The 72,089-nt window shown below is 35.8% G+C and overlaps 3 protein-coding genes, 1 long non-coding RNA gene and 3 pseudogenes across 4 annotated transcripts; 2 read left to right on the top strand and 5 right to left on the bottom strand.

Moving 5' to 3' along the window:
• Nucleotides 1–182: 182 nt before the first annotated feature.
• Nucleotides 183–9,605, bottom strand: LOC120142437. The gene is made up of 3 exons (XR_005517846.1): nt 9,594–9,605; nt 5,139–5,142; nt 183–255 (listed from the first exon to the last, which is right to left on the bottom strand). It is a non-coding gene; the product is annotated as an uncharacterized LOC120142437 (long non-coding RNA).
• Nucleotides 2,558–4,888, bottom strand: LOC120142434 (annotated as a pseudogene).
• Nucleotides 9,606–19,431: 9,826 nt separating the features above from the next.
• On the top strand, nt 19,432–25,327 carry LOC120142370 (annotated as a pseudogene).
• A 6,567-nt stretch (nt 25,328–31,894) lies between these two features.
• Nucleotides 31,895–51,546, top strand: LOC120142428 (delta-1-pyrroline-5-carboxylate synthase-like). The gene is made up of 21 exons (XM_039157133.1): nt 31,895–31,955; nt 32,108–32,179; nt 32,326–32,429; nt 32,529–32,631; nt 32,738–32,899; nt 33,325–33,602; nt 33,957–34,107; nt 34,219–34,387; nt 34,528–34,601; nt 34,690–34,779; nt 35,326–35,412; nt 35,496–35,582; nt 35,657–35,753; nt 35,850–35,953; nt 36,117–36,192; nt 36,740–36,890; nt 36,988–37,056; nt 37,224–37,290; nt 37,374–37,444; nt 37,555–37,678; nt 51,531–51,546. The coding sequence occupies exons 1-20, from the start codon at nt 31,905–31,907 to the stop codon at nt 37,628–37,630; spliced, it is 2,139 nt and encodes a 712-aa protein (XP_039013064.1). The 5' UTR covers nt 31,895–31,904; the 3' UTR covers nt 37,631–37,678; nt 51,531–51,546.
• LOC120142427 (NADPH-dependent aldo-keto reductase, chloroplastic-like) lies at nt 38,145–40,389 on the bottom strand. The gene is made up of 7 exons (XM_039157132.1): nt 40,207–40,389; nt 40,048–40,098; nt 39,704–39,780; nt 39,350–39,437; nt 38,749–39,024; nt 38,401–38,649; nt 38,145–38,303 (listed from the first exon to the last, which is right to left on the bottom strand). Exons 1-7 carry the CDS (start codon nt 40,324–40,326, stop codon nt 38,217–38,219), a joined length of 948 nt encoding a protein of 315 aa, XP_039013063.1. The 5' UTR covers nt 40,327–40,389; the 3' UTR covers nt 38,145–38,216.
• Nucleotides 41,011–41,559, bottom strand: LOC120142351. The gene has a single exon (XM_039157061.1). It carries the CDS (start codon nt 41,557–41,559, stop codon nt 41,011–41,013), a length of 549 nt encoding a protein of 182 aa, XP_039012992.1.
• On the bottom strand, nt 51,531–65,338 carry LOC120142350 (annotated as a pseudogene).
• Between the last annotated feature and the right edge of the window lie 6,751 nt (nt 65,339–72,089).

Below are 72,089 nucleotides of genomic sequence, written 5' to 3'. Positions count from 1 at the left end.
CATTAAACGAACGCTAAATGAACACATTCATGAACACGTTCATAAACATATAAACGAACATGTTCGCAAACATTAAATGAAGCTGTTTGTGAACAATAAATAAACGAACATGAACACCTTCAAAATAAATAAAAGAAAATAAACATGATATTGAAAATTTAAACGAACACGAACTGAACACAAACACCTTCAAAAATAAATAAACGAACATGAACATAACCTTATTCGTTCAAGCTCGGTTCATTTACACTCCTACTCATTCTTGAGCTGCACGTAACAACAATGGCGTTGAGAATGATGTATTTTGCCAGAAGAGTTGTTAAGAACAGGATTTCTCTGCCTTTTGAACAGCAGCGGAGCTGGTGTTGGTCTGCCATACAGGGGAGCCATCGATATCGGTCAAGACAAAGGCACCGTCTTCTCGCCGCAGACAAATCTGGAGCCTTTGGCATTGACGGGTTTGTCATAATTCGCCATCCAAACAACTGTTTTCTCCTTGAGAGTTTATAAACCAAATTGAAAAGCAGTAAGCATTCTCACCAACAAGATAAAAGCCACAAGTGAACGTGGTGTCCAGTGAAGTTAACAGGTCTGATCATGATTTTTGACGGAAAGATGCATGCCTCTCTGCTATAACAGGTATGGACATGAAAGAATCGTTAACAAAGGTGACTGTGAGAACATACTGCAAACATCAGCATTCCGTTAATCCAGTAACAGCAACGGTGGTTAAAGGTTGAGCGATGAATTTACTATAAATTGATAACATTAGTGATTAAAACGTTATTTTTAAAATATTAGTGAGGAAAAGAGAAATTTACTCAAAAATTAGTGACCTATTAAGTAGTTTACCCTTTTATTTTTTCAGTTTTTTTAACCACTAAATGATGACAAGGTAATTGTTCAAAACATTTTTTTAACCAATTCACAATGCATACATACTCTAATGACACAACTGCTCTCTTTTTTTATTTGTTTATTTTTTGATGTATTTATTTATTTGTTTGTTTATTTTTTTTATGTATTTTGATATAACATTTTATTTAATATGCTTATCCAATACTAGGATATAATTAATTTAGGATTGTTCAATATCTTTTAAAGTTTTATTTTATTTTAATAAATATTACATAAGAGTATAGTAATGAAATTTGTATATATATTTTTTATTTTCTTCCTTCTTTTTCAAATATACCAAGCAATAGAGAAAAAGAATCATATTTCACTCCACAATTTGAGTTACAGGGTTTGTTCTAAGAAAAAAAGTAGCCAAAATAAACTTCGTGAAGAATGGAGAACTTAACCAAATTATCTTTCACTAATAGTAGCGGCAAGAAATGAGGGAGTATACATATTCAAAAAGGATATAATTATTATCGAATATTTGAAGCAATTGATATGAGATTGTTTTAATTTAATTAAAATTTTAACTTTACAATCTTAAAAATACAACAATATTAAATATTTAATGAAAAATGTTACACTACATGTTTAAACCATTTAGTAAATAAACCTTCACCGTTGATTAAAATCATTTTCTTTTCTGATAATGAAACATGGTGATTGTCATATATGGCTTGAATTTAAAAGCAAATAAACCGAAACCATGAATCCCTGCAAGCACCAAAAGCTGGAACAGGGTTTGCAGGTAAGCACCGAAATGCCAATTAATAGTGATCATATACAAGGGCTTTGTATAGCAAAGAAAATAGGGAAATTAATAGGATAGGCCCGGAACCTAGGTTCGGATCAAATGCTCATCCTTACTACAGGCCTCACTACAGTTTCGATTCACAAGCATAGTTCAGTATCCTTATGATTATAAAATATGGTTTATATATATCGGAACCCTACGGAGGGAGAAATTATTTGATGGACCCGACCCACCATGGATAACGTGGTGAACCAGGTTCATCTAATAAATTTTTCCTACGGAGGGGAGCAAATAAGCAGGGATGGAAATTAATGCATCAACATAAAATCATTCACAACAAACATTCTTTCCAAAGGCACGAGGTTTTATACCATCTTAGCAATAAATTCACACTTAATGAACAACAACAGGCAACTAAGAATCAAGTATATCTAAAAGACGTTACCAGCTGACCTTGCCCAGCACAACTATAAGATAGCTAATTGCTCCTGAAAATTCTGCACTTACTTTTTTCTTCTCAAAGGAGGGCTATTTGAGTAAAAACAGTCAGCAACGGCTAAAGAGAACTCATCTGAATATCTCTATTCCATAATCTATTCAATCATATGAGTGTTTTTTTGTTTCCTCGAGTCATTCTTTCTCTGAGGAATTGACTCAAAGATCAGCAGAAGCTAAAAGTAACTTATCTGAGTATCCCTTCCATGAACATTTGAGAAGCCAAATTATTTTATCAACAACCATTTAATCCCAGAGTAAAACACGTGATTTAAATAGTAGATTTATCATAATCTGATGGAAATAAAACACTAAATGCTAATTATATATACACAGTAACTAGTATCACCTTATAGAGAAGGTTTTCAAACATAAGGCTAACTGTGGACTACAGAAAACAAACAAATCAAAGATACCGATATGCTACTGCACATACCATTACAGTGGAGTAGAAAATCACAATCATGAAATACATAAGAATAGCATCAAAATATACGGAATATTCCAAAAACAATGTCAGTTTAATCAACGGTGAATTCCGTCAACAAAAATAACATTGGATGTAGATCAGTTTACATGCTATAGACTGTATGATCTACAGCTCACTGTAATTGCGCCAAACTGCACGAAATTCCTCACGGAAAGTAGTAAGACGAGCCTTCAGGTTAGGTGTTCTAAAACTTGCATGAAGGATGGTGGCTGAGAAAGAGAGCAAGAGAAAGAATTAGAAGAAAAAATGACATCTCAAGGGGGTAAATGAGAAAAAAGAGAGAAGATCACTGACCAAGCAGTGCAATGCCAAGTGCCCAGAATACAGTCAGTAGACCGCAGGATACATACCAAAGGATGAAACTCACTGCAACAAGTGGTAAAATTAGTTGCTTTATACACTACATTGGATTGCAAACAGAATTGTTCTGACTTCTTAAGAAAGAAAATTTCCAAAAGATATTGATACCAGATGAGAATACGAAGACAAAGACCCAACGAGGTCGACCACATATGTGAATTGTTCTTTTAGGACGACCACGAAACAGGTCTGACAATAATGAAAAAGTTAATAACCAAATCAAGAATATATAGTCTGCAAAGTAATCAAAACTTACGTTAGAGGGGGCCTCATCTTAGCAGCTAAATGTGGAGAGAATTGCCTCACAGTTCTAGTCACCTTCTCACTAAAAGTACCAGCAAAGCTGTAAAATAATAAACAAATTGTTAAAGACATGAGTCAAGAGCTAAATCTAACCATATCTCAACCTTAAATGCTAGGGCTCAGACATCCATTTCCAAGGTAACATTCAAAATAACGTCACTGGATTGAAATTCAGAACAGTAAACAAAGGGTTAAGGTCTAACATTGCCTACCTATCATTCAGAAAAGCAATGCTGAGCGCTGTTAAGATCGCAGCTAAAATGGCAACCGGTCTCCTCAGGAATCCTAAACCTACAAAATAAATAAATAACGCAATACATATATGTATAAATAAATATACATGTACTAAAAATAAACTAGAGCGCCACCGTTGATTTTATCTACTTACCAAGAATGACAACAATCAGGATGAAATAATTGGTCCGATAGCTGCAAAGCGAAAGAAGAACATAAAATTAAAGCAAAAAACTAACAGAAATAAAGTATTTGATACAGTATTCGTAAAAGCACATTCAACATCAATATTCAATAATCATCATTTTCTACAACAATTTTTCTTTATTTTTCTCTTCTTGGAATTACAAACAGCTCCGGTTGAGATTCAAATTCGAATTAAAGAAATTACCCAAAAAAAACTCGAATAAAGGAAGTAAATAACATAAAAGATTAAAGGAAAAAAATTACTAGTAGAGATTGCATTTAAGGCGGCTATTCCATTTGGCGTAAGATCGAGGGACGGTGAAACGAGAGAAGAACTCCGGGAGAGGACGCGGCGGAGATGACCAATCAACTTCACGAAGCGCATAAATCAGATCCTCTGCGGTTACGTTTCCCCAATCCATTGGATTTGATTATGTTCGAGCCTCTAAATGAAGTTATTTTTATGGGAAGCTTACAGATTGTTTGGAAGTGTTTCTTTAGAGAGTTTTTGCTTTGAACATAAGAAGTAACAAATGGCCATGGGGTTTCAAAATTAAGATTGCTTAAGAGCTACGGAATTGTGTTTCGTTTCCGAGATGAATGCAAAAGCCAATGTAAAATAAAATATAATGCTAAGGCCGGGTTCGAACGGGGGACCTCTAAGCGTGTGAAACTAATGTGATAAACAACTACACACCCAGACAACTTGCTTGGGTTTAGGGTTTTATGTTAATTATTGAATAATAAGTGAAACTGTGGTTTAAAGAAGTCAATTATTTTGCATCCAAAAAGATCCAAATGAAGATATTTTTATATGAATTTATTTTAATTTATTTAATCGATACAAACAAAACAGTAGAAACATTGCTAATTGTATGGGTTATATAATAATTTGATTTCTATCGAATTGAATGATAATTAAGTAAATTTTTAAATACAATATAGTGTTAATTGAATTGAATGATGATTAGGTACATTTTTTTAAAATTATAGTGTTAATTGAGTTAATTGTTATTTTTTTTTCACAACCAAGTAATCTCAGTAGTTAAGGGACTTGATGTTATCACTTTAAGTTATGAGTTCGAGCATCATACATGCAGGATTACAAGTATTCATTATCAAATGGACGATTGTATATTTAAACATATATTACCTTGTATTCACTTATATTTAACAAAAAAAATAGCGATTAACAAATTTTTTTTAAAATTTAATAATAAATTTTTCAATAAAAATCAATTAAGTTTTTTTTTAAAAAAATTAATATTTATTTAATTATAAAGTTTAAATAATTATTTAAATAAGATATTTTTTTATCATTAACATGTTTAATTATAACATGATCAAATAAAGGTACATTTATTTTATAGGTCTCACATAAAATAAAGAACAAGATTTAGATGGACGAGAAAAAACATTACTTTCAAATTATTTAAAGAATATATACTTTGTAAGAATAATTATTTAAATTTAAAATCTTTAAAAGAAAAAAAAAACAATATAACTCTCGGCAATAACACCGAAAATTCACTCTGACGCACATTATTTATCTGTCAGACACCCTTTTATCTTTATTTACCAATCTAAAATCATTTACAGGAAGACGCGCCCTATTCATCGCGTCTTACATTGATCTAGCACCACGTGGGGTAAGACGCGGCCCATGCACTACGCCTTATGCTGACATGGCGACATGCTGGCTAAGGCGCGGTGCATGGGCCGCGTTTTCTGCCATGTAGGGGTATAGCGCAGTGCATGGGTCGCGTTTTTGTTTTAATTCTGACACGCGTCAGAAAGTCGCGGTGCATGAGCCGCGCCTTTGCTTTAGTTTCGTAACCACCCCCCATTCACACCCCTATTCCCTCCCTATAAATACATCAATTCTTAATCATTTTCATTACACCAAATTCTATCAACTTCTCTCAAATACTCTTATATTCTATCATAGCTCTTTAAGGTATATTTTATTATATTTAATATTTTGTTAGTATTTTATTTAACTATTTAAATTTTTTAATATTTTATTTAATTAATTTTTCTTGCAGTTATAAAATGGAAGACGGTCTGCTTCGTTTGGATGGAAATCATATATCTCGATATTTGGCTGATACGATAATATTTTTACGTTTTAATTTAATTTAAATTATTAGTAATAATTTATTTATTTAATGCATGATTATTAGTTTATAAATTAATTTTTGTAATTATTAATATTTTAAGAAAGCGACCGTATATTAGATTCTTTTATTAGGAACCTTAAGTTAACGATACCTACCCATGTTTGGCCGTATTTAATCGAGGCTGGATTCAATCACGTAGCTGGATATGAAGGCCATTGTAAGATAGAACCAAACCTGATTTCTGCATTACTGAAGCGGTGGAGGCCGGAGACTCACGCATTCAATCTTTCGTGAGGAGAGTGCACGATTACGCTTGAGGATGTTTCTATGCACTTGGGGCATATGGTGGATAGAGATGTGATTTCAGGGATGGCGTACAGTAACTGGACTACTTTGTGCCAAGATTATTTAGGAGGTGTCCCGCGAAATTTTAACGGTGGTTGGATACCATTAAATTGGTTAGATGCAAATTTTTGGAATTTGAGTGAGGACGCCTCAGAGGATTAAGTTAAAATGTATGCACGAACATGCATACTGCAGCTGATAGGAGGGTTGCTGATGCCGGATAAATTGCGTAACCAAGTTCACTGTATGTGGTTGCGACATCTTGGCGACTTTCATCTGGCCGGATCACTGAGTTGGGGCTCGATAGTTTTGGCATTTCTATATAGGGAGATGTGTCGAGCGACTGACTACAGGAAAAATACTATCGGCAGATGTCTCCTTCTGTTGCAGTCTTGGGCATGTCCTGTTGTGAAGAACCCATTCGTATTTCCGCTACTATTGAGGTAATTACAAAATTGATTTCGTTATTAATCATTTTATCCAGTGTATAATAATTTTTTTTCCTTGAATAGGTGGTCTATTGACAGGAAAAATCATCGGGATCTACCTAATGAATTAGAAATAATCAGGCTGCTAATCGATCAGAAGGATGGCACAGAGGTATGCATTTTAATGTTTAAAAATCGATTTTGTATTATAGTTATATAATTAGATTATTATTTTGATAAGAATTATATATATTTGTTTTAGTTTGAATACGTTATATATTCTAATGATAATATGAGGATGTGCATCCCACCTGAGTTGAGAGGCCCATCAGATGTTTGGATGGCGGAGGTCCCTCTGATCTGTTATGCGATTATCGAGTGGCAACCCACTGATCTCGTGCTCCGACAATTTGGTTTTGTACAACCAATTCCGGAAGCACCTCGCAATATGGAGCAGTTGCATAACAGAAATAGACGCGGCAAGGCGGATACAGATTGACTGGTTAAGTATTATGAGTGGGTCATGATATGAGAGGATCGACATCGGTGCCTTCCCTATAGAGAGCCCATTTATATTGACCACTTGATGGTTGCAGATGATTATTATGAGCGGTTCAACAGTAACGGGAAACTGTTTCTGTTTTTCGAGGATGCACGAGGATGGAGCATTAATCGATGTCGATAGAGACGTGCACCGTCACAACCCCATCATCCCCCGACTCGTGGTCGGAGAGCAAGTGCTTTCGGTTCGTCGTCAGGTGCACCACCGAAACCTTCACAACAACCACCGTCTGCAGCGACGTACACCCCGCAGCCATATCTGATGTCGCCACTACCTTTCCCTTACCAGATGTCGTCGCCACCACCGTCAAAGAGTTATATGACCCCTCCTGGAGGATATTATGGGTCTATGTTTGTAGATCCGACTTGGGGTTCATATACTGGTTATTTGGCGGGTACAACCTCATCACCGATGAACACCGTACAAACACCTCTTGTACAGTTTTCACACCCATTAATGTATGTGTTTTCTGAGTTTTCCCAATTTTTTATGAGCGGTGGGATAGTCAGTCATACACTTCCAGGGTCCTTATTCTATGGAGGTTCTACATCGTCATTAGTTCCTCATCAACAAAATGTATCTACTCCTGACGAAGATGATGACGACGACGACGATGATGATGATGATGATGGTGATGATGATGACAGTGAGGAGTCAGAACCAGTTATACAAAGAAATCCTCCTTGAGACAGACAGCCACCGCCCTGCGAAACACATTCGCACCGCAGACATCGATAGATTTTGATATTTTATTATATTTGTATTTAGTTGTTTATTGGACTTTTTTAAATTTTTATTATTATTTATCATTTAATACTTAATTTATTTTGTTAATTTTGTTGGAATTTTTGTTAATTTATTTTGTTAATTTTGTTAATTTTGTTTATTACCATTTAATATCAGTTATTGTAATTTGTTTATTATTTACCATTTAATACTTATTGTAAGTTTGTTGTATTTAAAATTATATTCAAATACCAAATTGCTATTAGTTTGATAAAATTTAATAATTGTGTTCGATAACTTTCTTAAGTTTGTCACTTATTATCTCTTTTATTATAAGCACATATAACACCAACGTCGAATCTCGTTTTCTTGTATCATTTTTTTAATCTTCATCAGCAATTATCGAATGCCATTAACTTTAAATAAATGTAAATTAAACTATAAGAATTATTATTTGATAAACAACAACTACATCAGTTCCTCATCAATGGTTACTTGATGACAACAGAAATGAACATGTTCTTCTAGTGTGTCATGAGTTTCTACAATGCCCACATTTTTTGTCGTATCTAGATTTTTCTCGAATATCTATATCATAATGAATTCGAGTAGATTTTGGACGACTACGGTCCCTCAATAAAGTCGGATCTGGTACAATCAGAACTCAATTCTGAACCTCATTAGGGTCTTTGTCATTACATATGGGGGGAACTCAAATTCGTATACCTTAAACACTTCTGATAGTAGGTATATACGGGATCCACAAAACGGTTATAGTCTTGACGGGTATGCGAGCAAGATGCTATCACATGAGAGCATGGATACTTCAGAGCTTGAAAAAACCCGCAGTCACACCATCTGTCTCGTAGATTTACTCTTAACGACACAACTTTAATCCCTTGAAGAGGTCGCGACAACTCTGTGACACGAAACAATTCATGCGTTCTAGAGAAGCTTGTTACAGACATTCCATTTGATGCATCAATTTTTTTGTAGATCTGAAACTAATCTAGGGTGATAGACATGACCGCCTTGCATCCAGGTTTGAGTTTTTCCCCCGAGCTTCACAAAAAGCGTCCTCAAACGAAAATATGTAGTTTTTACCAAAGCTGCTACAGGTAAGTGATGTGAACTCTTTAAGGTCGAATTGATTGCCTCAACCAAGTTGGTCGTCATGTGTCCATATCGATATCCACCATCATATGCGTTTGTCCACATTTCTTTATCGATGAGGCTGATGTAATCGTATCCTTCCTCGTTCTTCGCCCGTAAATCTTGAAGCATGGATTCAAATGTTTGAGGTAGTAGTTCGTAACCTGATCATAAAATGTAGACCTTACTAACTTTGTTTGTTTAAAAAATTAAAATGATCAAAAGAAAAAGGGTAGTTTCGCTTACCCATGCACACAAGTAATTGGCGCTAATCATTCTTCTTGAACCTTCCATGGTAGTTCGCAGCAATGTATTGGATACAATACCTATATTGGATAAATGGTGGCTGCCATAATGGACCCAAAAACTCCATTGATGCTTTGATCTCAGCTCCGCTATCTGAAATAACACAGATTTTTTTCCTCGTGATAATATGTGAACGTAAGTTTCGAAGGAAAAAAGCCCAAGAATCTGTATCTTCTCCTTCAACAAGAGCAAAAGCAACTGGAAGAATGTTGCGATTATCATCTTGGACAACTACCAATATTAAAACTTGCTTATATTTTCCATACAAGAAAGTTCCGTCGATCTAGACCACATGCTTGCAATATTTGACATCATTAATGCACTGTGGGTAAGTCCAAAAAACCATGTAGAATTGGCATTGATCGTTAAGAACTCGATCATTATGGTATGCATGGGAGGTTTCGAAGTCCACAATTATCCCAGGATTCAACCTCCGCACCAGCCTAAACCAACTTGGAAGTTCGTTGTAAGATGCATCCCATTCGCTGTGAAGTTTTTTAATGGCATTCTGCTTTGCCTTCCATGCTTTTCTGTATGAGACGAAATACCCATAGTACGATTGTATAGCTGAAATCAACACAACAATAGTTATATGCGAGCTTGCTTTTGCCATGGGCATGATGGCTTGACATATCACTTCAGAGTCTAAGTTGGGATGATCTTGGTTGATCTCTCCAACACAACATATGTGAGGACTGTTGTATACCGTTAGTTCTCATATATTGTTTTTCATCTTCCTCTTCCTCTTCGATTCGCGAACCATCTAATTGCATCCATTTTCACGTAGGCACAATGGCATACATATTTTTCTGTCGTAGAGCGGGCGACTCTGGATTGAACATAATTACATATATTGTAATTTTTTATAGCCATCATCGCTTCTTCTTTGCTTGAAAACTTCAAGCCTAAATGTAACTCACCATTATTTATTGATGAGTAAAATCCATAGTCACCGAGATTAGGCATATCTATAAATTCTGGCCCGTATATTGCACCATAATCAGCTTCAAACATGTGTGTTGGAGGGTTAGTTTGTGCCACATTTGAGGGAACTTCATCTACATCATCATCATCATCATCGGCATCAGAGTTGAATTGCGGTGATTCTGGGTGAATGAATAGTCTGGTCGCAGTACCATCCGCACCTGGCTCACGAAGCGGTTCTTCTGGTGGAGATGATGGTTCCTTCATGCTCTCCACATTTAGGTCGAAGAACCTACTACTTGCATGACTTCCCCTTGAACTAGAAGGTATATCGACATTGAGATAAAAAAAAGCTCGTTGTCGAATGCCTCCCCCTGGAGCTTGAAGCCATCGTGTCAAATGGAAACTACACAGATTATTGCGTCGAGGGCGTCTCCATATTAAGATCAAAGAAATTTGCAGATGAATGCCTTCCCCTTGAACTGGACGCGATGTTGCTATACGGATTGTTCGTGGACATACCTCGGTACAGATAGTAAGGAGTTGCTGATGAATGTCTCCCCATTGAAGTTGACGAGACGACAACATGATGTGGATTTTCCATTATGGCATTAAAATCATTACACATTACTGTAGTCGGCCTGTCAACTTGTTCAGCTAACCCATAGTGGGAGCTTATTGACAGATCCCGAACATCACGCACTTCAATAAACTTTGCATACATCTCTGTATCGGCGTATGAATAATTACTTTAAAAATCAACCATCATTTCAACATCATCATTGTTCGATAGTTCGAACGTTGTATAAGTTAATGATAACAAAGATGTTGGAAATCTGTACTGCAGCGATGTCATTCTTCTAGTACTTCCAACATGAACCTTCCTTGAAATCTTTGTTATCAGTTCCTCAAGAGATATGTTTCTCTTGAAGGATATTTTAACATAATGATTTAATACGAAAACAATGCCAATTTCATCTTCCCAAATTTCTTCATCATAATAAACAATAGCTGAAATTCGCGCCATTCTTAGAGTTTGAAAGTGCGACAATATTATATCTGTAAAAAAACCTGAAACAAACCTAATTAAATAAATAATATATGAATTAAAATTTTCACACATAAATTTTTTACACATAAGCGTAAATAATTTAAATAATATAATTTTATATTATTACTGTATTGGTAAAAATATTTCGACGTATGCTCCCGCTTTCCAATTTTACAGCCACAAAAATTAATTGAAAACAATTAATACAATATTTTTTTCAAATAATCATATATAATTATAAAAAATATTATAAAAATTACCTTATTACGAAAGTTCGAACGAAATTCTGAATCAAATATAAGAGGATTGTCGAGTGTTTTTTACTGGTTAAGAGGATTATTATATTAGTTTCTCGGTTTAGAGGGAGTTTTGAGAGAGTTTACGGGGGAGAGGGATATTTATAACAGAGAGGAGATGCTTTAAACCCGAGAAGTGCAGATGCAATTATGTTAGGCGCGGCCATGCACCGCGCCATCATGGGGCATATAATAATTGAAGGAAGTCGCAACCTATGCACCGCGCTATATCCCTACGTGGCAGAAGGAGCGACCCATGCACCGCACCTTATCCAACGTGTCGCCATGTCAGCATAAGGAGCGGTTCATAGGCCGCGCCTTACCCCACATAGCGCCAGATCAGTGTAAGGCGCGGTGCATGGGGCGCGCCTTCCTACAAAAGGTGTTAGATCGATAAATAAAAATAAAAGGATGTCTGACATATAAATAATGCGCGTCAGGGTGATTTTTCGGTATTATCGCCCTAACTCTCTGTGCTAGAGTTTTTTCTCTGCTTTCTGGCAGGCCATCATTTATCGCTTTAACACGTTTTTTGAGTTATCTCAGTCTCTAGTTTTAGTAGTTTGAGTTTTGGTTTTGTCTGTCTGTTAAAATCATGGGTGATTTAGAGCTAGAACTTGAGGAGTTGAATTTTGGGAGGAAGAGGAAGAAGCTATTACTTTAAGTCAACCACAAGCTTGAGAATTGCTTGGTCAGTCAATTTATTACGACTAACGAGATTAATTTTCATGTGATGAGGGTTACTTTATCGAACGTCTGGCATCCAATTGGTGGGATCTCTATTACAAAATTAGGGGAGGGGAGATATTTATTTCGTATGTGTCATCAGATCGATGTAGGATAATGTCTGAGGGTCCCTGGTATTTTAATTCTCACCTCTTGGTTTTACATTCTCTGGCGCAGGGAGAGAATCCTATGAGTGTTGACTTGAATAAGGTAAACTTTTAGGTCTTGGCAAACGACTTACCAGTGGGTTTTATCTCGGCACAAGTTGCTCAACAATTGAGAAATTTCATTGGTGATTTTGTTCAATACAACAACGCTGGCGTATAGAGAGGGAGTCTCCGATTTTGTGTTGGTTTGGATGTTCGGAAGCCATTGCGGAGGAAGAAACACCTTGATTTGCCGAACGGTAAATCAGTTTATACTATTTTTCAATATAAAAAGTTACGATTATTTTGTTTTCTCTGTGGGAAACTAGGACACGGGGAGGGTTTTCGTTCTTTATGTGTGCTGCAGGATAAACAAGAGGATTTCCTACAATGTGATGTCTCCCTTTGAGCGCTGCTACGTAGGAGGGGCTGGTCTCAGCTCCTTGGTTACAAGATGAGTCCATGGATGAGGATTTTTCTGGAAAAAATAAGGATGCTACTGTGTCGGGTCCTAAAAAATGCGACGAAATGAGCTTTAGAATGAAATCCTGGGTTTGCTCAATCTACTTTACACTGAGGTGCGATGGATGTGATTATGACATTGGCCGAGGAAGATGTCGTGATTGCAAAACAAGAAACAACAAAAAGGCTGAGAAGTATTGTTGGGCCAGTGGAGAAGAGTGATGAGAATGGTGGTGGAAGTAATGTTACATTGGCAGGCCTGTTGCCTCAGGCCTGTCGGGAGTAATGAAACTCTTGAGTTGGAATGTTCAGGGTTTAGGGATACCCCAAGTGGTTCGTCATCTCCGACGAGTGTTGAGAGATGCTAATTCCTCTATTGTCTTTTTCATGGAGACAAAATTGTAGTCAACGCGTATGGAAAGAGTTTGTAGATTATGTAATTTTATGTTTGACATTGAAGTGGATCCAGTGGGTACTCGGGGCGGGCTAAGTTCGGGGTGGCATACAACTTGTGATGGTCACTCTTCGGTCCATCTATAGTTCTCTCTTAAAAATTAGGGATGAACCGATGGGTTATGGACAATCGTCTCTTAAAAATTTAAAATTATTATAAATTTTAAATAGTTTTTATATTTTTTACTAATAATTTATTTTTATTTCTTAGAATTCTATAAATTTATTTTTTTTAAAATTTAAAAATCCATTTTTTAACATCAGATTCTGCATTTGTCCATATCTTTAATCATCTATGACAAATAACACAATATGAGAAATGTGCAAGGTTCCTATGGTACACATCCATTAAATAATATTCATATATTCATATATGCATATATATTCTTTTATTTTATTTTTTGGTTTCTATTTCTTTAATTCTATACGCTTGAAAACGTGAAGCGTGTGGTTTTATAGAAACAATCGAAATCACCAAATTACGTAGGACGATCTCAATAATTGAACGTGCATAATAATTACAATCCCAAACCCTTAAGAAATTTAGGCTAAATTACATAACTGACACCGTTTGCTTTTAATTTTACTTTTCTGACACCGTTTGACCAATATTTCCAGAAGTAGCACCCTTTCTGCTGAGTTGGAAAAGGCGCGTCCCTGGGGGCGCGCTTTACCCGTGTTTTTCGCTGAGTTGGATGCCACGTGTGGAAGGCGCGTCCCCGGGGACGCGCCTTTGCCAACTCAGCAGACACGTATTTTGTTTTATAATAAATACTTTATTTTTATTATTATTATAAATTAATAATATATTATGTAAAATGTTTCGATTATAATGTAAGAATTATCAAGTTTCGAGTATTTTTGATTTTGATTATCGATCTATTAATTTTATCAGTTAATTATTTAAATGTTATCAATCTAGTCATCTCATATCAATATTTAACGAAAATATTGATGCATAAGTTAATAAATTAGTATAATTACATATTTAATCTTCAAGACTTACATATTTATAAATTAGTCTTATTGAAAATTTAATTTAATAAATTTAATCCTCCAATCAGAACATGAAATGTGTTATCGTATACATAAATTTTTTAATAACTTTTAATTTGTTTAATTTAATATTTTTCTCTACTTAGAAGGTGGAATTATTATTATATTTAAAAAAAATTATAACTAATATTAATTATTATATTAAATAAATATATTAAATATATTTATGTATTTAAAAGTTAAAAAAATTATTTAGGTGTACATACATTGACAAATTATATAAATGCAATAACATTAAATTATTAGAAATAAAAACATTCATTTAAATACAATATTAATTACATAAGTTAACGGTTATATGATGAAACAGAGCTGGACATTTTTTTCTATTGTGCCCGATGTTTCTACAATGCCCACATCATTTTTGTTCTGTTGACTTCTCCCGAATATCCATATCACAATGTATTCTAGTAGATTTTGGACGACCTGAGTCCCTCAATAGCAATGGATCTGGTACAATTGTAAGCCAAGTTTGAATCTCATTTGGGTCTCTTTCGTTTCCTATGGGCGGAAACTCAAATTCATATACCTTGAATACTTGTGAAAGTTGGTATACGGGATCAACATAATTTTTGTAGTCCAAATGCGAATGTGAGCAAGCAGCAATGACATGAGAGCATGGATATTTGAGTGCTTGAAAGAAACCACAATCGCACCACCTCTCTTGCAGATTAACTCTGAAAGAGTTAGCTTCAATCCCTTGCAGCGGACGTGGCATTTCGGTTACACGAAACAATTCACGGGTGCGAGAAAAATTTGTAACTAACATCCCATTTGATGCAACCACTTTTTTCTGTAAATCGGCTACTAGTCTTGGGTGGTAAATATGTCCGTTTTGCATCCAAGTAAGAGCTTGTCCACTGAGTTTTGCAAAGAGTTGACCAAAACGAAAATAAGTCGTTTTGACCAACGCCGTGACTGGTAAATGACGCGTCCCCTTTAAGGTTGAATTTATTGCTTCAGCCAAGTTTGTTGTCATATGACCATAGCGATACCTCCCGTCATATGCATTTGTCCACATTTCTTTGCTGATGTCCATAATGTACTCGCACCCCTTCTTATTTTTGCCAAACAGCTCTTGTAGCATCGACTTCCATTATTTCACTATTCACATGAAGGCGCGTTCCCGGGGGCGCGCTTTCCATTATTTCGTCAGAGAATATGTTATCATTGCCCTATTATGTCATTTATGTCCCTCGGGGACACTAGATATATCAGTACCTATTATTTTACTATTCACATGAAGGCGCGTTCCCGGGGGGGCGCCTTCCATTATTTCGTCAGAGAATATGTTATCATTGCCCTATTATGTCACTCATGTCCCTCGGGGACACTAGATATATCAGTACCTATTATTTCACTATTCACATGAAGGCATGTTCCCGGGGGTGCGCCTTCCATTATTTCGTCAGAGAATATGTTATCATTGCTCTATTATGTCACTCATGTCCCTCGGGGACACTAAATATATCAGTTTGAATAACTTAAATTTAACTTCTTTTGAAAGTTCAACAAGTTAAGAATAACTTAAATTAAAACGTTATGTGAAGTTTGAATAAATTAGATAAATGTTATGGATAAATTGAATAAATGAAGTGATAAGTTTGATTGTGACATTGAAATTGTATGGAATGAGCATTGAAATGTGACATTGAATAAATTGCCAATTCCCCCCCCTCTTGGCTGATTCCATCGATCGATGAACTCAACATAAGTTGATTTTAATGTATAACGTTTTAATATATGTTAATGATAAAATCATATGTATGGATAAATTTAATTTCAATTTAAGTATTGTGAACTATAATTGGAATATAACTTTTAATTTCAAATTGGAATATTAAGTTGAAATTTAATGTTAAATTTCGAATACTATAATTTATATTTTAAATTTAAATTTGAATAATATTATTTTTATTTTTATTTTAAATTTCGAATAATATAATTTGTATTTTAAAAACATTTATCAACATTTAATGTTAAATGTGAATAAAAATAACATTAAAAATATGTATGTAACAACCATGAAACATTTAAATAACATAACCAAATTACATAAAATTCTGAAATTTAATTATTTAAATAACATTAAATATAACTGGATCACCGATGTCGTCTTCTCGAATGAGTTCCACATGGCGGTGGTTGCCTATTTCGCGGAGGATTTCTTCGTGGAACTTGTTCTTCAGCTCCTCATCTTCACTATCATCATCAGCAGCATTTTCTTCATTTGGTGTAGATGACGCTGAAGGGGCTGAAGGGCCTGTATAAATAACGACCCTGGAGGAGTGCTAGTAACAATCCCACCGCTCCCCGGGAACTGTGGAAACTATGGAAACATTGGCATCGATGTATGTGATCCAGATGAAGATTGAGGTGTCTGCGGAGAACACCACCAGCCAAATAAGATGCATATGAACCATATGCTGGATCATTAAACATAGTCGTATATGCACCTCCATATGGTAAAACCCTGCGGGCTAGGCATGTAACCTGGCGGGCTAGGCATGTAACCTGGCGGGCTAGGAATGTAACCCTGCGGGCTCGGAATGTAACCCTGCGGAGATGGCATATAAACTGGTGGCTTGGCATATGAAGTGGAGGGCTGGGCATGTACCCCTGCGGCATCGACGAATAAGGATGTTGTGGTGGACTGATGCAGAACCGATAGCGCCTTCTCTCCGTCCACGCGTCGGGGGACGATGATATTGAGACGGTTGACGTCTTTCTCGGCGCCTAGGAATGTTAACCCCTCGTGCTTCCGCCGAAAGTAGAAACGGCTTCCCATTTTCATTAAACCAGTCCATATAGTTATCCGTAACCATATGACCAGTTTCAGCGTAATATTGTCGAGGGGCCAACAGTGTATATCGGTTCTCCCAAAGCGCAATCCAATCTCTGTGTCTCACCACCCAGTTAACATCTTTCTTTCCCCGTCTATCTATGTTATGCACGTCGTCTAAATTTCTAGGAGCTCCAGGAATATATTGCGTACAACCATACTGACGGAGCACGCGATCAACTGGATGCCACTCAATAATAGCATAACATATAAGGGTATAACCGATATCCATACCTCTAATGACCCACTAAGGTGGGGTGGGATGCAAGCTTTCACTTCATCGCTCGCCAGGAATATTGCGTACAACCATACTGACGGAGCACGCGATCAACTGGATGCCACTCAATAATAGCATACATATAAGAGTATACCATCCATACCTCTAATGACCCACTAAGGTGGGGTGGGATGCAAGCTTTCACTTCATCGCTCGCATAAGTATCCCACTGAAACTGAAATATAATACAATTCAAATAAATAAAATATCTAATTATATCTAACATTTTAAATTAAATATTAATAATTAAACAAATTAAAACACCTCAGACCAGCTTTCGTATCAATAAGTAAACGAATTTCCTCTAACCCAGTAGGTATACTTTTATGGTCCTTTCTTTTCATCGACCACCTATGAAATATAATATAAAACTAAATATCACCATATTTAATTGAAAATATTTAAATCAAATTTAGTTCGAAATTACCTCAACAATAAGGGAATACGTATGTTCATTCACGATCGGCATAAGAAAGGCATGCGGAACCCACGCCCAGATTGTAGAAGCAGAAGACATCCACCATAGCAGTTTTCTTATAATTCGTCGCCCGACACTTTCTCTAAAGAGAAATGCCAAAACTGCAGCACCCCAACTATATCTTCCAGCTTCATCAAAATCGATCAGATGCCGCAACCATACAATGCACCTGGTTGCGAGATTTGTCGGGCATCAATATTCCTCCAATTATTCGTAGAATATATGCCCGAGCACATGCCTTTGCTTGATCCTCTGAAGCATTTTCATTTAAAACCTCAAAATTAGCTTTCAACCAAGATAAAGCTATTCTACCTCCATTACTCTGGCGGAGCAGCTCCAAGATAATCAATGCACATTGATTGCCAATCACCATCCGCCATACCACACATCATATTTCCGTCGACGGGAAGCCCCAGATGCTATAGACATCCTCCAATGTAATTGTTGCCTCTCCACATGGAAGGTGAAAAGTGTGTGTCTCGGGCCTCCACCTCTCAATCATGCAAAATTAGGACAGGTTCGAGTTTGCAACCGCCTATAATGTTGCAATATACCCGAACCCATCAGAAGCCAATATGGCAAATACGTTCCGGTGTCGGTATACGTGGATTTTTAATAAAAGTTTTAAAATACGATCAGCATCCTAAATATATATTAAAAAATAAAAATTATATAATTCATAATACTTTAAAATAAAAATAAATTTAAATTTACATTAATTATAAAAAATATTACCATATCGCTAAAATGTATGGAGATGATCAATATCCAATCGCAACAGCATTCGTTTTCCATTAACTGTAGACAAAACAATATAATTAGCAAAAAAATTAATAATTCTAAATAAATAATATTATATAAATATTATTTTAATAAAAAAAAATAATTTACATAATATATTAATATAAAAAATAATAACTATTTAAAAAAATATAACATAAAAATAATTTCTTACCACTAATAACAAATTTAAAACTCAAATAATTGGAGAATTTGAGTTTATAAGAGAGAAGATGATTTTGGTGTGAAGAATGAGGGAGGGTTGAGGGGGTTTATATAGGGGATGAGGAGGGGTAGTTAGGAAAAACGGATGGGGGCATTTATGACATTTAATGATGATAGGCGCGTCCCCGGGGATGCGCTTTCCATACGTGTCTGCTGATTGGCAAAGGCGCGTCCGGGGACGCGCCTTTCACACATGGCATCCAACTCAGCGAAAACACGGGTAAAGCGCGTCCCCGGGGACGCGCCTTTGCCAACTCAACAGAAAGGGTGTTAGTTTTGGAAATATTGGTCAAATGGTGTTAGAAAGGTAAAATTAAAAACAAACGGTGTGAATTATGTAATTTAGCCAGAAATTTAAGCTGGGTCCTTCCTCTCTTTTCTCTTCCCCATATTATCCTCACATGGCCAATCAGAATTCCTTTTAAAATACGGGTCGAATCTTCTATACTTTTATCCGAACTCCAGTGACGAATTAAAGTTCCGACGTCGGATCCTAGGGTTTCTTTTGTTTTGTTTTTAATTTTCCAGGTTCGCCTGTAATGGCTCAACCAGCAGGGATTGGAAGAGTGGTAGGGAACTATTTTGTGGGCCGGCAAATCGGGTCGGGTTCGTTCTCGATTGTTTTCCATGCGAGGCATCGAGTTCATGGAACAGAGGTGGCGATAAAGGAGATCGTAATGAGTCGGCTCAGTAAGAAGTTGCAGGAGAGAGTTTGATGTCGGAGATCATTATTTTGAAGAGAATTAATCATCCTAATATTGTTCGGCTGCATGATATCATTGAGGTTCCTTTCTTTTTCCTTTATTAAAAAAACATCGTTTCCTTTTAATATTAATATTTTAGGAGTTGTTTGGACGGTGAGAAAGTGGGGAGAGAAGTAGAGAATGGATTTTGAAGAGTAGAACTTAGTCAACTTTCTACTTTGTTTGCGTTGATCTCTATTGATTTGAGAGATAAATTTCTATTTGATCTGTAGCAACTAATACTACGTCAGAAGCTTTGTGTGTCATTAGTGATTTTTTTTATAAAATGGCAGTGGTCAAGGGAAACTAATTGAAAATCTGATTTTCATGTAGTGTTTGTGAAGGTTTCCAGCTCGGGGCTGATTTTGTGTATGTCAAAATCTTTTTTGTTTATTCTCTTTAGATCATTTGTAAGTTCAAGTTTTCTAGAAAATGTCAATCATAGTATACTTTGATATAAAATCGAAGTTGTTTGAAATAAAGCTGATATGCTGTGTCAGTTTTTCTTTACTTCTACTTGTTATACGAGTAATCATATAATATATATCTTAATCATATTTTAATTTGGGTTTATGTGCATATCTTTAGGTTCCTGGAAAGATACATCTTGTATTAGAGTACTGCAAGGGTGGTGATCTTTCTATGTATGTTACACGCCATGGAAGTGTCCCTGAGGCAACTGCGAAGCATTTCATGCAACAGCTAGGTATTCAGCAAAGCATTGTTGCTTTTCTTTATCCATTGAATTTGGTTATTCAAAACACTTATAACCATCTTGTTGCAGCGGCAGGCCTCCAAGTTCTTCATGACAATAATCTTATACATCGGGATCTAAAGCCTCAGGTTCATTTAATTCTGTTTAGTCAAGTTTGTTTTTTTATCTAATTTTTTGGCTACTTATGTCGTATACTTTCGTTCTTTAACCATAATAAGTAGAACTAAAATATAATGGATGTCACCTTTTTTCCCTTTTAATTGGGTTTGCCTTTGGAACTGTATTATTGAATGTGATGAAGGTTTATATATTGGTACATTTGCATTTAAAAAATAAGCCCGTGATGTTGAACAACAACCTTCATTATACATACCATTCTTGTCCATGCTGTGAAGTTCTCTTTAAATGTTGATGAACAGAATCTTCTTCTCACAACAAATGACAGCAATGCAGTTTTAAAGATTGCAGATTTCGGATTTGCAAGGTAAACTACCGCATTGATCAGCCCACTTATAGGGCGTTTTTCTTATTCCCTTTCTCTTTCCATTTTTTAGTTAAAGAATCTCTATGAGTGAAAAGTAGGCTTCCATCTTTCTAGTCCAAGGACTAAGGCCTATCCTTGGCTGTTTGAATTGATCTTCGTTTCTTTAAAAAAAAAGAAGAATTGAACTTCGTTATGCAACATTGCAAGTAATTCTTTTGGTTGTTGATATTACAAGTTGAGACCACTTTCTTCTTTAATAGTATGTCTATGTGCTTATTTGCTTTGAATGGTTCGAGAATGGTTCCAATTGGTGCTCAACACAATGAAGAATGGAAATTGGGGCTTCTCGGGAAAAATGCTATTGAATTAATAGCTGAAAGTACTATGGCTGCAATGGTACAGCATAATTTATTTTTAATTGTTGATATTAATAAAGGAAGTTATTCATAATTATTGTCCACTACCCTTTATCGTTTGGAGTTCTGTAAGATCTTTTGCATTTGCACCTCCATTGTTGCCTTTTCGCAATTAGAATAAAGTTCATTTGCTTATATAATTCTTAATCATGGTCAGAGATAAAGAAGATGAAAAGGATGGTACTTCTGTGCTGTGCAAATGTTTTTCCAATGAATTTTTTTCACCCATATTCAATAGTTAGAACACTACAGTTCTGTTTTGGCAGATCTCTACAACCTAGGGGGCTTGCTGAAACATTATGTGGTTCTCCTCTTTACATGGCTCCAGAGATAATGCAGCTGCAGAAGTACGATGCAAAGGTGATAGTTACTCCCCACACAAGACTCGACTGTTGCTCTTCTCATCCATACCTTACTAACTGGACCCTAATACGCAGCCAGATCTTTGGAGTGTTGGTGCTATTTTATTTCAGCTCGTTACTGGTAAAACTCCATTCACCGGAAACAATCAAATACAGGTAATGGACTTCTAAATGTGTTTTTCTAAAATGGTCCCCGAGGTTCTTGAACTTTTCTAACTTTAGGTTTGCAATTAATCACTTCAGTTGAACTAGTGATTATTTTGGTGCTTTTGCAGTTACTCCAAAACATTTTGAAATCAACTGATTTACCTTTCCCTACGGAAAATGATTATTTGACAGCTGATTGCAAAGATTTATGTCAAAAATTGCTCCGTTATAACCCAGGTATTCCACAAATGTAGTTTAGATTACAGACTTCCAACATACAATTGAACTTTTTTGTTTTTTACATATTAGAGACTAAAACATCCATTTTACTGTTAGATGCTACTTTATTCCGGGATGATGAGAATTTCCAGAATTAGAAATATATGAAAGAACCTCAACCTTAATTATTTAGTTTTGTAACTACCTGTTCTTCTCCGTTTTCAATTATTCTGGTGTTTAATCATGGATGACTTCAACCACCTATTTGTTAATTGTGCATACAAGAATTATTGTAATCTAAATTAATAGTCTTGTCATGTAGACCAATGATGCTAAGATAAACCTTTAACCAATCTGTCAAGACAATGAGCAAAGAGATCCATACAGATCAAGTTTCATTCAGCAATGCTATCAAAGTTTGTTGAGTGCTGAGCAATTTGTTTATCCTTCAGTAATCTAAACTAATATTTTTGCCCTCGTTCTCATTGGTTTCTTTATCCTTCAATTTGCAGTGGAACGCTTAACATTTGAAGAGTTCTTCAACCATCCATTTCTTTCCCTGGGTCCACCAGACAAATCTTTGAGGTAAATGAGGAACTGATTCTTATCATTGTCTAGCCTTGATATACATTATCCCCAACATCCTAAATACTGGAACATTGCTGATTTTCCTTGTTCTGAAAGCAGTCCAGTGATGAATACTGAGGAAAGCTTTCAGGAGGACTGTCTTCCTTTCTTTCTGGATGATGATTCTTGTGAATCTGATGTTAGCCCTTCATTTGCGAAAAAGAGGTCCTCAATGAAATCTGCTTATGGATTTTCTGTTGATGCGAAAGATACTAGAGGAGCAACACCTAGTGCTTTGAATAAAGTAGATTTTACATCCAAATACAGTGTTACAAGACATAAATCAGAAAGTGCTGGTTTTAAACTTGAAAGCTGCAAGGTTTCAGGTGAAACTCTGCATGAACCTCACAAATCCATGGATCAAAGACCTGCAAATATTTGTTCAAGAGGTACCAACAATTTTATATGTTCCATTTCTCTTTATGATCTAAATCCTAACATGTCTTGCTTATTTTGTTTGTTCTGAGAAATTTCATTCCTTTGAATAACATGTCTGGTTTAACTGTAACTCTTGCATTGTTTCCACAGTTAGGGAGTCACTGGAGTCTATCGACCATGATTATATTCTTGTGTCTGGACCCTCCATGGATGTGTCATCTTCTTCAGCTAGCACTTCCAAGCCAAACCATATTGTATACAAATCTGAGAATCCTCCTCTAATTCCCTTTGTCAAATAAAACTGCATCAACTGCTCCCATGCCAATCGTTGGTGCCACCGATGTCAAAACTCATCTTGTAGGAAGCTTAGGAAGTCAGAACTCTGCCCCTGGGACTTCTCAAGGATCCATGGATATTGGAGATATGGAACAACCATCATCCCATTGCATGACAAGGATTAAGTCATTACAGCAGTGTTCATCTGCAGTTACAGAATTAGTGCATGAAAAGGTTTGTCCATAATAAACCTGTTATAAGTGCATACTGTGCATCATGTGGAGTAGGGCATCAACATAACACTCTCTCTTTCCCTTTATTATTCCCCATGTTTGCGTGCTTAACTTCCATTTAGCAGATGATTTGGTCTCATTGTGTGCTTATCTTTGTGTGTCTCTAGACTCTGGACTATTTGATTGGCTCTCTTGGTGCTGGTGGGGCCTCTGCATGGTCTACTAATATATGCTCACACAAGGCAATTAGTTAATGAATGCTTTCACTGCATCTTTGTGGGTCATATTTTTAGGCAAATTTTGCATGATTGGACTATAAGGTGTATATGGCTTCAATGTTTAGTTTGTCTACCTTATGGCCAGTGTCTGCTGGTCCTTGCTGTTACTTTCGGGTCAGCAAGGTTCTTGCAATAGTATGATATTTTAAATGACACAATGTCATTCTCTATGTTGATTACTGTTACTTCTGTAACATCTTGCTAGCTAGGATCTCTTTGTATTTTCTTTGCCATTACAATCCTTATTGATGCTATTTTGTATACATTATCGTGGTTTGTTGATAGATTGAGGCAGGTAGACAACTTGAAGCATTTTCAATCCAGCTTGTGATTCTTGCAATTTGGAAACAAGCACTGCATATTTGCCACACCCAGGCTGCATCAGCTATGGAAGGAAGTCCAAGCCAAGAAACAAGCAGATTGAGTGCCAGCAAGAAACTTGGAACATCTGATAGGGAAGAATGTAATGATATTGTCAGCCAAGAAGGGCCAGCAGATATATCCTCAGAGATAGAGAGGGAATTTCTTCGGGAAGTTGAGCATGCTGAGGAACTTGCAAAAGTTATTGAGCCTGGTAAACCTTTGCTAATGATTACTCATTCCCTGTATTAAATTTGTTGTTTGAATTTGAAATTGCTCAAACAATAAGAAGGCAACTAAATGCATGTAAAATAAATTTGCATGTTGTCATCATGATTGCAGGAAGTACAGAGATGCCTGATGCAATGGAGACAATTTTTCAGGCAGCCCTTGCCTTGGGAAGATATGGAGGAGTGAGTCTTTCCTTTTCACCTTGATGTGCCTAAATTGTATTAATCTAATATAATTTTCCGGTGTGGAGAATAGATCTAGCGTAGATCTTTTATAATATAAATAGTTGACAAATGCCTTGGAATTTTTCTTGAATTAAGGTGATAGAAGATCGAAGTAAAAGTTATCAGTTGAGATGTGTCTCGTGTGTGTTTTGCAGGTTGATGAGCTCATGGGTGATATGGAAAGTGCAGCTTTATTGTATTCGAAGGCAGAGCGTTTATTAGTGTTCCTTCTAGTTGAAGCACCATCTCTCATCCTGAATCCTCCATTTTCACTCACAAACTCAGACCGGTATAGACTTAGAACGTACATTGATTTTCTTAGAAACCGGCAAGGGTACTCAAGATCACAGATGATGGCTCTTCTCGGGTGCAAGGATCAGCCATAGACTTTAACCATTATTATTACTTACTCCTGCTCCTGATGAATTACCATGTTCCATTGTGTAAAAAAAAATTATTTGTACAGTTATTCTTTTAGGTAACGGGGAATTAGGGTGTTAACATTGATCAAGTTAATTGTATCATGTTTAACAGTTTGAGTGTTGTAATATTCTCTCATTTCTGCCATTAGTGAATGATAGTTTGGTTAAGTTCTCGATTCTTTTTCGTCTTTAACTTGTTTTTTTTAGTATGCGGTGAATGATTGAGATTGAATTGGAGACTAGATAAAGTAAGGGAGATCCAAGGAGTAAATGTTATGAAACTTGCTTTAGTATCTATTCATAGGTCTAGACGACAGAGAAGCATTTCCGTCCTTCACTGAATCCCCTCCAAGAATAATGTTTATAATAGCATATTTGTTTTCTTTTATTCAATATTGACAGCCTTTTGTGACAAAGAAGAGAGTCCTGATTGAACATAAAATAAAGATTTTTAGCACATAAAATCATGAGCAAATAATTATGGAACACATCATCTGATTAAGATACTTTGTATTTTCTTTAATAGTTTGGCTAATTATAAAGTAGCATTTGTTCAATATGTTTTTTAGTATTGACAATACACGTACACAACTTGCAAACGCAAGTGTTTAAGTCCAAGATCTCAAAAGAGAACAATACTCTCTTTAATCTCAGGTTCTTTTATATCTTTTTGAGCACAGAATTATGGAACACAACATATATCCTCTAGTTATAGGTTGCAAGGTTGCTTCTATATATATATATATATATATATATATATATATATATATTTCATAATATCATACCTCTAGCATGGGGACCCTTAATTATGGCAGGTCAACGGTATTTTGAAGTTGAACCGAATTGTAATATAGTGTTAAACGCCGCGTTACGCTGGACGCTGGCAGAAAGGTCAACCTCCACCGCCCACCACCATCTCCTTGATACAATCATTAATTCAAGGTTCGTATATACATTTGCTTTTTTGACTGCATAAACATCTATGTGCGTTTGACTTTGACCCTCAAACGCTATTTCGTAATTCCCAATTTATGCATTAATACTTGTTCTATTAATATTATTGAAGAAGTCAATGTAAGCAAACATTTGTTTTATCTGCGCTTTTACGTTGACCCTTTAAACCATAAAAGGAGTTGATCAAGACATTCACTACATTTTGAAGAAACAAAACAAAAACAAAGATATGGAAATTTGGGTTGTTCCGGTTATTTTTTTCTCTGTATTTCTGTGTATGATGATTATGTTTATTGCCCTTGTTCAATCTTGTTCCGCAGAGAGTAGTAATACCGGTGGTGGCGGTTCTGCTGGAGTTCATCGCCACTTCGGCGGAGGTGATTATAAAATGTCTCATGTATTTGGCGGAGACCGTGTAAGCATAGATATTGATGGTGCTGGTGCTGCAGGGTATAGCAGTTGGGGAGGAGGTTTCGATGGGATGTGGTAATAGTGGCGGCGGTGGTGGAGGAGGTTGTGATAGTGGTGGTGGTGGTTGTTAAAAGAGAAAAAATAACGTATGTACGTAATTAGGACAGAAGAAGCTGGTTGGTTAAATTCAAAGGGACGAACAATCAACATATATGTAAACCGTTTGTAAATTAGATTAGCATTTTAATTGATTGGATATGTAAATTGCAAAGCTTGTTCCTCCTTGATGATTGACATTCCCGTTGTAAATAACTTTAATTGATGTTGTAAAATATTATTGAAAAAATTGAGTTTTATGTTAAATTAATTATCATTTTTTGTAAAATTCATATAAAAACCATTATTAAACAGAACTATAGAAAACTTTACATAAAAATCACTAATAAAAACTGTACTGTAATTTGTATAATAGTCATACATACACAAAATAATGATTTTTTTTAATTACAAGTTTAAGAAAAAAAATTGTGGTTTAATTTAATTAGTTGGCTTTTACTTATTAATATATTATTAAAGTTAAATTCTGAACGTATTTGATTTTAAAATATTAATTTTTAAGAAATGAATTGAAATTCTCTTTGATGAATATTTTGTGAATTTAATTGGAATTCAGAAGTGGCCAAGTGGGTCGCTTATTATTTAACAAAATACTTAAATAAAGTATTTTAATTAAATTGGAAAAATAAAATCACATAAAATTTAGCTTTATATTAATATACATTATATTACAATATTTATAGTTATTTTCAATATTTTGTAATTTTACTAATTTAATAGCTCCATGGTTTAGCCATTAGTGCTAATAAGGACGAAGCTCATAGGAGAGAATTGCAAATCATGAAACGTACGTGCAAAGAGTTAGGTAACTTTTAACTCCAAGGCCATGCAATAAGATCAAGGGTACCTTACATCAATAATCACTTCATTATTGAGAGATTATAATCTTTACCGTCATTTTTTTTTAATTTTTCCAATCCTCTAAATTATTGAAATGATATCAATTAATCTAATTATTATTAACATCTTATGGAAGAATTGCAGTGGCAATTAATAAAATTAATTTAAGGTTTAAAGTAAAAAATATTTACCGTCATTTTTTTTAATTTTTCCAATCTCTAAATTATGAAATGATATCAATTAATCTAATTATTATTAACATCTTATGGAAGAATTGCAGTGGCAATTAATAAAATTAATTTAAGGTTTAAAGTAAAAAATAAGTGTTCAAATTATATTCAAAATTAACTTTTGGTGTGTAAAGAACATTTTATTAAAAATAGGTGTCTAATATTTTTTTCGTTACACTTATAAGTCTCCATCGTTAAAAAAACTTGTTAAATCACACGTGTCACTTTTAGATTTAATTTTTTAAAATAATATTTTATTTTAAAAAATCAAAGTGACATGTGTCATTTAACGATATACAACTAAAAGTACAACAGAGAAAACATTAAACACTTATTTTTAACGAAAAATCCTTTATACACCGAATATTAACTTTGAATATTAGACACTTATTTTTACATTAAGCCTCGATATAACTATACATTTAGTCTTCATTATTTAGAGAATAACAAATCATGAAGCGAACGTACGAAAGGTTAGTAAACCTTAACTTTGAAGCCATGCAATAAAATCAAACGTAAATTGCATCAATAGTTACTTAATTATTGGGATTATAATTTAATTATTAATTTTTTTTTAATTTTATCAATCGTTAAATTATTTAAATGATACCAGTCAATCTAATTATTTTAACATTTAATGAAAGAACTGCCATGGCAACTAACTAATGGTCTATTTGTTTGAATGTAATTGATTTTCTGAAAAACCAATTCCAGAAAACCAATTACATTTCTGAAAAACAAATTCCAGAAAACCAATTACATTGTTTGGATGCTCCATTGTCAAATGTTTTATACTGTTTGGTTAGTTTTCCTGAAAAGAATTTACGATTTTTTTTTGTAAAATGTATATATTTTTATATTTTTCTTATTATTTACATTTTAAATTTTTTAAGTTATTTATAAAATTGTATTTTATAAAATTTTGAAATGAAATATTTTATGTGTATAAGTACATGACACTAAATTTGTAGAAAATATACTAATTATGTTGATTGTGTTATAAATACATAATTTTAAGTTTGAAGTATTCATTATACTTTATCTATTAGCATTTTTTAAATTAAATTTTAACTCATAATTAATATCATATGTAGGTTTAATTAATATAATGTTGATAATGTATTAAAATATATTATCAAAGTATATAATTAAAATACATCATTTTAAAACAACTATAGTACATCTCAATTCCTTGATTTTCAAATACTCATCATAGTGTGCTTTTCTTTGCTCCTTGAAACTCCTACCATTTCGATATGTTTCAGAAGAGAAGAAAGTAGAACAGTCAAACCATCAAACAGAGATTTAACACAGGAAATAAATTGTAAACAATTGATGAACTAAAAGAGGTAAGATAGATTGGGATGAGGAAGGCCAATGAGCGGTGTTGAACCTTCATCACTTTTATTTGGCCATCTTCATCAATGTTCTGGAATGGGATAAATTTATTAATTAAAATGTGATTTTCCCCTGTTTTATTTTCAATCAGAGAAAACCACCAAGAGGTTCATACAGATGACTGGAACCTAGAGAAAATGGCACAAGAAAATGATGGAACATTCCAAGCTAATTTAAACCAGTTGCTAAATTGTAATCTCATGAAAGAAAACCAGTCATTAGAAATCTACCAACTTAAGAAAAATAAAAACACTTTTCCATATGCTATGGGAAAATACAAACCTTCATCTTCATGATCCATAAGATCAGCCTCATCGTCAGAAGATGACCAACCACTAGATTGCCCTATTGTTTTTCTACTCGAGGAAGCCACATCTTTCAAAGCAGAGCGTAATTCCTCAGCATCCATATCAGTGACACAATCATTGAAACTACGTCTTATGGGAGACAAAGATCCAAACCAAGATCCAGATTAGTAAGGTGATAAAATGTAATCAAATTAAAGAATAATGCTCTAACCAAAGCACAAATAAAGTGAAAACAAAACAAACATCACCATTTCTAAATTCACAGACATATCCACACATAAAAATATAGGTATATGCAAGAGGAAACACATTATGAAAGTTATATACCATCATCATCGTCAATCATGGGGTGGTACGGTGTCTTGGGTTCTGTTATTTTCTATCTTACTGGTTTATTCGCTTTAATTTCCCCTAGATTTTCCTCATTCCATCTTACACGCCTACTGTTACCCCCAAGAAAGAACTATTAGATCCAAAACACAACTAAGAATATTGTAACTACAAAAAGCTACAAGAGGAAAAATGACAGCGCGATTGGTACTTTTAAAGAGATTTACCCTTGGAAATCAAAGAGAAAAGCAAAAGGGGAGGAAGAGCATTAGGGATTCGAAATATTACCTTGGAATCCTAGAGCTCCTCCCTTGATTTTGCACGAAAAAATCTGCTGATTTTGTTGATGGTGAGAAGAAGATGATAATAGTTGATCGGAGAATGAAGGTGATCAAAGGTAAAGAAAAATGGGAGGCAATTGGTTTGTAAAATGAATTCCCGGTTTTTCTATGGTAAGTTGTTTTACGGGCCAAAGGAGCTTCTTTTACGTTGATTGTAATTGGTTTTACATTGACCAAATGTTTTTACGGGAACCAAACACGAGAACTGGGAGAAAACCAATTCCGTAATTAATTTTCCTGAAAATAAACATACCCTAAATTAAATTCATCAAATAAATTCTTTTAATCAGATGATAAAATGTGGCAAGACAAATAACCACTATAGACTATTAAAATAGACTTGAACAAAGGCTATGTTTAGATCTTTATTTTGAAACTAGAACTATGTTATATACATTTCTCAAAAGCTACATCAACAATGTCGTGCCAAATTCAGACCGGACAAATACAAATGTGACTATTATAAGTAAAATATAATGATGATCGACTAGTGATACCCTGATAAGCAAAAGCGCAAACAATTGAGGCAACAACGTACATAAACATGTCACTCCAATGGCTCTGAGCGCCAAACATGGAGGAGAAAAATTTGAAGAAGATCCAAAACGGACAAATCAAAAAGCGATATCCCCTTATATGCAATCCCATTTGGCATAGTTATTCGATAACTAACGGATCGTCATGGATAAATGAACAAAGAAACTAGACATCGGGAAAGCAACTAACCATGAAAACATGTAGAATTACATACCTAGAAGAAAACCGATAAAAGAAATCTGCACCGAAAGTTCAAAAACATCGATAGCTATAATACTTTTATCAGGAAAAAAATCAAGGAAAAACATTATTATTAAAATATGTTAAAATGTAATTGAAAACTACTAAAAATAAATTAGAATTAACGGAAGAGAAGAACAATATAACATGGAGATGACCGTGTAAGACCAGCACCACGGATTGAGAGGTAGAAAGTTGTGTAATCGGGCCAATGGGAATAACTGCTGCAGCTTGAAGGCTAAGTCTAGATTAAACACAAATGAGAGCAATTATTAGCTCAAGAAACCCAAAGAATGGTCTTTTCACTTTTTACGACCACATAAACATAGAGGGTAGTTTTACAATGAGTCATGGTAAAATGATAGTTTCTTTTATAATATCAGCAGGGAAATGCTTTTTGCTGCAGAAACCTGGGATTTGTTCTTCTGCTACTTAAATTAAAGATATCTAAAAAAAAAGTAATATTTTATTTTATTATTAATATTATTTGATAAGTTCAATATATTATGTATTTTTTAATATAACTAATATATTTTTTCTAATATTTTTTACATTATTTTTCTTCCATGAATTGTCAAATATATTTTTATAAAGCACGGCTTTATCTACAAGATGTTAATATGAAAATTAATCTGTTGTGGAATTAATTTTTAAAGGTGATATAAGTAAAAAAAAAAATCGTAAGTAATATGGTGAAGCCATTCCATATGATCTGTTGTGGCAACTTCTCCCGCGATTCCCTACGAACCAACCCAGAGTGAACGAAAACTACACTTGCAGCAAATCAAGTTTAACCATGGCAAAAAAGGAAATAAAAAAGTATTTCTTTTTATTAAATTTTCAAAGAAAATAATTTGATTTCCTTTTTGTTCGGACATGGGAACACAGTTTGGTATTTATTTAAACTACTTGGACGTGGCAAACCGCTACCACTTCATTCATTTTCTTCAATTCTGAAACTCCACAAAGGAGAAAAAAAAAAGTTGAAACCTTTAAAATTAACTCCATGGATCCTTGCCGTTCTTTTATGACAAATGTCAAGCGTCTCATTGTCAAGGTTTCATTTCCTTTTCAGCAATAACCAAATTCTTGGATTCTTCATTGATTGCCCTTTTTCCTTCTTTTTTGTGTGTGTGGATAATGTGGGTTTTGATTTAATGTTTTAGTTAACAAGGATTGCTTTTGATTTATGGGTTTTGATTAAAACAGGTGGGAACCGCTGTGGTGACTCGAGCTGATGGAAGATTAGCAGTGGGGAGGCTTGGAGCTTTATGTGAACAGGTAAATATTGAAAGAGGAGGACCCAATGACACAAATATGGGATTTGTTTTTATGTCCCATTGTTGTAGCATCTCTAGTAAAGGGGATTTTTTTTTTGTTATCAAAATGGTTAAAAAAAAATTCTTCAACGAACTGCTTGCTTGCAGCTTAAGGAACTAAATTCTCAAGGGTATGAGATTGTGTTGGTCACTTCGGGTGCTGTTGGTCTTGGTCGTCAAAGGCTTAGATATAGAAAATTGGTTAACAGCAGGTAGTTAAATTTGAAAAGCTTATATATTTTTTGGGTGCCATAAAAAGTTATTGCATTTTGAGAAAATTTGAATGAAATGATTTCATTTTTGTTCTGTAGCTTGGCTGATCTTCAAAACCCCCAATATGAACTTGATGGGAAGGCTTGTGCAGCTGTTGGGCAGAGTAGTTTAATGGCTCTTTATGACACCCTGTTTAGTCAGGTGGAAAAGAATACTATTTATAATCTTGCTTATATTAAGCATTTGGTAGCTCTTTTTTTTTCCTCTTTTATCTCTTGCTTTAATTTGGTACTCCATCTTTGTGCAGCTTGATGTCTCTTCTTCACAACATCTTGTGACTGATAATGATTTTAGGAATGGAAGTTTCAGAAAGCAACTCTCTGAAACAGTGAAATCCTTATTAGCTTTGAAAGTTATTCCTATTTTCAATGAGAATGATGCAGTCAGCACTCAAAGAGCGCCTTATGAGGTATATAATTTCTTTCCTCTAGATTTGATTTCTCTCTTATTGCTCATTGTCTTGTTGCTATGTGCGTGTGCTAATAGTCTTTCGGCATTGGGTTTCAGAGGAGATGTAGCTGTTCGGTAGGTTTCTCCAATCTATCAGTTCACTATCCACTTTGTAACGTAAACAGTGCTTTGAAACTAATTAGCTTGAATGATCTAGAATTAGAGTGTTCTACGCATTTCCATGAGTCACAACGGGATATTAAGTTATTAACAGGGCCATGCAAAATTTTTTCCCGAGGTCCTTTGTAGTTATGCCTAACATTTCAAGTTTCTTCCTTTCTTTATGTCTCAAGTGGAAAGAAGAGAAGTTTTTGTGTTTGTTCAATCCTTCATTTTAAGATGCTTATTTTATTTCTGACCAATATATTGGCATTGTTATTTCAGGATTCTTCTGGTATATTCTGGGATAATGACAGCCTTGCAGGTCTCTTGGCTCTGGAACTACAGGCTGATCTTCTTGTTTTGTTGAGTGATGTGGAGGGTCTATATAGTGGACCACCTAGTGATCCAAACTCAAAGCTGATCCATACGTATATAAAAGAAAAACATCAAGGAGAAATAACATTTGGAAACAAGTCGAGGCTTGGTAGAGGGGGTATGACTGCAAAGGTTAATGCTGCTGTTTGTGCAGCATATGCTGGTATCCCTGTTGTCATCACTAGGTACGACCTGGAGGACTCCACTAACGCAGTAACAGATAAACAACATCATTAGTAATCCGTGCAGTTCAATCGGCTTCTTTGATTATTGAAAATTTTGAATCATTAACCACCCCTCCTCATCCTATTCAATCCATTAGATTTCTAATTTCCCCATCATTTCTTATTTTCCAAAACTTGTTATTTATTTATATATATTAACATTGCTGACTTATTGATATCAATCAATGGGTGTCTTAATCATTTTTACTTTGTACTTTATTATTTTTAGTATTTGTAAGAAGTATGTGTTTCCATGTTTAGTATGAATTGTCTTGTCATCTCACTTCTCATTTTGCTTTTACTTCAATTTTGAAGTGGCTATGCCACTGACAGCATTATAAAGGTACTTCAGGGAAAACGAATTGGTACCCTATTTCATCAAGATGCACACTTATGGATTTCACTTAAAGAAGTTGGTGCACGTGAGATGGCAGTTGCAGCACGGGAATGTTCTAGAAGGCTTCAGGTGAGAATCATCATTTCTTCTTTTTAGTGCCAAAATGTCCTCTTTTAGGCTCCATGTTCTTTAGCTGAAGAAGTTAAGTTTGAATGTTTTTCTAAATGGTCTTAATTGCAGGCAATGCACTCCGATGATAGGAGGAAAATTTTACTGGACATAGCTGATGCCCTTGAGGCCAATGAAAGTTTGATTAAAGTTGAAAATGAAGCAGATGTTGCTGCTGCCCAGGATGATGGATATGAGAAGTCATTAGTAGATCGTTTGGCGTTGAAGCCTGGGAAGGCAAGTGTTTGTTTATTCCTGTATTTATGTGATTGAAAACAAATCTAATCTGATATCTTATGTTTGATATCCAAGCCTGTTCCATTAGATCTTTTGCACCAGCACATTTCACAGGTTTCATGCAGATTACCTTTTTACAGGTAGCTAGTCTTGCAAAATCTATTCGTGTACTTGCTGAGATGGAAGAGCCTATTGGTCAAGTTTTAAAGAAAACCGAGGTTAGGAAATCCTACAAAATGTCTAAGACTGTCAATTTACTTTGTTCATCACTTATTTTTTCCCTTACTTTGACAACCCTCGTCCCAGCTTGCAGATGGACTCATCTTGGACAAAACATCTAGCCCTCTAGGTGTCCTGCTGATTGTATTTGAATCTCGACCTGATGCTCTTGTTCAGGTAACAGAAAACAATTTCGGTCAAGATAAACCCAGTCATGTTTTGAGGATTACACGTTCATGGGAATTCATGTTTTCTTGTTAACTTGGGTTGTGCATCAGTTTCTACATGCATCTAAAGGGATAATTTGCCAAAAGATTTGGTGGTTGATTGCGTTATTATGTATTCCACATTATTCTCGGTCCATGAAGCAAATGTCTTGTTCAACTCAGTTGAACTCCATTTCTGTACCATTTCAGAGAGAATGATCAACCTTTTTGACTTTTTGTCAATGTCTGCATTCTTTGGAGTCAGATTCCTTCTCATATTATAGAGTGTACTGGATTGCTTTTCTCTTTCTATGTGGAACATGAGATATTGAAGTTAAGCACTGGTTTATATGATGATTGATGAAGATCCCCTTGCTTGTTGTGTTCTCAAGCTTTGAAATATTCATTTTTATGTTGCATTTATTTTCTGCCATTTTCACCTTAAGCTCTATCTTTGCGTTTAAGACAGCTTCTTGATTGTTTTACCGCCCTTTTCTTTCCCTTTTTGATTTGATAGATTGCTTCCCTAGCCATTCGAAGTGGAAATGGCCTACTGCTGAAAGGTGGCAAAGAAGCTAAGCGTTCAAATGTAATTTTGCACAAGGTTCGATCCTCCAGATTCCTTGTCCTGAAGCATAAGTCTTATCACATTTCTTTCTCTTCACTACTTTTTTCCCTGTATGTCAGGTCATTACTTCAGCCATCCCAAAAAACATTGGAGACAAACTAATTGGACTTGTGGCTTCAAGAGAGGATATTCCTGATTTACTAAAGGTGAGTTGCAGGATTCTGAGTTGATGACAATTTTTTGCTATGTGATGGTTTTAAATTTTTCTACTTTGGCACAGCTTGATGATGTGATAGATCTAGTGATCCCCAGAGGCAGCAATAAGCTGGTTTCTCAAATTAAGGAATCAACAAAAATTCCTGTTCTTGGTCATGCTGGTAAGAAAAAATACCGTGGCTCTTTGATGCTATGCAGAAGAAATTTATCAACTAGAGCATCAATCAAACATCAATTTTCTTTTTCTTTCTTTACAGATGGAATTTGTCATGTTTATGTTGACAAATCAGCTACGGTGGATATGGCAAAGCGCATTATTCTGGATGCAAAGACAGATTATCCTGCAGCATGTAATGCTATGGTAATTCCATTCTAATCAGTTTCTTGTTTCCGATAAGTAGAATTGAACTACATATTTGTTTACAAGTGCAGTCTGTTTCATATTCTAATTTATCCTGTACAACTTTCTTATCTTTTTACTGTTTACTTTGAAGCTCTTAAGTCTTGACCATTTTTGTCTACAGGAAACACTTCTTGTACACGAGGATCTCTCAAGTAATGGTTTGCTCAATGAGCTTATTATGATACTCCAACGTGAAGGTATGCTTATACGAGCGATTTTCTACCTACCTAGTACTTTCAAAATTATAGATCACTTACAGTTTTTAAATATGCTGGATTCAATCAATTTGGTGGTTTTCATAGCTTTGTTCTTACATGATCATGCTGTCAACCTTTTTGAGCTATCTAATTGAAAGGGTTGTTCAAATACCAACTTTTCCTAGCAATAAAATTTTGAATACAGAATTTTATCTAATACCAAGCAACATTAGTTAATTTACGACTATGCCTTTGCAAAATTGCACGTATATGGAAAGACATTTTAATTGGTGCTTGATGACATTATGCGTGACTGAAATGGAAGTATAGCAATTTTGTGTTAAACCATTGAGGCTTGAATATATTTGTGTGTGTGTGTATAAGATTCTGTCTTGAGCCTGCTAAGTTCAATGGTCTGAAGGCCACTCCATTTTTTTGTTTTCTTCATTTTGTTGAGTTTATTGCATGCGGCTAAAGTTATAGTAGTTCCCAACAATTATCTGGACTTAAGAAATATATCAACTACCGACGGGATTATCTGCTGCAGGGGTGATCCTTTATGGTGGACCAAGAGCAAGTTCCTTGTTAAATATTCCAGAAGCACATTCATTTCATCAAGAGTACAGTTCAATGGCTTGCACAGTTGAAATTGTGGATGACGTGCAGGCTGCTATTGACCATATACATCAACATGGAAGGCATACCATTCCCTCGGAACTCTTAATTCGGTTTCTTTTCATTAATTTGTTTATTCCTGTGAATAGCCAGATTCTAAGTACCTTGCTTGCTCTGCAGTTCTCACACTGATTGTATTGTCACGGAAAATCATGAAGCTGCTGAAATTTTCTTACACGGAGTTGACAGGTAGGTTTAGTTCCGAGTTGACAGTCACATAAGTGTACCATTATCACTTCACCTCATTGTTACCACAGTTATTCATGCATTGCAATCTTTAACTCGAGTAACTCTTTTCTTCCTCGTTGCTGGGATGATGTTGACGACATTTCTATTTGACCATGTTTTTGTTACAGTGCTGCAGTTTTTCATAATGCAAGCACTCGATTTTGTGATGGAGCCCGATTTGGACTTGGTGCCGAGGTATGCGAAATTCCAAATTCCGGCTGTTGAACTCCACAGTCGATTTTCTGAACTATTTTCATTTTATGCATGGATTTTAACAGGTTGGAATAAGTACCAGCAGGATACATGCCCGAGGTCCAGTCGGAGTTGAAGGATTGTTAACTACTCGATGGTATGCGAGTTTCCGGTCTTTATACGCATCGCAATTTTCTTAGATTATAATCTGAAGTCGATGACTCGATATGCACTTAGCTTCAATCTAATTACTTGTTAAAATTGTAGGCTATTGAGGGGGAGTGGCCAGGTGGTGGATGGTGACAAAGGGGTTATTTACAGCCATAGGGATCTTGCTCTGTAGACTCTATTACAGTCTGGTTCTAAAGATGCAAGGAGATATTTCCTTTTTGTTTTTTCACATCCATAGGGATCTTGCTCTATAAACTCTATTACACAGACATAGGGATCTGCTTAGGTATGGGATTACTCTTTATTGTTACTTTTAAGTTGTTTTCACCCTTTTTATCATAATTAATGGATAAACATTTTAGGATCCAACTTCCATGTTTGTTGGCTATAAATGGTGTGAAATTCTCATCACTGGAAGTTCAAGTTGTTTCCTTTAATGCAATGTTGTGGGTAGCCAGCCAACCAAGTCACAATCGAATGACTTGGCAACCAAATTGATTCTCCTATTTTGGGCAAGAGAATATAAAGAACAAGTTCCAAAACGAGGAAGTGTGAGGAACTTGAGCAACCTGCTACAAACATCACGATTCACAGCCTTCAAAATTTAAAATTTAAACAATGCCAATATCAAATTCAAAATGATTATTACTGTTTTTATAGTTGTCGAGAACCAATAGGCAAATCTCACCACAAACAGCTTCTCTTTTCCTCTTTGATCTATCTTCTTCTGCTCCATTGCTTCTGTATTGAATCATCACTCAAATCTCACCATCCCAGAGTTCTTCGACGGTCTTGTATGCACCAGGAGTCTCGTGGATAAATGAATTTCCCCTGACCAGTCGAGCCTATATAATTGAAAACGAGCATAAATTTGGAGAAAATATAGTGGAGCAAGAGTGTTATCAGAATTTAAAATTTATGAGCAACAGTATAGCATCTAACCTGTTCAATTTCGGAAAACTTGGCAAATAAGTCATCAGGAATAGACCAATCAAAGACATCAAAGTTCTCCTTGATCCGCTCCTCATGCGTGCTCTTCGGAAGCACACTATGACCCATCTGCAGGCCCCAACGGATAGCAACTTGTGCAGCAGTTTTGCCTAATTTCTGTGCAACCATATTTAGAATTGGATGCTTAAGAACATCACTCTTGAGCCATGTTGTGCCCGGAGAACCCAGCGGTGAATAACCCTGAAATATATGTATGCCACTTCATTAATTTTGACCAACACAACGGCAAGGACCCGAACAATAATCGACGCGAAGTGGAACAAGAATTCGCATGCTCACCGATAAGTGCACTCCCTTGGATTTGCAAAATTCACGTAGCTTACTCTGTTGCCATGAAGGATGACACTCAACCTGGTTGACGGCTGGAGGAACGCGTGCCACCTGCAGAAGATCCCCTAATTTCTTTGAAGAGAAGTTGCTAACACCAATAGCCCGAGCTTTACCAGAGTCATAGAGTGCCTCCATTGCTTTCCATGTGCTAGATATGTCCAGCTCAAGAAAGTTCTCAGGATTAAAACCAAGCGACCTTTCCTTAATCCGAATTGGCCAGTGGATCTTAAAATCAAACAAATCCTCGTATTAGCCACACTTGAAAAGCACCAATTCAATAATACGCTATGCTAAAAAAAACTTTAAAGTTGAAAACTCGACGTCTTTTAAATTTTATTCTTAAAATTAGACAAGGCAAAGCTTGTATACTAAAAGGACTTGGTGTTGTTGTGCAAATAAAATAATTGGACTTGGTGTCATGCAATAGTTTCTACTTAGCATTATCATTCAATGACATAGTCAAGAAACTTCTTTTTAAGCAGCACATTCAACAGTATAAACAATACAGACATGGTTTCAAATAGAGTAGCTATGATCAAGCACTACATACAAGGTATAAATTAACATAGTCAAGCTGAAGATCCTTCAAAGTTCGGTCTATTGCTGCCGGCACGTCTTCTGGTGCATGATCAGAACACCTGTGCATAACTTGGTCTTAGAAAATAATCTTTAATAAAAAGAAGGCTTAATTCAGCAATAGATATCTAAAGTATAACACATTTTTTGGCCAAAGTAATAACTAAAGTACACCAAAAAAAAAAAAACTTCCATACGTAGATGAAAATGGTGGTATATTTTAAGAACTTATTTGACAAAAAAGAAAGCTATATTTAGAAACTTATTTATGATATAAGCCTAGAAGGAAAATCCATGATAAGAAGAATATGCTAGAATGAAAACGAACCAGAGTTTGGAGGTGATAAATAGCTCCTCACGTTTGATCACACCATTTTCAAACAGCTTCTTCAAAACCATACCGATCTAAAACAAACAAAGACGTGCACACACAGATCTGGTCAGTACCAATAACTAGCTATTCAATTAAAGAAATAAAAGTTGACTTCATTTATTCGGCTAGTGTTATTTCTTCAGCATCCAAACATCGCTTTTGCACAAAGAGGCTAAAATACAAATAGTAATTGCATTGATTACAAGATATTGCGTTTATACGAGTTTTTTTTCCTTCTGAATAAAATGATAAATTTCAAAACAAGGGAAAATGACGGATCCAAACAGAGCGTAATTCACCTCCTTTTCGTTTCCATATATTTGAGCGCAGTCGATATGGCGGTATCCAATCTGAATAGAAAATGAAAACGTAGAGGTACATATCATTGTTTTTAAACAACAAAATATACAGTAAGAGAATTTCATTTCCGATTATCAACAGCAGTGACAACTATAGACCTTTACGGCAGCGGCAACGGCGGCGCCAACGAGGCCAGGTGGAGCCTGCCATGTTCCCAAGCCGACGGACGGCATCTTGACTCCGGTGTTCAACTCGAAGAACTCGATTGCATTCTCCATCTCGGTACAGCAAACAGAAAGCTCGTAATCTCTACACAAAATGCGAAAACTTTGAAATACAGAGGAAGTTTGACTCGTGATCAAGAAGACACTGAAGCGGACGGCCACATGCTTTTTATAAAAGCAAAAGACGGCAAATATAAAAACGGAATATATCTTTTTGGTGTCTTTAGCTAAATAATGCATGTCGGAGAAAAATTTAAAAACCGAGAGTGGTTAAGAATTATTTTAATATTTAGGTAATTTATTACGTGGTAACGAATTTTATATAATTTTGATTTATTTCATATTATGAGTTTTTATTTTCTAATATATTTTATAAAACTTGTCACCTCCACATAACGAGTTTCACGTGCACAATAATAAATGATTTAAATCTCAAAATAATTCTCAACCACCTTCATTGTTAAAATTTTTACCACCTACAATATTCCTAAAATTTAAACTTGTTTTTGTAATAAACACAGTAAAATCGATTTGGATGTATCGATAATAAGTTGGTTTAGTGAGATGAGATATTATATTTTTTTAAATAAAGTTTGAGATTCAAATATTAATATTTACAAACATAATAAACTGAGTTGAGAAGTTCATCATTTCCTCTTCATTACCCAACTGTATGAAATTAATGTGGCAAAATTGATCAGCTTCTCTTTCTATCAATGAATCCACTTCAAAAATGCTCTAGTATTCTTCTGAGTCATCAACAAATATGAGAGTACAAAAGACATTCATAGTCACACATTGGTCGACCACTCTCATGGTGAGTTCACCATTTTCACAATCAATAAGAATACAACCAGTGCCTAGGAAAGACCTCCTAAAAATTATGGGTAAATTAGTATCAACCTCGCAATCAAGTATAAGGAAGTCCACTGGGAACACAAATTTGTCCACCCACACAATGACATCTTCGACCCTCACTTTGGGAAGAACATGGGAACAGTCGACTAATTGTAAAATAACGGAGGTGGGTCTTGCATTTCCCATCCTAAGCTTCAAAAATATTGACTTGGGCATTAAGTTCACACTCGAGTAAAACTCACAAAGTGTCTTTCCAACATAGTTGTCTCCTATAGAACATGGAATAATAAAGTTACCCGGATATTTTTGCTTTGGTGGCATTTTGCTCAATACTGAGCAAAATTCTTTTGTCATGGTAACTGTCTCGTACTTCTCAACTTTCCTCTTCTTGGTGACAATTACCTTGAGAAATTTAGCGTAAGTGGGCATTTGTTCTATGGCTTCAAGGAAATGGATGTTATTATAGAGCTAGTCAAGAATGTCAACAAACTTCTTAAATTTAATATCATAATTGTGTTTTTTCAATCTTTGCGGGAAGGGAGGTGGGGTCTAACTTCTTCTATTGACGAGGTGGGGACTACTTTTGCTGTGGCATTTTTTTTCTCATTTAGTAGGCTCACTGGATGAACCCTTATTTTTATCATTCTCTACAATAGTTTCATCATGTTGTATCTCATAGTTAGCTTGCACGATTGTGGGGGTAAAATCATCTGATTTCTTTCCCCCAAACTTTTCTTGTAAATTGATTTGAGTGTCACTCCTTAGAGTGAGTGCACTACAATGCTCTTTGCCATGAGCTTTAGTGACCTCAGTGTCACTAGGCAGACGTCCTGATTGACGTTCTTGTAATGCCACGATAATTTGACCAAACTAACCCTCCAAAGCTCTTAAAGATGAGCTATGGATTTGCAGTAAAGCTCATTGACTTTGAAGTAGAACACCTTGATTATTAATTGTAGTGGCATGGTCTTGCAGCATGGTCTTGGTAACTACTATAAAATCTTGTATAGTAGCCTCCAAAGAATTTGAATTTGAAGAATATGGTTCTCCTTGTTAAAATTATGCCATGGCATATTCGTTTGATAGGTTGGGGGTTCATTGATATTCTGCTACCGAGTAGAGTGACTAGCATTGTTGGCTCCTTGATTTCCCCATGAAAAGTTAAGATGTTGATGTCATACTGGGTTGTAGGTGTTGTTGCCTAGGTTGAAATTTCCCACAAAGTTGATGGACTCATGGTTTTTTGGGAATTCACTCTCATGGTGATTGCCATGTCATAACAGACATACTGAACTAACTGCCTTCACTTCTTCCACCTCGTTGGAACGTTGTAAATTCTTCAACATACTTGTGATAGCTGAAAATTGGGTGGACAATGAGTCCTTAGCATCTAACTCATAGGTCCCAGGTGACTTCCTCCCAGTTCCAAGCCTTGAAGAGGGGAATTGGTAATCATTGCTTACAATCCTATCTAGAATGTTAAAAGCCTCTTCAGGTGATTTATCTAGCAAAGTCCCATTTGCCGATACATCTAGCATCATTCTCCTAGGTGTATTGACTCCATCATAAAACATGACTTGATTCCAATCTTGAAAACCATGATTTGTACACTTACGAAACAATCCCTTATATCGGTCCCAACACTCATACATAGACTCGTCATCAGATTGATGGAAAGATGCTATGTCATTTAAGTTGAGTGTTCGTGTTCGACGAATTATACCGCAACAAAAAACTTTTGCATATATCAGACCAAGACTTCATCGATCCAGATGGAACTCCACTCAACCAAGCCTTTAATCAGTCACACAATGAATATGGAAACAACTTGAGCTTCAACACATCTTTGTGCACTCCTTGTTGCCTGAAGGAATCACAAACCTCCAAGAAAGGACCGATGTGTTGCCTTGCATCTTTATAAGGTATACCCTCAAATTGCCCTATAGAATTCAACATATTAAACATGACTGGTTTGAGTTTGAAGTGGGTTGTCTGAATCTAGGGTGCCACAATACAAGTATTTAGATTGTCCAAAATAGGATTTAAGTGATCGTTAATAGCACGGGGCCTAGCAGTATTCCCAACATTTGGAATTGCCTCAGCATTTTGATATGCTTGATCATCCACTTGGCCAACACCTTGCCTCGGCCTAAATGTGCCTTAAGACAATCAATAACTTAAGTAAAAAAGACTAAATATAGCCTTTTTACGGAGTTATCAAGACACGTTGCATATGACACATATGGAATCATAGTATATTACTTGTTTTTAACAAAATGTGAAAGATCCATCCCTCTTAGTAGTAGATCAACCATCTTTCAATCATGACTGAACTTTCTCATCGTGAATGAACAATGTCATCACCAGATTTGACATCGAGCAAATCACCCATGAGCGATCAAATCTCCTCAGCGTGTAGGAGCAGTGTCCTTTACAAAATCAAATTATCTCTAGACAATCAAACGTCCTCAACATGAAGGAACAATGTTGTATATATTATCAAAAATGACTAAATGTCATCAACACGAAGGAACCATGTTGTTTACTGACTAGACCTCATCAACATGAATGAGCAATGTCGTCATCAAAGGCAAATTATCTAAAGGCAATTAGACTTCCTCAACACGAAGAAACCATTTTGTCTTCAGATACACAGTTAGACAAATACGGCCAGACATCCTCATCACACATGAAGAATGTCGTCGGCAACCCTAGAGTCGTCAAATAAAGTAATGACGTCAAAATGTGACTCGACTTCCTCGTAACCATTGAACAAGTCTTTTTCAGATTCTTTACCTCGGAACGAGGGAATCTAGATTCAGAGTAAACATTAAGACTAGACAGAATAATGTCTTTAGTCTTTTCCCAATTCTCGTCCCCCGACAATGGGAAAAAAATGGCAACTATAGACACTATATTTTGTTCAATTTATTTATTTGCTCATTGTTATTATTATTAGATTATACATACATACATACACACACACACACACACACACACACACACACACACACACACACACACACACACACACACACACACACACACACACACACACACACACACACACACACACACACACACACACACACACACACACACACACACACACACACACACACACACACACACACACACACGTTATCTTTTCATACGGTAATCAACGTGTCAATTAAACAATGAAAGCCAAAAATATATATTAAATAACAAGATCCATTCAAATAAAGGAGAATCCCGAAAAATCCAGAATGTGAAACGCTTGAGTTAAGATAATCATGCCCCTATGTTATAGCTTCACCAAGTACTCAAAGAAATAACCACCAGATATAACATGCAGAGATGATCCAAAAGAGGAGGATGGCTATTCAAACAGAGAGCAACCACTAGAAGATGAATCAGGGTAAAAGAAAAAAGAAAAGAAAGAAGAAGAGAAAGAAAAAGTCTTACCTTGCTAGACGTTCATTGTAAAGCCTAAGCTTCACTGGATAAGGAATTTCACCCATAAAGAAACGAAGGTAATCCTTCAAAATCCTTAGATATAGGGCGAGGTGAGTGATTTTCGGTGGACTTGTTAGTGTTTTTGGATTTCTGAGAGAATGATAAACATTTTAGGTTAGGAGCTTTAAACTCCAGCATCTGTGAACACCGATGGAGTGCTTCGTTGAGGGTCGACCATAATCCGAAAAAAGTGGAGAGAGAGGATTTGAGAGATTTCTCTTAATTATTTTTAGAAAATCAGAGTAAAATGAGCAAATCTTAAGGATAATGTCTCATTTTTATGATTTTATATCAAACCCAAAACGACGTCGTTTCTTCACTCCTATACCTTTGTTTTTATTCTTTAGGGGAAAATAAAAGCTTAGGTCCTTCACATCTTGTAATCTCTTGTTTTAGTCCTAAAATGAAGGTGATATTGATGATTTTGAATCTTCAACATTTTCATTTTTGTATTTTAGTCGTTCTGCATTATTTAAATGTCATGAAAAATTCTTGACTTGGGTTTGATAATTTAAGATTGGTTCCATTTCAGTTAATTTGTTCGTATTATGTTCGAAATTGTAATATTTATGTTGTTGATCCTCATAACCTTGTTTCATATTCATTTACATCCCCACTCATGCCTAATTATTTAAAGAGATGTTAAGGCTAAATGTGTAACACCCCTAACTCGTACTCGACCCGAATACGAGTCCAAGATGTCACATTGACTTTTTAAAACAAAATTCTTACCAAATAATATAATATTTGAACTTATTTTAAGAAAATACGATGATATATTATTGAATTATGTTCGTTATAACCAAATTAAGAAAATATACATTTAATGAACAGTAAAATAAGGTATGAACAATAATGTGAACAATAATGAACAATACCATAAACAATAATGAACAGTGCTACAGTGCATCGATGCATAAAAATATCAAAGAAAAATTGTGTATCGATGCACTGTTACAGTAACTTTTGTAAAACGTACATAAAACTCGTAAAAATTGAACCGTTCATTACTATACGTTTACATTTACATAAATACGTTTAAAACATTAGAAATTCAATCAAAGCGTTCGTACTAAAACATTTCTTACATGCCAACATACTATACATAATCAAAATACATACTTTATCAATTACTTCTGATCTGATCTTCTAGCAGTGTTGTTGTTCTTGTCACTTCTATTTCTGCTATTCTTGATTCTTGGTACCTACGTGTAAATCACTTACACGCTAAGTCATAAACTTAGTGAGGCATAATAAAATATATAACAATGAATACATGAAACATGCACTCTTACCGTTCAATCGTAACATTATAACCTGCATGTATCCATTACACTACAACATATATGATCATGTCATGCATATATGAAATTTATCTTCTTATGCAAGTTTATTACACTTTATCTTTGTATTGCTCATGTACATTATTGAGAACATGAGGTAAATGAGTACACTGAGGTTGTGCACGAATGCTGTCACCACAGCTCAAATAAATTCCCACTAGGGGCACTGAATATTTGTCCCGAAAGACCACTATGTCCCGAAGGACCACTGTGTATGTCCCGAAGGACCATTGTATATCCCTCGACTCTTGGCATGCCAATTATACCTACAACTCTCATATTAAATAACATAGGCTTAAATATGACTACATTTCTCATTTTCATATCATTTTCATCACTTTTCATATAAACACATATTTCACTTCACATGTACGCATATGATCATTTCCATTATTTCACATACCTGGATTGATTATCTGACAACTGCATTCTTTCATATAATACTATATTAAAGCATAAATGAATTATGCATGAAATCACTGTATCCAATATATATATGGATGAATGTACATGAATATGAAATCATAAATTCAACTATAAGAGATAGACTTATCGCAAGTCTTATCTCCATACAATTCTATTTAGTATGTGCACTCGCCTTATCCTTGCTTACTTTGACTCGATTCTAATCCTTCAATTGTTCCAGAACAGGATTATGTTCTATATCTACATAGTAATACATTGATACATATCAGTATACTAATTGATATATTCTAAACTATCACTTCTTAGGCTAAAAAAAAGCTAATTTCATTCTTAATGAAGGTATGTATCGATGCACTCTACAGTGTATCGATCCATTCCTTAACATGTGCATCGATGCACTATCTATGCATCGGTACACAAATCTCATTCGATGTTTGTATTTTAAGGGGGGGTGCATCGATGCACTCCTTATGTATCGATGCACTTGATGTTCATTTATTTGAGAGTGCATCGGTACACATCGATGTACCGATGCACACAACCCATAAAGTCCATTTTAAGCACGAAATTCACTCTCTTTTCAGCTCAAATCTTCATCTTTCACCTCCTTTAATAATCCTAACATACATACACATGCTATGCCTCACTAATATTCATTTATCCTATCTTTAACCTGAATATCCTCTCCTCTTTATGAAATTCAAGAATCATACTCAAATTTCAACATGTTCTAAATTCAATTCTAACACTTCTTATGTCTTAACTAGATTGATGACAAGTTAAATTCAACCTCTAAATTCATTTAAACCCTCTTATTCAAAATTTCACTTTAAAACCCATTCTCTTTAATATTCTATAACTCAAAACTCTTTGAGTTTCTAAGTCCCTTTTTCCTTCCATCATGTTTCCTAAAGCTTCATGAATCAAAACCATGCTTGAATTTAAAGGATTAACCAAAAGAAATCAAACTTACATTGAGCTTCATGTTTAGGAGAAGAAGAAGATGAAGAAAGAAGGAAGAAGGAATGAGAGAAATCTGGAAACATTTGTTTCCTACATATGCCCCACATGGGTTTATAAAATAATCCAATTAATATTTTATTCATCCACTTGTTCAAAGACCTTTTTACCCTTTTACTCTTCCTTCATTTGCTAATTAATCATACACCAACATCTTTCAATTAATTCATTCACTTTTCAATTTATTTAATTTGGTCATTGAATTTAAAAATATTACACTTAAATCACTAACCCGGTATTGAGGATGTTACAAAATGTGTTGATAACATCCTACATTCTTTAGGTAGTTTCAATTTAGTCCCTATATTAGTATCTGTGCATTTATTTTATTCTTTGGAATATATATATATATATATATATATATATATATATATATATATATTATTTTAAGTAATAATTTTAATATTTCTAAATATATAATATTAAATGAATAGTATAATTATATATGTATTGTTTTTGAAAATTTATGTATTTGTTTATATATTAATACCAAAAAGAATATTTTCAAATATTGTATTAAGTACTTTTATTTTTTTTATTAGTTTTATAGAACTTTATAAGATTCTTTGTTATTTATTCGAATAACCTAGGGAGCTCCAAAAACCTGAGGTGTCCTTCTAAGGGTTATTCGAATAAAATATTTTAATATTATTTGTCGTCTAAATCAATTAGATATATTTAACTTATTTTAAATATTTTTTATATATCTCGAATTTGTTTAATATAATTATTTCACTAAAATTGTTGAAATTTTTTATTTATCTCATTTATTTATTTACTATTTCTTAATTATTTTGTTTTGTTTATTCATTTATGTTTATTTTTTATTTATTGTTAATGTTGATATTTCATCCAATTTTATATATGTCATTTTATTATTGCTACATCCATAAATCATGCATTTGTTTTCTCACTTTCCAAAACAATCAAAGGGAATGTTGTCTTGCGTCGTGTATTAACGGAATTACATCCAACATAATTGAATTCCAATTTCCGTTAATTCACGTAGTAAGAGGACATCATTCTCAAATAAAACTGAATGAATTAAATTGTTTTATTGATTCGATTATTTAAAAAATATTCATTTGAAAAATCTCATCGAAATAAAGGGATTGTAATTTAAATTTTGAATTCAAATTTGTAAAATTTCACTATTTGGACAACATATAATTGAGGGTATCAACTTTGGGAGTTGTGGGGGTATTCACATTTCCCCACGCGTAATCGACTCCTGAACCCTTAAAAAATTACTTTATGGTAATACGCAGATCAACTTTATTTTCTTTCCTGAAACGATTTTTCTTAGAATTATTTTAAAAGAAATTTTTTAGGTATTCGATCTACCTAACCTAAAGGTAAATAAAAACTCTAAATTTTCAACCCTAAACCAAAATACACATTTTCTAAAATAAAGTCATAATTATTTAAGTTTTTAAAAAAGTGGTTAGGACAATCTTGGTCACCTAAATTATTTCCTTGGACTTGAGGTCGAGCGTGATGGTGACCGGTTGCGGCTACGACAAAATAAGTTTATAAAAGAGTTATTCGTAAAAACTAACATGTACGAGTCCAGTCCAACATTAACGCCCATGATGATGTATCCCAAGCTTACTCATGACAGTGGTCGTCCTCTTAAAGTTCCTCAAATATATAGGAGTGTGTGGTTGGGGCACTACTTTACTCGATATTGCTTTTAGCGTTAATCGAATCGCACAATTCATGCAACATCCGTGTGAAGAGCATTGGATGGCCGTTAAACAGATTTTGCGTTACTTAAAGGGAACGGTGGATCATAGTCTTTTGTTTCGTGCGAGTGATGGTTCCAACAATCTAATGGCTTTTACGGATGCTGACTGGGCTAATAATGTTTATGACGGGCGCTGTGATAGGAAATGGTGTGTTTTTGGGTCCTGTCTTGGTGTTCGAGGAAACAAAAGTTGGTGTTCGGTCGACGATCGATTTGAGTATCGAAGTGTTGCGGATGTCGCCTCTAAAATTGTATGGCTACAGACAGGGACGGAGTCAAGATTAGACACTGGCAAAGGCTGAAATATTGAATTTTCAAAAATATATATAACGATTTATTAGATATTTAAACTTAAAATTCAGAAGACAATTTCTAATTTGTTTAATGTTTAAATTTATAATGACATAAATTGTTACTAAACCAAAAAATTGAGAACATTGGATTATCATTATTTAGTTCGGCCATACTTGATTAAATATTTAATAAATTCTTATATATTTTTTAATTTGAATTATTATTTTTATATGAACTAGTATACTATTATATCAAAATATATTGAACATAATTTTTTTATAGGGCCCGGAGCTCCTTTGAGCCCCAAGAGAGCTCCACCCCTGGTTAAAGACTCTGCTGAAAGACACGAACGTTGAAAGTTCTAGTGTACCCGGTGGAGAATACATAAAACCTTTATTGGGTGGGCCAATACAAATATAATAAAAAATTGGTATAATACTAAATTAGCCCCCAACATTTAATTTTGAGATAAAAAATTCTTCATGAATAGAAACTGTTAGTTAATGAACGATTAATGTTATAAAATAAGGGTCATATTTACCATAAAACAAAACATTGAGAGCTTAAATGCTCTAGAGAAAAATAAGGGTCAAAGTGACTATTCAATCAAATGTCATAGTTTTTCTCCTAAAATAAAACCTCAAGAGTCAAAATACTCAAAAAAAAAGTGGCTAAAATGATCATTTTAATAAATATCGAAAATTGATTTTGATATTATACCTAAAATTTTATCTGACGTAATTTATATATAATTGTAAATTTAAAAATATAATAACTACCTAAATTTAAAGCGGATCTAAAAAAATATATTAGACCAATATAATTTTTTAATATAATTTATATATTTTATTTAGATCTTATATATATATTGGGGGTATGGGGTGGGCCATGGATAGGTAGGCCCACCCCTAAACCCACCTCTGAGTGTACCAATAGTTTGGGGCGCAAACTCTAGTGCCGTTGCGATTAGTGCATACCCTGTCTTGCTTGCACGGTCCATATACGTGGAATTTAACGTTCATTTTGTTCGAGAGAAGGCAAGAGTCATTACAATTTAATTACATACCAGCAGAGGAGCAGGTGGTAGATAGCTTCACAAAACCGCTTACCAAGTCAGGATTGTTAAGTTTCAATGGCAGGTTGCTATTGCAGATGAAGCAAGAGAGGAAAGAAGTAGGAAATATGTCATCATATAAGGGTAGACGTTAGGATGTTACGAGTCTATTTTTATTCATACAACGGTCTTAAATCTGTATAAAATTAAAATAATTTTATATTGTGTAAATAGATCATGATCATTCATTCATGTATATATATATATAACTATCCAACAATCTCAGGTTTAAATCTCCAAACATTGCCAACAATTAATCAAGTGTTGAACTTAGTTCAATAATTAGGTGCTTCTAAACCCTGTTTTTTGTTTAAGATTTCTCATTTAGGTTTTATTTTCTCATTATTTTTCATCATAGCATCATCTTATTAAATTTATTAAATTACTTTTAATTAAAATCAGGATTAAATTGATACAAATGAAAAATCATTATATAATTTTTAATTATCATGTAAGTAATTTTATTAACAATTAATGATTAATGATTTGAGTAAAATCACTTTAATATTTTAATGATCTAATTAATAGAATCATAATTGAGTAATCAAAATTATGGAAAGAGACATAAAATTTATATTACGACATTGAAATTTATAAAATGATTTTTTAAATGGATGAAGATAAATTTTGGGATGTCAATTTTTTTTTAAAAATGTCAATAATTTTTAAATTGGTGTTAATATTCTTATAAAATTATGTTATTTTTAATTTTACCTCGTTCATTTCTATAGAATAATTGTTCTTTAGACTTTAGGTAAAATTTATAAAATAAATTTTTTAGTTGGATAGAAACAAATTTTGAGATGTTAATTTTTTCTAAAGTAGTGTTAATATTTTTTTTTTATAAAATTATGTTAATTTTATTTTTATTTATTTTAAATCTATAAAGAGTTTGTTTGAAAAAAATCTGGGTATCCAATGACAGCCCTTTAACAAGCTTTTAATTATATTTTATAAGTCATTTTCCTTCTTTTGTGATTTTTGAGATGTTTGATAATGTTCCAGATGATTTATGCAGAACTGCATGAGAGAAAGAAGAACATCAATTCAGAATTATGACAAGCTTGCATGGACCACTTCTTCCTTTGTTGCCTCTTGGAAGTTTGATGGGTTACTTTCTTCAAGGTCATATCGAGCATGTAATGATTGTTTCTTTTAAGTAGGTGGAGGCAAATTTTATAAACTCTAAAGTGGGTGGTGACAAATTTCATAAAAGGGTTTTTTGGCCAGTGGAGATAATTTGTTTTTTTTTTGGATAAGGTACACCCATGATTAATTAATTATGATCAAATTTTATTTTAACCACAAACAGCTTCTCTTTTCCTCTTTTATCTATCTGCTTCTGCTCCATGTCTTCTGTATTGAATCATCATTCAAATCTCACCATCCCAAAGTTCTTCGACGGTCTTGTATGCACCGGGAGTCTCGTGGATAAATGTATTTCCCCTGATCAGTCGAGCCTGTATAATAAAAAACGAGCATCAATTTAGGAGAAAATATAGTAGAGCAAGAGTGTTATCAGAATTAATCAAACCACATGTATAGCAACTAGCCTGTTCAATTTCGGAAAACTTGGCAAATAAGTCATCAGGAATAGACCAATCAAAGATATCAAAGTTCTCCTTGATCCGCTCCTCATGTGTGCTCTTTGGAAGCACACTATGGCCCATTTGCAGGCCCCGAGCAATTTGTGCAGCAGTTTTGCCTTGTTGGTAATGCTCATTGAATATTGATATTGGAAAATTAGGTAAATGCTCATTGAATATTGGAAAATTAGGTAATGTTCATTGAATATTGGAAAATTAGGTAATATTCATTGAATATTGGAAAATTGGTAATGCTCATTTAATATTGGAAAATTAGGTATTTCCACTAGCATTGGAAATGACTATTTTGCCGTCACTATTTAGCCTATAAATAGAGAGCAATTTCATTAATTTTGTATCATTCCAAGCAAAATATTTGCTTTGAAAACACTACTCTCTTTTGAGTGTTGTTTGAGTTGAGAGAAGAGCAATACCACAAAGTTCACTCCAGTTTTCGGGTGTACGAATTCTTGGAGAGCCGTGTTAACCTCGGGGGAACGGTCCGCCTACTGCAGCGATTACACACATCAGGGCGAATTCGTTTCTAAGGCAGTGATTTTACCACGACACAGTTTATCAATCTGTTTCTTTTAAATTATTATTTATTTTTCTGTCAGTGCTAACGGTGTTATTTTGCAGTCTATATTTCCAACAATTTAGAAACGAATTCCTTTATATTGCAATCATGACAACACCTTTGAACAAACTGATTCCTAATCTTTCCAAGCCCGATGCACTTGATGGAAAGAATCCTGATATTCTTCGAGCAGCTTGATCTTGACTACGTGCTGCTCAAGCCATCACCTACCATGCCGCCAACCCCACCAACTAGTAATGATGCATATGCGGTCCTGAATGATGATGCCTTAGCGACCGCCGCCACCACACTCGCTACCTAGGAGAAATATAACAAAACGGTGCGAGGACATCTGCTCAGTCACATGTCAAATAAATTATTTGACATGTTCCTTAGAGAAAGGAGTGCCAAGGCAATATGGGACACTCTGGAGAAAAAGTATGGTGCAGACGATACATGTATCAAAAAGTACGTTGTCGGCGAATGGCTCAAATTCCAGATGACAGACGACAAGCCAATAATGGATCAAGTCCATGACTATGAGAACTTAGTCGCTAACATCATTGCCGAAGGGATGCAAATGTGTGAGGTACTGCAAGCCAATGTTCTCATTGAGAAACTGCCCAAGTCCTGGTTCGACTATCGCAATTCTCTTAAGCATAAGAAGAGAGAAATTTGACTTGAAGAGCTGGTGGGCCATATGAAGATTGAAGAAGCCAATCGTTTAAAAGATAAGGTTACTAATTCTCTGAGTAATTTATCTTTTAAAGCTAACTTGGTTGAGTCTAGAATCAAGAAACGAGGGAATCAAGAAAAGAAGACAAAACCTCAGAAGGCTAACAACTTCAAGAAGTCAGGAAAGACCAAACCTGAAGGAAAGACATTCAAGTGCTATGTCTGCGGTTTAGTCGGCCACAAAGCTTACCAATGCAAACACCGCTCAGACCGCCAGAATGACAACAAGTTGCATATGCACGTTGTAGAAGAAGATGATGAAATCATTGTTGCGGTGGTCTCAGAAGTTAATCTGGTGGAAAACAGTTCGGAATGGGTAGTTGACACTGGTGCTTCGAAGCATTTCTGCACAAGGAAGGAATTTTTCACCGAATTCGAGGATGGGAACACAGGTGAACGTGTGTACATGGGGAACTCTAGCAGCTCTGAAGTGCTAGAAAAAGGCAAGGTTTTACTCAAGCTGACTTCAGGTAAAACTCTGGCTTTAAATAATGTTCTGTATGTACCTGCCTTGCGTAGAAATTTGATAAGTGGTGGGCTTCTGAATAAGGCAGGCATTAAGTTAGTTTTTGAGGCAGATAAACTTGTACTTTCCCGAAATGGTGATTATGTTGGGGAAGGGTTTTTAAGCAATGGTTTATTTGTCATAGAAACTCAATTTAATGAAAATAAAGCTACCACTTCTGCTTATATTGTTAAATCCATTGATATGTGGCATGCTAGATTAGGATACGTGAATATTCATGCTTTAAAGAAATTGATGAATATGAATGTTCTGCCTAAACTAGACATAACTAGCTTTAACAAATGTGAGATTTGTGTAGAAGCTAAGCATACTAGAACTCACTTTAAGACTGTTTCTAATAGAAAGACTAAGCTGTTAGAACTCATTCATACTGATCTAGCAGATTTTAGAAACACTGAAAGTAAAGGAGGAAAACACTATTACATAACTTTTGTAGATGATTATTCAAGATATACAAAAGTTTATCTCCTAAGAACTAAAGATGAAGCTGAAAACTTCTTTCTTATTTATAAGGCAGAAGTTGAAAATCAGTTAGATAGGAGAATCAAACGGGTTAGATCTGATAGAGGTTGTGAATATGGATCTAATTTCTTAAAAGATATTTGTGAAAAGAATGGCATAATTCATGAAACTTCATCCCCTTATTTTCCTCAACAAAATGGTATAGCCGAAAGAAAAAATAGAACTTTAAAGAGATGATGAATTTTTTACTAATAAGTTCAGGGTTATCAGATAACATGTAGGGGAAGCCATTCTATCGGCAACTCATATCTTGAACCGAGTTCCTCATAAGAAATTAGATTCTACCCCATATGAATTGTGGAAAAGATACGCTCCTAATTTACAATACCTGAAAGTGTGGGGGTGTCTGGCCAAAGTGGGTTTGCCGAACTTTAAGAAGTCCACCATCAGACCTAAAATCGTTGATGCAGTGTTTATAGGGTATGCTACGAATAGTGCTGCATATAGATTCATACTTTTACAAGATTATTCTATTTGTGAGTCAAGAGATGCTGTTTTCTTTGAAAATACTTTTCCTTTAAAGGAACCGAGACAAATAGAATATATTCCATTCACTTCTTCTAGTAATCCTGCTAAGTCTTCTGAACAAATTATTTTTGAGCCTAGAAGGAGTAAAAGGTAGAGAGTTGAAACCTCTTTTGGACCAGACTTTATTACTTCCTTTATTTCTGAGATAAATGATTTAGACTCCATTTCAGATCCTATAGCTCAAATTTTTCTGTTAGATGAGGATCCTAAAACTTTTGAAGAAGCTATAAGATCTATCGATGCTAGTTTCTAGAAAAGCGCTATTAATGATGAACTAGAATCGATAATGTGTAATCATACTTGGGAATTAGTTGACGTGCCTAAGGGATTCAAACCAATATGCAACAAATGGGTCTTCCGAAAGAAACTGAGGCCAGATGGTTCAATTCAGCGGTACAAGGCAAGGTTAGTCGTCAAAAGGTTCACTCAAAGGTTTGGTTTAGATTACTTTGATACATACTCTCCCGTTACGAAAATCTCAACGATTCGTGCATTATTTGCGCTAGCCTCTATTCATAAGTTGCAGGTACATCAAATGGATGTTAAGACTGCATTTTTGAATGGGGATCTAGATGAGGAGATTTATATGGAGCATCCACTAGGTTTTGAAGCACCTGGTATGGAAGGCAAAGTCTGTAGACTTAAAAAGTCACTTTATGGGCTTAAGCAGGCTCCTAAACAGTGGTATGAGAAATTCCATAAAACTATTCTTAGTTTTGGTTTTGTTGTGAATGGTTCGGATGCTTGTGTGTATTCGAAGATGTTTGTCACTGCATGTGTCATCATAAGCCTATATGTAGATGACATGTTGATTTTCAGTTCTAACATTGAGTCCATTAACAACGTAAAAAATTTCTTGACCACAAAGTTTGAGATGACAGATTTGGGAGCAGTTGATGTAATCTTAGGAGTCAAAGTTACCAAAACTGAAAAGGGATTTTCTTTAAATCAAATGCATTATATAGAGAAAGTGCTAAAGAAATTTGACAGTTTTGATGTCGTCCCTGTTCGAACTCCTTATGACCCTAGCATACATCTATTTAAGAATAAATGAAATAGTGTTTTCCCAAACAAAATATGTTAAATTAATCGGAAGCTTAATGTTCTTAATGAACTATACTCGGCCTGATATTGCTTATGATGTGAGTAGACTGAGTATATATACTCATAATCCAAGTGATGAACACTGGATTGCTCTTTCTTACTGAAGTATTTTAAGGGTACTTTGGATTGGAAACTTGAGTTTATTGGCTATCCTGTAGTACTGGAAGGATATTGTGATTTCAATTGAGTTTCTGATAATGATGAGGTAAGCTCTACGAGCGAGTATATTTTACTTTAGGTGGAGCAGCAATCTCGTGGAAATCATCAAAGCAAATTTGTATTGCTCGTTCTACCATGGAGTCAGAGTTTACAACTATTGACATAGTTGGGCAAGAAGCCGAGTGGCATAGAAGCTTGTTAGCAGATATTCTGTTGTGGGGAAGATCGACTCCCCCGATTTCTTTGTTGTGTGATTCATAAGCTACGATATGTGTGGCTAAGAACCAAGCTTACAATGGTAAAAAGACACACATTCGCATAAGATATGAATTAGTGCTCTCTTTAGAGTATGTGAAGTCGAAAAGGAACCTAGCAGATCCTTGGTCCTAGATTCGTCGAGGGGGATGGGTCTAAAGCCCATTGGTTGAGGAATTCATGGTGGATACCCAACTTAGTTATCTAAGTTCCATGTGGTCAAACGAAACCATGGAAAGACTCATAGTGCACATTCCTACTACCCATCCCTATGATAAATAATGTGCATGCCCAGGATGAGCTTAATTGCTCTTAATAAATTTATAGCCCAAGCTTTGGGTGGTCTTAGTGAGAAAGACTTGATGAATTTACCGATTTTGGATGAATATATATTCCTAATAAGTTCATAACCCAAAGTTGAGTAGGTAGTTCTAATCGCGAAGGACTTGAGAGGATGAGTTTTATTAAACTCTTAATGAATTCAAACCCAAGAAGTTCCTAGTGAGAAGGACATATTGAATGGGAGTTCCTAGTGAGAATGACATATTGAATTCACCGAATTATGAGGTTGAATATTTATTATTAATGACTTCTTATCCCAGAGTTTTCGTGGTTCATTTTTAATGAACTTGAAGAAAGTCACCATACCCTTTGTGAGGTTGAGCTATTATAAAAGCTCTTAATTATTTCATAGCTCAATTTGAGTGGTTTATATTGAGATAAACTTGATGAAATAACCTATGTAAGTGAGAAGGATTAGCCACCTTATATGAAAAACGTTGGGCCATTTTTCTAGTACATTTATTAGAATCCTGAGGAAAAAGGGCTAAACATATATACACTTTTGTATATACTCTTTGTAGACACATCGAGAACTTTGGGTTAGTTGTGTGTTTTGAGTTTACCCCATCTTAGAAAGTTCCAGACTAGTTTCACTTATCTAAGAGAATGATTGCTCATCATCACTATGTACTAGTTCCAGATACGTTCACTAGTGCTTAAGCAACTAATCTCGCTATTGCTCTTCTCGTGTTTTAAGCTTCATTGCTCTCATCTTTACGAAAGAATTATTTCGTATTAGTGGGGGAATGTTGGTAATGTTCATTGAATATTGATATTGGAAAATTAGGTAAATGCTCATTGAATATTGAAAAATTAGGTAATACTCATTGAATATTGGAAAATAGGTAATGCTCATTGAATATTGGAAAATTAGGTATTTCCACTAGCATTGGAAATGACTATTTTGCCATCACTATTTAGCCTATAAATATAGAGCAATTTCATTCATTTTGTATCATTCCAAGCAAAACATTTTCTTTGAAAACACTACTCTCTTTTGAGTGTTGTTTGAGTTGAGAGAAGAGCAATACCACTTAGTTGACTCTAGTTTTTGGGTGTACGAATTCTTGGAGAGCCGTGTTAACCTCGGGAGAACAATCCGCCTACTGTAGCGATTACACACATCGGGGCGAATTCGTTTCTAAGGTAATGGTTTTACCACGACACGGTTTATCAATCTTTTCCTTTTAAATTATTATTTATTTTCTTGTCAGTGCTAACGGTGTTATTTTGCAGTCTATATTTCCAACATGCCTAATTTCTGTGCGATCATATTTAGAATTGGATGCTTAAGAACATCACTCTTGAGCCATGTTGTGCCCGGAGAACCCAACGGTGAATAACCCTGAAATATAGATATTATACTTCGGTAATTTCGATCGACACAATGGTAAGGGCCCGAACAATAATCAACGCGAAGTGGAACAAGAATTCGCTCGCATACTCGCCGATTAGTGCACTCCCTTGGATTTGCAAAATTCACGTAGCTTACTCTGTTGCCATGAAGGATGACACTCAACCTGGTTGACGGCCGGAGGAACTCGTGCCACCTGCAGCAGATCCCCCAGTTTCTTTGAAGAGAAGTTACTAACACCAATAGCCCGAGCTTTAGCAGAGTCATAGAGTGCTTCCATTGCTTTCCATGTGCTTCAGCTCAAGAAAGTTCTCAGCATTAAAAACCAGTGACCCTTTCTTAAATCGAGCTGGCCAATGGATCTTAAAATCAAACAAACATCCTCATGTTAGCCACACTTGAAAGCACCAATTCATTAACACGTGATGCTAAAAAAATCTTTAACGTTGAAAACATCTTTCAAATTTTATTCTTAAAACTAGACAAGGAAAAAGGTTGTATACTAAAAGGACTATGTTACATGCAATAGCTTCTACTTAGTGTCACGGGCTAGAAACTTGGGTCCGAGACATTGGTGTAAATGTCCGACCAAGAGGTTCAATACAGAGAATTGGGCTTACTGTGACCACCAAACTTAGCCAATTCTTGGAGAATGCTTAACAAGTCCGTGAAGGATCTATTCCGAGGCGTCCGAGAGGAGCGACGAGGGCGATGGGGGCAGTGTTATCGAGGCTCGTTGAATCGAACCGAGACATGTGAGCAGATATCTGTAAGAGAATTATACAGACTATTGGGCTTGCCCAGAACCATCAGATCTGGCCCGTTCCTTGGAGGATTCTAGAAGGATAATGTTAGGTGGGATTTCCTTGATTTAAGGGATTGGGTTAGGTGGGAATCAATCCTAGCCCTTCATGTAAAACGATCTTAGCCATCGATTGAGAGGGAGCTCCCCTATAAATAGAGAGATCTCCTCCTCATTTGGAATCACCCAATTCCATTCTTCTCTTTGAGAGAGTAATATAAGCTCTGAGGCATTTGCTCTATTCTTTCTGAGTTCTTTAGTTTCTTTGTTCTTGTTGCCTATCTCGGTGGCCAGGAGTAGCCACCTTCGTGTTAGCACTTCCACACGATAGTCCGACCTTGTGGCTCCGAGTAGCCACGTTGGTGTTTAAAGCTTCCGCAATCCGAAGCCTTGAGGGCTTGGTTCCAACCTTTGTGAGTTTGTACACTCATTTAGCTTGGGTAAGGCTTACTTAGTCGCCGAGAAGACCGAGGAGCGTCTAAAGCGTCTAAGGCCGCACGACCCGTCAGACCTTGACTCTGATATTCCGACGGTTTGAGGCGTCGAAGTTCTGGGGGCGTGACAAGTGGTATCAGAGCGAGTCGTTGTGGGCAAGCAACGATCGTTTCGACCAAGTTTGGTGGAGGGTGCAAAATCGGGTAAGTTCTGTTTACTTACTCTTCGTTCAATTTAATTTGATAATTGAAATGGGGCACAAGAAAAGAGTAGTTTCCGCACGCAAAGGCAATGAGTGCCATGGTGGGAAACAAGACGAGAGTCCGAGGGGCTCAAGAGCATCATCGGTGTCCAAGCATGAGGATGCCGTGACGAGTTCGCAAGGAATGCTCGAGGCAACTATAGCACACCAAAGGGAGCCGGTTCTCGAGGTAGAGAGGCTCAAGGGTGACGCCGAAGGCACATCCGAGCGAGACGACACGTTCTCTCTTGAAGACAATGAGAGTCTTCATGAGGAACAAGAAGAACTCTTGTTGTACAAGAAATGGGCCTACTGGATGGAATGTATTGTTGACCACACAGAGAGACTCATTAATCTAGAGCATATCTCAACTTCGTGGGAACAAAGGGTCGGTAGACTTGAACAAGTCGAGGATGAGGCCAAGCAGACCCAAGGTATTTTGGAGTCCCGCCTTGATCGATTAGAGTCCAAGGAGGGCAGATTCAAGGTCGAGACACAACGAGTTCTCAACGAGTTAGAGACGATTCGAGGGAGGAATGCCCAAGAAGCTGAGGTAGCGGCTTTAAGGAACGAGGTGGATGAGCTCAAGAAGGAGCTGCTCATTTGCAAGAGAGAAATGAGTGAATGGGGTGTGCTCAAGACCTTCTTGGAAGGACTTAGACCAGGGGCGATGCTCAGAGGAGAGCAAGGTGATGCTAAGAGACTTTTGAGAGCCATAACTGTAGCCGGAATGCTAACTGAGCTTGCTGATGTCAACCCAAGTAGCAATGTGTCGTCCAGACCCATGCCCAGGGATAATGGCAACAATGGGGGAGACCGGGAAATGGTGCAGCGGGGAGATGGTATAGAAAGCTCTTCGAGTGGCCAAGTTGAGCCAACGACTGTTCGCGGCCAAGGGAAGCCATCGGGAAAGAATGGTAAGGCCAAGTCCGGGGAAAAGAAGAAGGCGAGCAAGGAGAAGCTAAAGTGCTACTTCTGTGATGGTCCTCATTTGATAAAAGGATGTCCCGAGAAGCGTCGCCTTACAACCATCATGAAGATGATAGGAAAAAGAGGAGTAACGAGAGTTGGCGGAGGCACAAGTAAAAGTGCCAAGTCAAGAGAAAGACTTGGTCCAATTGATGGGATCAATGCGGCCAAGTAAAGATCAAGACGAGGCAAGGCTGTTGATGATGAGGTGGCCAAACCCAGAGTAAAGCTCGATGCGATTGCGGGTGTTCAAGCAATCAAGTCAGGAGCAAGACTTGATGAGGCTACATGTTCCAAAGTAGTCGAGTCAAGGGGCAAGCGTGGAGCGACTACAAGCTGTCAAGTAGTTCGCCTAGGATTGAGACGTGCCGAGACTGCGAGTGTCAAAGCAGTAGAGCACAGAAAAGAACCCGGTGCGATAGCAAGTGATAATGCCGTCAAGCCGAGGGTGCAAAGTGAGCAGGTTCGCTCACAATATGCCAGGATGGAGGTGTGGTCCAAGTTGAGGCGCCTCAGGCATAAGGGAACATTGAAGGAGTATGTGAGCCGATTCAGAAGACTCATGCTCAAAGTCCCGAGTTTGACTGAGGAAGAGGGATTCTTCACCTTCATGTTCGGGTTAAAGCCGTGGGCGAAGAGGGCGTTGGAGCGAAGGAAAGTCAAGGAGCTGTCTAAAGCCTTGACAACCGCGGAGTCCATCAAAGAGTTTGGAGTCAAGAAGAACAAGACTTCCAAATCCAAGCCAAAAGTCGAGGGTAGCGGCAAGAGATTCCGCAATGAAGGCAAGTCGAAGGATGAGGAATGTTGTTCCTCGAGTGGAAGAGTAAGTCCACTCAACAATGAACCGGACGGTGGATCTGGTGATGATGTGTGCACTAGTTCAAGTGACACAGATGCTAAGCTGAGGGTAAGAGTCGAGCAAGCGAAGGGGTGCAAACTTGAGGTGCCAACAGTATTGCAAGATTACCCGAGAGGAGTCGAGTCATCCAAGGTAACGGATGAGCCCAGGATCGTGTTATCCAAAGAAGAGGACGAACCAAAAATTGAGGGGGCGTTGCGACTTGGCTCAATACGGTTCATCTCTACCAAGGCGAGTAGAAGCCAAGTGCAAGAGACACCACCCATTTCAAAGGTGGGAAGCGAGTTCCAACCTTCGTGTTAGAAGGGAGGATGCGATGAAGGGCATCGGACTTTTCCGTGAGAAAGTACCGATGCATGATGGCGCAAAGAACTCCAATGACAAGGGTTCAATGCGGGGAGTGTCAGACTTCATGGAGCAAGAAGGGCTGACGCAAAAATTTTGAGTAAATGCCAACTAATCAGAGGGGAAGGTACATCTCAACACTATTCTTGTGTTCTTGTGAGCTTGATTTGCAACTTTAAGTGAGTGTAGGTCGGGCAAGACCTAACTCTTAACGCGGATGGAACAAAGTTTGGATGGGATCCAAGTCTTTGCCTCAAGGGACAAGGAGGTCCAAGCCGAGGCAAATCAAGACTTGTAGGAAGGAGTTCCTACGGAAGAGATGCACTTGTGGGCGTGTTAGCCCATTTTATCACTTGGCGGCAAGAGCCGAAGCAAGCACAACCATTATGGGAAGCCGAGTCCTTATGGGGGGACGTGAGCAAGTGGAGGCGTCGAAAGGCAACCAAGTTGATGTGAAGTATGGCGTAAAAGATCGGGAAGTTACATGAGGCAAAAGCCAAGGCAAGCAGTTCGTATGGGAGAACCGCGACAAGCCAAGGCACTGAAGAGTTTCCAAGATGGTGTTGTCCAGGATCGTCGAGTGCAGCGACGAGGGCATCGCTAGGTTCGGTGGGGGAGAATGTCACGGGCTAGAAACTTGGATCCGAGACATTGGTGTAATTGTCCGACCAAGAGGTTCAATACAGAGAATCGGGCTTACCGTGACCACCAGACTTAGCCAATTCTTGGAGAATGCTTAACAAGTCCGTGAAGGATCTATTCCGAGGCGTCCGAAAAGAGCGACGAGGGCGATGGGGGCAGTGTTATCGAGGCTCGTGGATTCGAACCGAGACATGTGAGCAGATATCTGTAAGAGAATTATACAGACTATTGGGCTTGCCCAGAACCATCAGATCTGGCCCGTTCCTTGGAGTATTCTAGAAGGATAATGTTAGGTGGGATTTCCTTGATTTAAGGGATTGGGTTAGGTGGGAATCAATCCTAGCCCTTCATGTAAAACGATCTTAGCCATCGATTGAGAGGGAGCTCCCCTATTAATAGAGAGCTCTCCTCCTCATTTGGAATCACCCAATTCCATTCTTCTCTTTGAGAGAGTAATATAAGCTCTGAGGCATTTGCTCTATTCTTTCTGAGTTCTTTAGTTTCTTTGTTCTTGTTGCCTATCTCGGTGGCCAAGAGTAGCCACCTTCGTGTTAGCACTTCCACACGATAGTCCGACCTTGTGGCTCCGAGTAGCCACGTTGGTGTTTAAAGCTTCCGCAATCCGAAGCCTTGAGGGCTTGGTTCCAACCTTTGTGAGTTTGTACACTCACTTAGCTTGGGTAAGGCTTACTTAGTCGCCGAGAAGACCGAAGAGCGTTTAAAGCGTCTAAGGCCGCACGACCCGTCAAACCTTGACTCTAATATTCCGACGGTTTGAGGCGTCGAAGTTCTGGGGGCATGACAAGTGGTATCAGAGCGAGTCGTTGTGGGCAAGCAACGATCGTTTCGACCAAGTTTGGTGGAGGGTGCAAAATCGGGTAAGTTCTGTTTACTTACTCTTCGTTCAATTTAATTTGATAATTGAAATGGGGCACAAGAAAAGAGGAGTTTCCGCACGCAAAGGCAATGAGTGCCATGGTGGGAAACAAGACGAGAGTCCGAGGGGCTCAAGAGCATCATCGGTGTCCAAGCATGAGGATGCCGTGACGAGTTCGCAAGGAATGCTCGAGGCAACTATAGCACACCAAAGGGAGCCGGTTCTCGAGGTAGAGAGGCTCAAGGGTGACGCCGAAGGCACATCCGAGCGAGACGACACGTTCTCTCTTGAAGACAATGAGAGTCTTCATAAGGAACAAGAAGAACTCTCGTTGTACGAGAAATGGGCATACTGGATGGAATGTATTGCTGACCACTCAAGAAAGTTCTCAGCATTAAAAACCAGTGACCCTTTCTTAAATCGAGCTGGCCAGTGGATCTTAAAATCAAACAAACATCCTCATGTTAGCCACACTTGAAAGCACCAATTCATTAACACGTGATGCTAAAAAAATCTTTAACGTTAAAAACATCTTTCAAATTTTATTCTTAAAACTAGACAAGGAAAAAGGTTGTATACTAAAAGGACTATGTTACATGCAATAGCTTCTACTTAGCATAACATTCATAGTCTAGAAACTTCTTTTAATCAGCACATTCAACAGTATAAATATAATGGCATGAGTCAGATATAGAGTAGGTATGATGAGCACTACATACAAGGTATAAATCAACATAGTCAAGCTGAAGATCCTTCAAAGTTCGGTCTAGTGCTTCCGGTACATCTTCTGGTGCAAAATCAGAACACCTGTGCATAACTTGGTGTTAGAAAATAAAGTTAATAAAAAGAAGGCTTAATTCAACAATTGGCATTCAGTATAACATATTTTTCACCTATGTAACATGTCGCATTCTTTTATCAAATAAATACCTGAAGTTACTAATTCTTTTATCTAAATATTTGAAGTATTTTTTAATCAAAGTAATACCTAAAGTGTACTATCTCTTTCATTTGAGTTCTTAGAAGTTGACAAGTGATATTGATTAAAAATATTACCTACTTTAATAAAAAAAATACTTTATTATGTAGACTGAAAATGGTGATATATTTTAAGAACTTGCTTTGATAAAAAAATAACTATATTGAGATATTTATTTATGATATAAGTAAAAAAAATCCATAAAAATAATATACAAGAATGAAAACGAACCACAGTTTGGAGGTGATAAATAGCTCCTCACGTTTAACCACACCATCCACAAACAGCTTCTTCAAAACCATACCGATCTAAAAACAAAGACGTGCATACGCATATACGATCAGAACTAATAACTTAACATTCAATTAAAAAAGTAGAAGTTTATTTATTTGGCTACTTTTATTTCTTCAGCAATACAAATGTTACTTGCTTTAGCTACACGGATGTCTCGTTTATGTGAGATTTTTTCCTTCAAAAAAGTGAAAATATTTTTAAAAATAATGGAATCTAATTCAAACGGTATATTTCAAAACAAGGAAAATGACGGATCCAAACAGAGCGTAGTTTACCTCTTTTTCGTTTCTATATATTTGAGCGCAGTCGATATGGCGGTATCCGATCTGAATAGAAAATGGAAACAGACAGCTAAGTATCGTTGTTTTTAAACATCAAATTATACAATTATAGAATTGCATTTCCGATTATCAACAGAAGTGACAACTATAAACCTTTATGGCGGCATCAACGGCGGTGCCAACGAGGCCAGGTTCAGCCTGCCATGTTCCCAAGCCGAAGGACGGCATCTTGGCTCCGGTGTTCAACTCGAAGAATTCGATTGCATTTGCCATCTCGGTGCAACAAACAGGAAGCGCGTAATCTCAACACAATGCGAAAACTTTGAAATAAAGAGGAAGATGGTCAAGGTGACACTGAAGCGGACAGCAACAAGCATTTTATAGACGGAAAAGATAAATATAAAAACGGAACAAATCTTCTTCTTCTTTTTTTTTTTGGTAAACGCATTAAAAATTGATTTGGATGTGATTAAGATAGGCATAGGACCACCTGATCAATCCCTGACCAAAACGAAATGGTCTCATGGCCGGTGGACTGTTAACCCTTGGGCCCAATTTCATTCTTCTGGAAGACTCCCAACGTAAGTCTACTAATTATAGGGTAAACTATGCATTTAATATATAAAATGACCATCCAACTCAGTTGGTAGAACACAAGGTTCTTAACCTTGAGGTCGTGGGATCAAGTCCTAAGGAGGGTATTTCATAATTCGGAGGTCTCCTATAGAAGCTGCTCTCAACTTGGTGTGGGGGACAACCTATTATCTTACCTCCCCTTTACCCTATACATATGGGAAAAAAGGGACAAACATTTTTTATGCATTTAGTATATAAACTATAAGTTTTTGTCTGTTTTAGTACTTAAACTTTATTTTTTTCAAAACCATACCTAACATTTAACTTTCATTTCATTTTAGTATCCCCGCTGTTAAAAACTTAACAGTTTAGTACCCAAACTTTCAATTTTTCAAAACTTAACATTAAATTTTGAATGAGGACTAAAATAAAACAAAAGGTAAAGTTTTTAATGACGGAATACTAAAATTAAACAAAAAAAAACTTTTGACATGATTTTTTTTTAAAAAAAAATGAAAGTTTATGTACTAAAATGAACTAAAATCGATATCTTGGATACTAAATGCACAATTTACCCTTAATTAAATTATTAAGTACAAATCAAGCTACATTAGTTATTAAAGAGGCGGTGGTTATCGTTAGATATCATGAGTTCAAGCATCAACGACTACAGTGTATTATTTGAGCGTTCATTGTTAAATAGTTGAGAGTCTTTAGAACAAATACTACCACTTGTAATCACTTAGGTTAGGTTAATAAAAAATATTAATAAATTTTTATATATTATTAAAATAAAATATTTATAATATTTTATTAACAACAATTTAACACATATATAAAATGTTATGAAAAAAAATTGACTCAATAATATTGTGCGCCTCCTTCCAGCAAACTTGGGTTTAAATCTGCCAAACATTTTCATTCCTTTTAATATAATATAAAACATTGTCAATAATTAATCAAGTGCTGGACTTAGTTCAACAATTAGATATTTATAAACTTTTCTTTCTCAAGTCTAAGCTTCCTCATTTTCATCTTATTTTCCTCACTCATTTTTATTATGTTATTATTTTATTAAATTTATTTTAATTAAAATTAGGATCAAATTGATAGAATGTGTAAGTAATAAAGACTAATTGTGTTATTATATAATTTTTCTTAACTTAAATAAGTGACTTCAGTGGTTAAAGATTATTGTTATCCTTAGAGGTCTCACACGTCGTTTAGACTGTTTGAATGTTTATTGTTAAATAATTGAAATTTTTTAGTACAAATATTATCTTATAATCACTATAGTTAATAAAAATTTATTAAATTTTATCTTAATAATCCTATTAATTATTAACTATCGATGAGCTGATTAAATATTTTATAATTTAATAACTTAGACAAGTTTTGGGTTGTCAATTTATTTTCGAGATATTTTAGAAACTTTTTTAGGTGAATTGTGTAGAATATGAAAAAAACGAAGACTATAATTTAGAATTGTGACATGCTTGGACTAGACCACTTGTTTCTGTGCCCCGAGTCATTTTCATCTTCTATAGAATATTTATGTATTTAGGTGGGTGGAGGCATATTTTATAAAAGAGTATTTTTAGGTGGATGAATTTTTTTTTTGAGATATAAGTATATAATTTATTTTTAAAATGATGATTAGTTTCATTTATAATTTTTTCATATTAAAATGGTAAAATATTTTTTTTTAAAAAAATTGGGTATCCAATAATCATCCTTTTAACATGCTTTTAATTATTTTTTCGCACGAACTAAATAATTTTAGAACTTAAGAGATAAATGTTATCTCTAAAAATCAAAAATTTAAGCACAACATTTACAAAATGTATTTAAACATTTATTGTGATGAGTTCCATCGGATTTTTGCATTATGGATGTTGGAATTGGGGCTATAAATAGGGTTTTGGGATTTTATTTTTCATCAAACCCTAAATCCAAAAATATATATGAAAAATCCTACTTTCTGTGAAAGTCCCAAAAAATGGCTTCCCGAACAGACATGTTGTGCCTCGACAACGTCAATATTTCGTCGAATTTTCGATCGGAAGAAGAACGAAGTATTCAACAACGTTGGATGACTTCGAGAGATCCACCTTAGCATATATTGATATATCTTCAGCAATCCGGTCTTTTTTCAGCCATATTTGTATGTGGCTTCAAGCTGTACCCAACTTTGATTGAGGCTTTGATCGAATGTTGGCGGCTAGAGACACACACTTTCTATTTCCCAAGTGGTGAAGCGACGATTACTTTGGAAGACGTCGCTTACCAACTCAGTATTCCTGTGAATGAAGCCCTCGTGGTGAGGCGAAACAATTACGACCTCAGGACATTGTTCTACGAAGTTTTGGAAAAGTTTCCACCATCCGAGTTCATCAATGGCTATCAGGTACGGATGACGTGGTTGGAGTCCGAATTCCAAGTGACGGCCGACTCTACTGAGGATGAGGTTATTTTTACGCCCCGAGCATATCTTCTCCAACTAATCGGAGGGGTATAATTATCGGATAAATCTGGTAATTGGCGCACACTCAGTATCTTCGAATATTAAATGACTTCGTTGAGTGTCGTTATACCAGTTGAGGCTCGGCGATTTTAGCCTTTCTGTACCGGGAGCTTTGCAAGGCTGGAATATTCGAGCGAGGTTGAAAAGTCAATGTAGCATGCTCTCTAATATTTCTACAATCATGGGCTTGGTATCGATTCCTATTTTTACGCTGATTATAATAGTCCCGGTCGAGTTTTCTCTTGCTGGAAGATAATTTTTAAAGTATTTTTTCAAATTTGATTAACTTAATTAATTTTTTTATATGTTTTTATTATTTTTATTTTTAAATATTTTAAATGGCACCATAAAATAACAGAGGTGAAGTTGTTAGGTGCCACTATAAAAGATATACGGATGAGGATCGACATCGCCAGTTGATATGCAGTATACATTTTTTCTTTTATTATTTTTTTAATTTTAAACTTTATATATATTAACTTTGATATTTAATATTTATAGTTTTCTTGGCTTTTGTATGTTGACGCCGAGGCATACCGGTTATTGCCACCATAATTTTTTTAGGGGTTCGATTTATGGTGTGTCACGACGCCGTTATTATATTTTACGATTGTTGAGTGGCACGTCACTGATAGAGCACTGCGATAGTATGCTTCGTACCAGCCGATTTCTACGCAAATCGTTGAGATGGACGCGCTCCATAGAATTGGTACACGCGAGAAACATACCGAAAATTGGCCAGTAAAACACGCTTACTACATCAAGCTATGGAACTAGTGTCACCTATCGCTCCCCTGCTGTACGAGATAACACTGTTGGACCTAGATTTCGACCATTCTCTCTGTCTCCAAAATTACTAAGAAAATGAGAAACTATATCTCATGACACCACAACAAAGGGGTGAATGTAAACAACATCAGGTTAGATCCCCCAAGTCCAATAAGAAATCATCGGCATCTTTTTCTTTTGTTTTAGCATATGCAACATACATCTTAGGCTAGTTTAGATTTCTATCCTGCATATCATACTTCAACATAGATTCAACCGATTTGGGTTAGAGGTTCATGGGATGCAATGCAACACACTCAAACATCTTCGACAGAACATGCAGGTGAGGGTGAATGGGATCATATCGTATATGGTCAACAACATACCCGCTAAGTCGATTCAGTAATAACAAATCATCGTATTTCGAAGGTAGATCTCAGAGTGTTAAGTACACCTCCTCAGCAAGATGAAGACGACGACGACAATCAAGGCCGACGACCCTGGCATACTCGACGAGTCCCATGCCATTATCATCCGACGTCTCCTCGGCATCGTCAAGAACTTAGAAAATATAAATAAATTTTATTAGTTTGTAAACAATGTTATTTTAATAAAAATTATTATTTTTTTAATTAATTTATTTTTTTTAAATTTAACATGGGCAAACTCATCACCTCGAAATGACGAGTTTCATTGTAACCGTTGCACAATTACCCGTTGACCAACAATTACAAAACGACTAGTTTTTTTAATTAAAAGAAACTCGTCACCTAATTCCCTTTTTTTTTTAATTTCTAATTATAATTTTTTTCAATAATAAAAAAATTAATGAACACATTACCTCGACGTGACGAGTTCGCTTAAAAATAATAAATTAATGGTTTACGTAGGACCTACTTATCCGGGTATATTAAAAATAAAATTTCAAGAAACTCATCACTTCGAGATAACGAATTCGTTCGACACTATAACAAATATCGTAGATCCCTAATTAAAAGTTAGAGATGGATAAAACCTTAATTTTTATTCTAAAAATCTTATCGGGCCAAAAAAAAAAGCATGGGGACCACCTTTGATGGTTTACTTTCTTCAAGGCCATATCGAGTAAATGAGTCATTTTCCTCCTCCATTCCCATGTAGTAATTGTTTCCTTTTAAGTAGGGAGAAAATCGCCTCAGTGACCAAAAAAAAGTTATAATATACGATTTTAACCAACTTTTTTTGGATTTGCCAAAATGACCAACAAAATCGCAACGCGAAATAAAAATCGCAACGCGATCCCCAGAATCGCAAATCAGTTTCCAAAATCACAACGCGATTCTTGAAAATCGCAATGCGATAGTACAAATTCGCATTGCGATTTTCCAAAATCGCAACGCGAATATGAAAATCGCAACGCGAACACATAAATCACAACGCGTATCCGTAAATCGCAACGTGTATCCGTAAATCGCAACGCGTATGGGTAAATCGCAATGCGTATCCGTATATCGCAACGCGTATCCGTAAATCGCAACGATAATACATAAAATCGCAACGCGTATCCGTAAATCGCAACGCGATATTTAAAGCGCCATTATAATCGCTACGCGTATTTTATTTTCAAATTACAAAAAGAATATTAAGACAAAATCCCGTAATTGCAACTCATAACCTAAAACCTAAAATCACAACTCAGTCCCATCTCCATCTCTCACTCTCTACGGCGAAGAAATCCGTCCCCATCTCCGAAGATTTCCGTCCCCATCTCCGGCGAAATCCCTCACAACCATTCACGGTCAGAAATCCCTCACAATATTCAGAAATGGAAAATCAACCTCCGAGGGTTAGTTTTTTTAATTATTTTTATTTGAAATGTTTGCATTATTGTAGGTTTTTCATATTGAAACTGATGATAAGTTTACTGGTCATTTCAATAATAGATTAACCATTTCACTTAGATTTCATTTCGCGTTACGATTCTCTCGTTGCGATTTTCATTTCGCGTTGCTATTCTCTCGTTGCGATTTTCAAGTTAGTATTTGTCTTTGTCTTTGTTCTGTCTTTTGGTTGAAGTAATGCAATCCATTCAAGTTTCAATTTGCAGAAGAGTCGCAACGAGATAAATGAAAATCGCAACGAGAGAATGACTGTCGCAACGCGAAATGAAATCGCAACGAGAGAATCGCAACGCGAAACCAAAATCGCATTGCGATTTTTATTTCGCGTTGCGATTCTCTCGTTGCGATTTTCATTTCGCGTTGCGATTCTCTCGTTGCGATTGTCATCTCGCGTTGCGATTCTCTCGTTGCGATTTTCATTTCAACCAAAAGACAAAACAGAGTTGCAAATTTTAGTTTCAAGAATAAACTACTACTTTTATGTTTATTGTTTTGGTATATCTTCACAGTGTAGTTTTTGGTATATCTAACTTGGTATGTTTATTGTTTTTGTAGAAATTTTTTTCGGCTCAATTGACCTTGAGAAATAAAGTCAGCCTGGCCACTACAATTGCAAAGAAGCTTTCACCTGCTCAAAGACAATTGTTTGAGGAAACCTGCTTCGGGCCATGGCTGAGAGTACAGCATCCGGGTGGAGATGCTAATTTGACCCATTTGTGGCTTCAGACCATGACATCAAATCTACCCGACAGTATACAACGTGGTGAGGAAGAGATATGGTTTCATTTTCCACCAGCGTATACTTGTTTTGGGCGGAAGGAGTTCTGCTTAATCACTGGTCTACGATTCGGACACGATGATGTAGGCCGGTACACTCGTCATATCGCCCGCCATCATGGTTATCCCGGGTTTTTCCGGATGAGTCAATGGAGAAGCCGAACCTACATGTCGACGACCTGAAGAAATTGTTTAATAAGAAAGCTGGTTTCACTCGGATGGATGACGTCGATGTTGTCCGAGTATGCCTTCTACTACTTGTGTATGCCGGCTTTTTAGGCAGAGAGGCCAGACAACCTATTCATCGGGAGCTAATAATATTGGTAGAGGACCTGAATGCATGGAATCTGTTTCCGTGGGGTTCGTATATATGGAAAGCTACCTGGACTAAGTTGTCGTCTGCCTTTGATGACCGCAAAAGTTTGCGGGGCGATGGGTCCAATACACTTTGTCAGGCTTTGTTTGGGCCTTTAAGGTAAGAATTTCTATATAATGTTTCTAAAATTATAATTAATTATTTAACAATTACTAATTTTGTTATTATATTGTTTGTAGATTTGGATATTCGAGGCTTTCCCCA

Source organism: Hibiscus syriacus, unplaced genomic scaffold (genome assembly GCF_006381635.1).
Source record: "Hibiscus syriacus cultivar Baekdansim isolate YM2019G1 unplaced genomic scaffold, ASM638163v2 tig00110828_pilon, whole genome shotgun sequence".
Lineage (NCBI taxonomy): Eukaryota > Viridiplantae > Streptophyta > Magnoliopsida > Malvales > Malvaceae > Hibiscus > Hibiscus syriacus.
Note: the sequence above shows the minus strand (reverse complement) of the source record. Positions and strands in the feature narration are given on the sequence as shown.

Bases quoted from the DNA above. Each gene is read 5' to 3' on its own strand.
- LOC120142428 (XM_039157133.1), top strand. From the start codon at position 31,905: ATGGATCCTTGCCGTTCTTTTATGACAAATGTCAAGCGTCTCATTGTC. The intron at 32,430-32,528 runs GTAGTTAAATTT...TTTGTTCTGTAG, and splicing joins AGAAAATTGGTTAACAGCAG to CTTGGCTGATCTTCAAAACC. The intron at 37,057-37,223 runs GTAGGTTTAGTT...TTTTTGTTACAG, and splicing joins TTCTTACACGGAGTTGACAG to TGCTGCAGTTTTTCATAATG.
- LOC120142427 (XM_039157132.1), bottom strand. From the start codon at position 40,326: ATGGAGAATGCAATCGAGTTCTTCGAGTTGAACACCGGAGTCAAGATG. The intron at 40,099-40,206 runs GTCTATAGTTGT...TTTTCTATTCAG, and splicing joins CCGTTGCCGCTGCCGTAAAG to ATTGGATACCGCCATATCGA. The intron at 39,438-39,703 runs GTTCGTTTTCAT...AGTTATGCACAG, and splicing joins TTTATCACCTCCAAACTCTG to GTGTTCTGATCATGCACCAG.
- LOC120142351 (XM_039157061.1), bottom strand. From the start codon at position 41,559: ATGCCCACTTACGCTAAATTTCTCAAGGTAATTGTCACCAAGAAGAGG.